The 66746-nt window shown below is 39.3% G+C and overlaps 1 protein-coding gene across 1 annotated transcript; it reads right to left on the bottom strand.

Moving 5' to 3' along the window:
• Positions 1-11481: 11481 nt before the first annotated feature.
• On the bottom strand, positions 11482-53007 carry LOC139729755 (mRNA (2'-O-methyladenosine-N(6)-)-methyltransferase-like). Its single transcript, XM_071640688.1, has 15 exons — positions 52707-53007; positions 49491-49681; positions 48735-48883; positions 35932-36086; positions 28615-28762; positions 23374-23457; positions 21298-21397; positions 20775-20937; positions 20283-20458; positions 19773-19859; positions 16454-16638; positions 15904-15997; positions 15102-15202; positions 14330-14404; positions 11482-12736 (listed from the first exon to the last, which is right to left on the bottom strand). Exons 1-15 carry the CDS (start codon positions 53005-53007, stop codon positions 11512-11514), a joined length of 3234 nt encoding a protein of 1077 aa, XP_071496789.1. The 3' UTR covers positions 11482-11511.
• Between the last annotated feature and the right edge of the window lie 13739 nt (positions 53008-66746).

The raw sequence follows: 66746 nt of genomic DNA on the forward strand, positions 1-66746 counted from the left end.
TTTGTGCACAGCTGAGGCATTTATTCTTCTCATACGCACTCACATGCATGATAAAGGATAATCTGATATGGTAACTCTATTTATCCATAAATGAATGAAATTAAAAGATGTATGTGTATGTGTGCATCAATATTATAGGCCCCATATATATATATATATATATATATATATATATATATATATATACATGCATTATGAGGAAAGAGAAAACAGTGCATATAGCTTTGAGATTATTATCCCTGTTACCTGGTACTTATCCTCCTTTTTTTCTTTTTTTCTTTTTTGAAAAGGGCACAAGTTTAAAAATTGGCATCCACAGGGAATCAAACCCTGATTCTTTGGCATGGAACGACAATGACTCAGCCACTGAGACTTCATAGCAGTCAAGGCAGACCCAAACTCCACTAACCAATAGATCAATTTTTCAACTCTTTACATTTGTATTCCTTTTGGGGGCAGAGATTATGAATGATAATCAGCCGCGTGCCTCAGCTGGATCCACTAATGACTACTGCCCTTTGTGTGCAGATGTAAACTGCTGAAGGTATATCGATCGGGTAGCTGTTGGCTCATTAAATGAGATTCAAATAGTCCAGGGCTCCACACTAACGGTGGCCCGGTGGCCCGGGGCCACCAAAAACGCACGTTGGGCCACCCAAATTTCAGAAATGAAGATTTTGGTGGCCCGATCGGGCCACCAAAAAAGTCTGATGCTTGCCTTTACTTTTGGAAATGTACAGCGGTAACAATCGGCTCTGTAAGATGCTAAAATAAATGTCAGATGTTTGCTTTTAAGTTTGGAAATGAATAACGGTAATATTTGACTCCATATGATACTAAAATAAATGTCGGATGTTTGCTTATATTCTTTTGGAAATGAATAACGGTAAGATTCACCTCCGTACGGTGCTAAAATTAATGTCAGATATTTGATTTTATGTTCGGAAATGAATAAGGATAACATTCAGCTCCGGAAGATGCTGAAATAAATGTCGAATGTTTGCTTTGACATTCGGAAATCAGAAATGATAACGGTAACTTTCGGCTCTTTACAATGCTAAAACAAATGTCGGATGTTTACAAATGTCTGCAAATGCTCCCACTTTCTCATTTCAAACGTAAGTTTTGACCACCTAAATAGGCATCAACTTTTATAATAATCTATAAGCCTATTTGCAAAATCTTAGAACTCAGAATAACGGTAAGATGATTGAATTTTCTATTCATTTATTTTAGACAAGGGTACCTGTATCACTTCAGTAATACTTAATATTTATTTTTCTGTTTAGTAGGACCGATTTAGTTTTTCTTATGTTTTTCTTGACTTTTTTTTTCGGGCCACCAGATTTTACTTTCGGGCAACCAAAAAATAAAAATCAATGATTTTGGTGGCCCGATCGGGCCACCAAAAATAAAAGTTAGTGTGGAGCCCCGCATATACATACATATACATTTTAAATACAAATAAATTTATATATATATATATATATATATATATATATATATATATTTACATATACATATTCAATAATAGAACAGAACTCAAGAAATGTATCATTCTGTCAATACCAACAGTTTATTTACAGAACACACAATTTTTTGGCACCCTGTCAATTTGTCAAGTGATTTTGTATATCAAAATCATTTGACAAAAGGACAGGATGCCCGAAAATGTGTTTGTTCTGACCATTCCTTCTACTATTACTGTCAATACGTGGATCAAATAATAATAATAATAATGATAATATATATATATATATATATATATATATATATATATATATATATAAGTAACAAAGCTGCAACAAAGTTCATGCTGTATTCACCAACGGTTTATTTCTTCACACAAATTTTCGGGCGTCTCGCCGCCCTTTCTCAAGTGTTGATACAACACTTAGAACTCAGAATAACGGTAAGATGATTGAATTTTCTATTCATTTATTTTAGACAAGGGTACCTGTATCACTTCAGTAATACTTAATATTTATTAAGATAAATGCAAGGAAGGCATGGAACGACAATGTCTTAACCGCTCAGCCACTGAGACTTCATAGCAGTCAAGGCAGACCCAAACTCCACTAACCAATAGATCAATTTTTCAACTCTTTACATTTGTATTCCTTTTGGGGGCAGAGACTTATGAATGATATTCAGTATCAACACTTGAGAAAGGGCGGCGAGACGCCCGAAAATTTGTGTGAAGAAATAAACCGTTGGTGAATACAGCATGAACTTTGTTGCAGCTTTGTTACTTATCTTTTTATCTTGCCAACACGTGGACTACCTTATCAACATATATATATATATATATATATATATATATATATATATATATATATATGTCTTTTGAATGGCATTTGTACCGTCTTTATGTTCATGTTACACCCAGAATGGGTTGATTTATGATTGATTTGAATGAAATCAATAAAATATCATTGAAAAACAAAAAAAAAATGTATGTGTGTATGTACAATCTCTTTTTAGATGTGTAAACTCAACTTCACATTGTCTATTGTTTCAAACCTCACCACACTTATTACTAACTCATAAGCTCTCTTTATCTCCCATTCTTCAAAGTGAAAAGATTGTGGATTCTTGGCAAAAAAGGGCCCAGCTAAGAATAAAGGGTGCGGCAAGGAAGTTTGCAGACTGATAAAAAGGTTGCTACAGAACAGCTTGTCGCTGATTCATTTGCCTTAATCTTCAGAACTCCTGTCCTTGTCAAAAACCATTCCTAAAAATAAGGTAATCATAAAATTACCACTTTATGCAACTTAGTTCATACCATCACACTCTAAAAGTAATTTTTGCCAGTTGTAAGGGCATGTATGCAATGGCATTCAGCTTGGTCCAAACTGAACATTATTTGGCTCATTTTAAGTCTACCAATCATAACAAGGTTGTCCATTTAAAAAGAGAATGCATGGCCTTTGCTAACAAGGTTGATTAGCTCTTCTAATGTTTACTCTAAATAGGGTGAGCAGTCTCCAATCAAAATCTTTGTCACTATTGACAGCAGTTGAAGTCTCCTATCATAAGAAAATTGTAACAGACTCCAAAGGTGAATTATAGTCTGGCAGTGTGAAGGACCAGTGAACTAATTCAAAGTTAACTTCAAATAAGCTAATTACATGTAGTAAATTCAGCTGAAATCAAAGAAAAACTAACCTTTTTTTAAATATTCCTATAAATGGTGATCTGAAGAGCATACTTATGTAGTAGAATACACTGTACATGGCTTGCTCATCCCAATGCCTATTTGGGCACAATGTATGGTACAATGTATATTTTTATCATCAACCAGGTTGTGGCAGGATTGCTGCTGAATGTATCTGGACATGTAGTCTAATGCAAATACACAGATGCGGATCCTTGACAGCCTCCCACTGGCTGATCTGGTACGTGTAATGAACATCTAAAAAAAGAAGTCGCTGCAAATCTGCCACAACCTCCAACTGGCTTGTCTTGCTACAAGGTTGTGGCAGCAATCTGCTGCAGGCCTTTTCCTATGGGTAATACATTCCATATGACTTAATCCAGGGAAAACCAAACAAACATTTTGAAAGCAGATGTATCTTCTGCACAGATGCAGTTTAATTCACTTTCCCAACATGTCTGCAAGTCAAAGTTAACAGCCCTACAGATGAAATATGTGAGCAATTTCTTACACACAACCATTCGACAAATGACGCTGCAAAAAGTGATGCCAAGTTAAAAGAATTCAAGCCCTACTGGTCTTATGACAACAAATGGCACAAACAAAAAACAAATAATACTATACATCATAGGCCACAACATAAGCATACATAAATAAAAATACTCAAAATCATTACCCAACTTGAAATAAGACTATGATCTGTTCCTTTTCTTTGTTTTTGTTTTCTACAGCACTGCTCAGAGATTGACAAAAAGGTGCACATTGGAACAAAAGTAGTGTTTGTCCTCCACTAAGTCTGGCATGTTAAGAGGGTTCGGCCTGACACAGGTTGTGCTGTCAAACTTGAAGCAATTCGGAAGGAGCTGTGGAGGGCGAAAGGACAGAAAAGACAGGCAGGAGAGCACATAAACAGGGAGATACGTTGTAAAAGAATGAACAGTATATTTTACATTTTGCCAAATCTTAATGTTTGTGGATAGAAATCTATACAACCTAGGTAACTGGCATGCAAAATATAACACTTTTAAGCTACATCTTTACACAGAGTAAAGATGAACTGCTTTTCAATGATAAGCACATGAAGAGCAAAGCAGGTGGTATAAATGAAGGTACTTTTTAACAAAGAAATTTGAAACACACTGAAGGGCCTGCTATATGCTGCATATATCACTATGTGCAGAGAATTCACAATCAGTCAAATGCTGCTACCAAACTACCCTGGCTATACTTTGTTGTTACCTTTTTATTCCCCCAGTAAACCTCTGTTGCAATTGAGCATGGAGCTACAGTCCAATTATTAGACACGGATCACAAAATATCAAATAAAATGCTTCTTGATGTCCAATGAATGGAGATTAATACATATATACTGGTACCATGATACGAAATTTGAGCTCTTGTAAAGAGACATTGAGACAAGACCAGCAGAAAGGATTGTGAAATATTGAGGGTAATTACTTATTCAACCATGCAAGAAGTTATAATTATCAGAGGCATATTTCATAAAGAGGTTTGCAATTACTACAAGTTGTAGTAATTGTTGTGGTTTCTACTGTAACAGCCAAGAGCGAGCCAATCAGCCATCAAATATTCAAGTTATTACTGCTAGCTACAAGGTATAGAAGTCTCATTAAAAAAAAAACATTTTAAGAAAAGCAAAGAAGGTACATTGTTCGCTAAAATCAAATCCTTGAACAGGTGGTTGTATGTAGTCACACATTTTATCAAATGTGTTCAAGTACATCTGTATTTTTAAACCCCACAATATTTTTAGGAGTCAGTTCAATGAAAGGACAGCAATTACTGGATGACAAAATACAGTACACGATCCCGTTATAACGAACACGGTTATAACGAAATTCCGGTTACAACAAAGTAAAAATTCAGGCCGCATCATTATCCATTCTATGTATTTTTATTGTTTATTTGTTCGGTTATAACGAAATTTCTATATAACGAAAGAAATCTGCTGGTCCCGAGGACTTCGTTATAATGGGAGTCCACTGTATGCACAAACACATCAGTCCAAATGGTGGCTGAATAGATAGCTACAGTGTTCAAGAACCAGACACTTCTTTTGTGTATGTGTACTAAAAAAAAGGAGAGCTAATGCCCATGAGATTTGGGTTACAACCAATCAGATATGATGAATGTTTTCAAACAAGACCGCAGACAAAGGAAGCTCAAAACACTTCACCACTGACTTCAAAAAATATGTCACATCTTGTTTTTGTCACTGAGCATATGATTGATTCCTACAGTACAGAAGTAATTTGAAATATGAAAACACTTAGTTAACAGCAGTACATTAGTCTAGGAGACAGTTGCACGCATGGTCTTCAAATCTTGCACATTGTCACAATTTGACAAACAATCATATTCAATAGTACCACTAAACTTTACATGGGTAATGTTACAGTGGCCTAAAATTGAAATTCCAGCACTACCAAGTCCTGATTAAAAATAATGTAGGGTGATGACAAATTGAAAAAAAGTTGCAACATAACACATCAACACAAAATGACACTCATCACTACGTCGTCACATTTCAGTTTGCAGAAAATACAAATGAGTGCTACATGTACACCATGTAAATCGAAGTAACAAAATCATGATAGTTATACTGACTATTTCACATAAAAGGTTACAATTATACATTTTGCGCATAAAGCTATGCACTGAATTTCTATTTCTATACTTTAAAAATTCTACCAGACATTTATACATTTCCATTTCTTATAAATCTATCAACAAGAGTCACAAGTCTGTACATGAAAAAGTCTATACATGAAAAATCAAGGCATATATGAAATTCACTCTGGTACTGTACACTGTTGTACAGGAAGTTATTTACAACTTATTTCTCAAAAGAAAGAAACATTTGCACAACAAATATACACAGGTGTATACTTGCATGTCAGCCTTCTTTAGGATCCCTAACAAATAGACTCATTGCGGCAAAGTATGTACATTTTCCTCTTTCCCAGTTGGTTATGCTTGGTGAAAGAGCAAGATACATGTATATAATCTACAAACATACATAATTTTGCTGCTGACAATGCCAAGAGATGACCAAATAAGAAAAAAAAAAAACAACCCATTAAATTGCATCAAAGAGCTTCATGTTTGGTGATTAAATCTGTAGTTCTTTGCATATTCCTAAAAATACATACAGTGTATACAGCTTTTTAATGTTTTGATTCACTGTATTCTGAGCACATTTTCTTTGGTGTACCAAAAAAAAAAAGAAAAAAAAGCCAAAATATGCTAATGTGAATCTGTATGCTAGTTTAATGCTTCACAAGCTTGACACAATTTATGTGACACTTCAATAAATATATTTGCAGGCAATGAGCATGTCCATGCTAACTTTGAAGATTGCATTTATCATTGGCAAAGTACTTCGGGATACCAAAACCAAAGCAGGGTCACTACAAATAATTCAACTCATATTATGATCTAGAATACCTGGTCATTTTGTATGCAATCCCCCCGTTAACAAGCAAAGAGAACCACAATGTCATTTAAAAAAAAAAAAAAAAAAAAAAAAAAAAAATCATTTTTTTTTTCAGTATTTAACTCATGTGTAAACATCTTCACACAAGATCAGAAGCATTATGAGGAACATAAATACAAGATATCAAATAACAGTTTATTCAGTTCTGTTCAGTATATTAAAACTGAACTGATCTGAATAAATTGTTGTGAATATCTTTCATTCACCGTCATCTTCATTGTGGTAATCATTGGTAGTATGAGCTTTTTGACATCATTCTGATTTAAAACTGGTACATGTGTATTTGCGGAATTAAAAAGAAAAGAAAAGAAAGAAATGTAAGTGGACACCATGGGGATGTGTGAGAAGATTTCTACCTTGCTAGAACCTGGAGGATGCGGGTCAAACTCTCTGAAAGTACATGAATTTTCACAGAGCTCTTTCATTACTCTAGCATATCTACATGGCAGTTTAATCATAACTCCATGAAATGAAGGGTTAAAGCCCCCTGCATACACATTTTAGGTGAAGGTGAGAGAACAAGGCTTCCCTGGATTTAAAGGACAGAATCATTCATTGCAACCGAAGGCTATAGGGTATGTCCATGCAAGATGGTCATGGGCCAGCCATGCACTCAGCAAGACTCTTCCCCACTCTTCTTTCCATAGAACCCCTCTCTATGTGGCAGATTCCAAGAATGTCACTGAAATTGCTGAATGCTGCATTTTCTGGCAAGATCACAGAGTCATCTTAGACAAAGTGTAGAGAAATTCCAAACACACACAACCACTGGTGTCTTACAGACAACCATTATTTTCTACAGATGATATTGGCAGCTATCCTTTTCACAGAATTATTTAATACATAGGAAGCACCTGAAGAAAATGCCACTCAATATGTTCATGCTTTGGATCAATTCAGAACAGTTATCAAGTATTTGTCAGAATTGCTCAGTTCACTAGACAAATATATGAAGATGCAATATCCTTTCCATCTTTTGAGTCACATTCATGCAGTCACAATATTTAAAGAAAGAAGAGAGACTCAAAACGAAACTTGCCATTTTTGCAAGTGCTAGACTACAGTCCAAACTCGTAAAATGCCTATCCATTATTGTTAATCTATATATACATATTTGTGTTTGTTTGTTGTTGTTTCTGTTTTGTTTGTTCTTATTTTTATTATTATTATTATTTTTTTTTGGGGGGGGGGGATGGGGGTACAGTATTAAATGAAATTACTTAAGATATCAATTGGTGTCTTGTTCCAATCATTCAAATCCTAATCGGACTTCAATCAGGCTGAGAGTGCTTGATAACACCCTATGTACAGCCATGCTCAGTTTCCACAGTAAAGCATGCATAAATTTCACATCTGTTTGAGTTTAGTGTGCTCAAGTTCTGCTCTTGGTCCATCAAGAAAAGGTCATATGCACCATGATACAACCCTCTTATATCACTGGAATGATCAATTATAATCAAAGGAAGTTAATCTTCCAAATCATTCATGCTGCTCTGAAAAGCAACATGCCGGCTGTAGCTGGACAACACTTTTTATATCATGCTTGGATAATGACTTGGGACAGGCATTTGGAGAATGAAATACGCAAACAATAATACAGCTCTTGTTGTCGTTTTGCAAAATTGCGCATGAGTCTTGTAATGTAATACACCCAAAGCCACACAAATTAAAATGGTTCTCTTCAGAGAGTTACATTGTGATTTGTGAAAGGGGGGTTAATCAATGTTGAGTAATAATTTAGTAAACATGGTCTTAGGAAAATTCATGAAAAAAAATTAAATAACAAAGGAGGAATAAATCTTTACAAATCACTTTTAAGAAGTTGGTTACACTGATGACTTGCCTTTAATATGCAGGTACAGATGCACACTGAATGAACAAAAAAATGATAATTTCCATTGGCAAGAAATACAGACATGGCATACAGTTTATTTGCACTTATACCATTTAAATCTTTCCATTCTGAAAGATATGTGGAGAAAAATATATCTACACATGTATAAAAACTTTTAATTACTGCTATATACATCACAATATACAGTCACACTATTTACATATCTTACACTATATAAACATACTTTCATGAGTGTTACCTCATGAGAAATTGAATACTCATACATGCTTGATTGAGATATTCATCCATTTAGCACCGTCCAATCATTTGACAATTGTAAATAATGTATGATAAAAAACTATCCACACTTGGCTTGGCTTGTGCCTTACCTATAAAGCCAAACCTATTCTGGTGTTCATATTACCTTATATTGAAGCATTACTGCAGGTTAACAAGAACAAATAGGGAGTGAACATGTCAGTGATCACATGCAATGAACCCCAACTAGGCCAGGCTATCTAAGGATGATGATAGAGCTGTGTGGGCTCTCCAGATCTCAGCTACTGACTGCATGATCGCGACGGAAATTGACACACATATTGCCTGAGATGTTATCTACAGTACGGTGAGTTAATTTATCTTTTTAAATATGATTTATGCTACCATATGCATAATGTACGCATGAAATCAGACTTTTCACTATGAATCACTAAATAAAAATCCAAAAAGGCATATTTTTGTTGTACATATTATTTCTGGTGTTCTTAGCAATGGAAGCAAAAAAAAAAATTGTGCCATCAAAAATAATGTCTGAAGCATTTTATTGGTTTTTTTATTTCTTTGTTTTTCAACTTGGTTGTTATTCGTTCGATGAAGCTCATTGGCAGCACTGTTACAAGCATAAAAAATATGCTGTTAATTGATTTTAATCAATAAAAGCAAAAATAATTATGCTTGTCTGAAATTTGACTAAAAGTGAACTTTGCATTAAAACTATTCATGAATTTACTTTTTTGAGCAATTTTTGATCTGACATGCATGTACACATTTATGAACAACTTCGAAACTGTGCACCGGGTGTCGCAAATTTGGTCTCAAAAGATGCGGAGACTCAAAGGAAAAAGGTCATGAAACATCAAGGCGATTGCTTTTTGTGAAGGCAACATATCGCATGTAATGCTGAGAGGGAGCCTCCCACGTTCCCCTCCCCTGGCCTAGTTCACATTAAGAAACTATAAATAAATCTCCTTAAGTAGTTACAAGTTATGAACAAAAGAACTGTAATTTCCCCCTCCCCTTCCAACAATGCATGATTCATGGAACAAACCTTCTCTATTTTCATCAGGTAATTGTACCCGTATGCACATGATAGCCCACCACAAATCATCTAGCATCATGATTCAATTCACTCCTCATACAAACTATGCTGTAAACTTGATAAGAAATATGGAGGATTGCATGTAGCAATAGTTCCTAGAAACCATTTAGGGTAAGGTATCTACGAAGGGGGAAATATATTGAATTCAAAAGCAAACTCTGAAAGATGAAGTCAGGAAACATGGCCTCACATCCATGCAACCATCAACCTTCAGAAATCTCCTTGTCTGCAAAGGTAACTCCATCATTACAGTTATTGCAGAGAATTAAGTCTTAAGCATACTAATTCATCTCTATCTTATTTTTTTTATTTTTTTTCCTTTTTTTTTTTTTTTAAAGGATATACATATGAATTGATCATTGCATTACCACTCAGTATGAAGTCTCCTGATTTGTTTCTACATCCCATTAAATAATGAATAAATACAAATACAAATAATGCCTCCGGCACCACTTCGTGGCGGAGGCATTAAAAAAAAGTAGAAGACACTTTGTTGACCCAAATATGTATCATCATCCATTCCTCTTATGTTAACATTTCAATTTAATGAAAAAAAAACAAACTTATTCAACATGAGCTAGTAAGTACCAAATCAAAACAAAATAATCTATACAGATTTACATTACAAGAAAATTTTATTGAAAAATATGAGGCAAGACTTGTATTCTTTTTTGCAAAATACTTGCTAAAATTGATGGAAGATTGCTAAGACTTGAATTCCAACTAGAAATATCAAAGAAGGTGAAGATGATTTGATCAAGCCCCAATGGGGCCACCCTTGGATCTGCCAGGAACAAACTTGAGACAACAGTCACCACATACTTACTCAAAGAACTAAGCTTCTAGTTCTTGAGAAGATCCTTAAATGATTCATTGTTGGGGGGGGGGGGGGTAGTATTATGCCAATTTGAACAGATTAAAGTTCTATACCCTTGGGATGCTTCTTGCCAAGTTTGGCGAAAATCTGTTTTGATTTTGAAGAGGAAGCTGAAAATGTTCTTGCCAAGTTTGGTGAAAATCTGTTTTGATTTTGAAGAGGAAGCTGAAAATGTAAAAAGTTTACCTACAATGTACGACTGACATTGGACGATGATCGATCATAACAGCTAATAAGCCTAAGGCTCAGGTGAGCTAAAAATGCAGTTGTCTTGCACGACTACATAATACAGTGATCATATGTGTCAAATTCCAATCAAAACCCTCAAAAACTGAGAGTAGCTGGCCCCACAATATCTTTTTTATGATTTTTATAAATATGCTGAGGCCATGGAAACACATTTTTTGACAATCACTATAGGTGTCTTACACAACTACACACTTCATTGATCATATGCATTCTGGTATGATATTCATGAAATTCTGGTTATCATGGTGGCAACACATTACTCTATAATGACCAAAAAAGGTGTCTTGCTCATGTGCAAATGTACTGGTATAAGTGGTCACATGTACAAATTTTAGGCTAACTGCTCAAAAACTGTGGAGAAATTTGATCAACAATATTTTGCAACAGACAGAACAACAATCTGACTGGCCATCTAAGCTCACAGTAACTCCTACACACTATGAGTGGGCAAGGGGTAGAATTAAAGGAAGAGGGTACCGCTTGTGGCATATTTATAAGCTCATTTTGAATCTTTCCTTGATCTCAGAACTCTGCCACCTACAACAGTAGACTTCTGGGTCACCAACTGATTACAGCTCAAGGTACTGTCAAGTCTTTTGACTGCTTTCAGCTTCATGGCCCCCTTGGCAAGTGCCTTGGCCCCTCTCCTTACCGGACTCGTCACAACTGGCTGAGAGTCCTCATCATCATCCTTCCACTCATAGACATCGATACCTTCATCAACTTTCTCTGGACTGGCCAAGGCTGCTTTGCTGATTGGGGTCCACTTACTGCCACTCTTGCTCTCAAATTTAACAGGGCTGTTAAGGACAGGTTTGGCCTCCAGAGGCCGAATAGCCTCTGTCCAGTTGCCCGTTGTGTTGCCCGTGGTGTAGTCAGCTAGCGTCTTAGTGGGAGTGGCTTTACTCTTGGTATCCACAAACCAGTTGATGACACCGAGATTACTCGTCTTGCTGCTATCACTACTTTTCAAGGGACTGTCTGCAGATTTGGGTAATGTGTCACTGGCATCTGGACTGTAATTGAGCTTTGTTGGACTGAAGGGTTTCTCTCTCTTGAAAGGGCTTGTGTGCATGATGACGGATCCCCCATTGCCTTCACTGCTGCCACCGCTCTGACTGGAGAGCACCTTCTTCTCGGAGCTCATGTGCAAGTCTGCATTGACTGGCTTCACATGGTGAAACCAGCTCTTGCTGGCATTGTCCATGTCTTGCTTCACAGAGTGAATGATGCTTGAGTGTGTGGCCAACTGCTCCACTGCCCCAAGGGGAGAGTTTCTTTTGTGCTCTCTGTCACTAGAAGGTGGTGTGTAGTGTGACACCTCTCTGGCAGGCATGGAGGGATTGTAAGATGATGATGATGGTGATGACGATGATGATGATGATGATGGTGAGTATGAACTTTCACCATGGTTTCTACTGTGTTCGGTCCTACCATACAGTGAGGAGGAGGTGCTATACTCTTCTCTGCTATAAGACGGAGACCTCTCTGTCCTGCCACTCCCATTGTATTCCCGGTCAGACCTGGAGCGTTTCCTGGACGGTGACATCTCCCCATCTTCTGACATCCTCTTTTTCCTTGGTGTTGTGGGTGCTGACCCGGGTCTGGCTGCTTCAAGGACTGCTTGGATTCCTTCCTCAGATGGTGGCCACACCCTATTCCCTTCATCGTTCTGAAGGAAGAACATCAATGTACCATGTGCCGCTCGAATGTTCACTGCAGATCTGGATTATGGAATGCAAAGAAAAAAGAAAATGCCATGGAACAGATAATTGTAGCCTTATACCTACGCATGCAGGACCAATGTGCATAATGTCTTCTGCTGTCAAATGTCATATCTAATATATAAAATAGGAACTGTTGTGGCTCTGTGCATAAGAACACAGGGTGTCAATCACAGTGTCTTCGGTTCGAGTTCCATGGCTGCAGCAGTTGTGCCCCTAGGCCAGGCGCTCCATCCTCCGTGCATAGTCCTTGGGAGGAGCATTAATCAAGCTCTTGGTCCTGTGGTTGTCTGCTGACAAGCATCCATTGGTTCCTTAGCAGCCACATAAAACAAATGAACCTAAAAATATGACTTAAGGTGACTAAAACACTTCTGTACTGCCAAGAATTATAAACTGTCAATGTGCTGTTACCATGACGACATAATTTCCTCTACTCCTGAAAGATACATCAGCACAACTTTACATTGCTAATAATATCTGTAATAACGATGATAATAACAATAATAAGAATAAGAATAAGAATAAGAATAAGAATATGAATAAGAATAAGAATAAGAATAAGAATAAGACGACGACGACAACTTGTATTGCACCAAATCCTCTCTGTAGAGTGCTCAAGGTGCATACATACTATTATTACCCCGGTCACTGGATAGACCAACATTATTTCCAACCAGCACTGACAGTGCTCACTCTCCACTCCCTGGAAAGCATTCCAACCAGTTGCCAGCTTAGGCATGTACATGCTGATCAACTATTATTATCATCCTACTGGGTACCCATTCATACTATTAGGTAGAGAGTAGCAATGTGGACATAGTGCCTTGCAGAAGGGCAAGTGTGTCGTGCTTTGTTGGGCTTGGGCTCATAAACCTAAACCACGCTCATGTGATTTAGCAATATGCACTCTTATCCACTCGGCCAGGACACTTCCACAAATCACCACAGCTTTTTATCGATTTGGGGCCATATCTTGCTAACATGGCAATGCACTTTTGGCTACTTATGAAAAGTGGAGCAGATACATCTCCTGCAAGGGTTTTTCCTGATTTGGGGGCCATAATGTGCTGTTACCTTGGTGATATGCTTTCCTTACTCTTAAAACTTTGTCCTGCACAAGTGTGCATCAAGTTATAAAGTGCGCCAAGTTTTGTGCCGTTGTCGGGGCAAAGAACTTTCTGCTACTCTTGCAAAGTGTGTCTTGCACAACTTTACACTGAGCTTAACATGTGTGCCAAAATGTTTTTGAATTGCTCAAACATTGAAGATATTTCAATCCATAACATTTGCAACAGACCAACCAACCGCCTGACCACCTGCAAGTCCAAAAGCTGATTCCAATATACATGTACCCCCTTCAAACTTTGTTAGGCAGGGGTAATATGAATTCAATTCAATCAATACATGTTCAAACAGTAAGAATATAATAGTAAACCTCACAGAAAATCCATTTGCAAGTTTATTCATCCTCACGCAAGTTCACAAAAAACTGATATGCCACACCACATGGAACATGCACTACTACAATTTAGGTCCCTTTCTACAAAGACATGTATTGCCATGGCATGCATAACGAGAAGTATCACTCACTCAGGCATGCTGTGCTGGCCTCCACTGCGGTAGTCATGTTCATACGCTGGGATCACCTCTTGTCTCCTCTTGAATCTGTGGTAGTGTAATAAAGAATACAGTCTTACTGCAAACATCATTCCTTCTCTCTTATCCCCACAAACAAATATTCCTCGTAAACATCACATGACTAAGTCTGCGACCGGATATTTAAAAAAAAACAAAGAAAAGAAAGGAATTTTGAAATAATATGAATTTGAATAAAATCCATCAAGGCACATGGCCAGTACTGCACATGCAAATGTGATATTTTGGCAGCAGCAGAATACTGCTGCATGCAAAGTATCCTCCAGTATATGTGCACATACCAGAGGATACAACAATAACAAATACAAAGACAAAGTATCAGATTCAAAAGAAATCTTATTACTAAATACCAAACAGCATTATCACCACTTACTTCTTTACAGAGCTTGTCTAGTGGATTATTAGCCTGGCAAAACTGAAAATTATCTGGCATATCTGAAGATAACCCAGGTTAGCTTTGACGGAAAACATCTATCCTGTCTTGTCTGATGTCCCTACTTCATTCTCTGTCTGTCTGTCTCTGTCTCTCTGTCTCTTGTCTTTCTCTCTCCATGCCGGATCTCTTTTCACATATTTTCAAGGACCTCAGATTGGTGAGAATTTCAGTGCAAGAATGCATTCAATACTGACCAATGTTCCCGAATTACCATAAAATAGTGAGACAGCAAGGCTGTTCACAGGACAGTGGGGCAGTGACGAGACTTACTTGCTGCTCTCCATCATCTTGAGAGCATTGATGGGTGGATCTCTCCAGTCTGGTATGAAGACGATGAAAGAAAGAGGATCCGTTGTTCTCTCCAGCAGTTTCTATAGGGAGCACAGAGAACAAGCATGTGTCATAAACACAACACAGTATGAGCCCTTGCAGATAGAATAAATACTGTGAAGGCAACGTGAAAGAATGGCACTGAACTATCATATCTCCTAATCAGCACTCTGGATTCCAATTTGATGTCATGACTCTGCACTTTTATGGCAGGAGGTTTTATATTTCTAAACTTATATAGCAAAATATATGTAATACTGAAAATAGCAACATGTCAACCAGGTTGAAAGAGCCATCTTATGTGATGTATTAAGTATCCCCGCAAGTCTATGGACAGTACATTGCAACAGTTCTTGGAAGTATTTTGTCTATTTTGCAGCCAGAGATTGCGTAGTTCACTGCTGTAACAAAATAGATAACAAAATCAGTGAAACTGTGCATTCACGTAATGCAATTTAAACTCAAAGATATATGATATCCAAGCACTGTGTTCACAAACAACAAACAATATATCTGTACACACAAATGATCTTCCACAGCAAATGTGACAATGGACCATATTTACATGACCCACAGTTACTTCTTTACAGATTTTTGAACAATTGTTTTTGCTTCCCTGTCAGATTTTCTAGTTGCATGGACTTGAACATCAAAGATCTTTGCTACAGAAAGAGGCAATGTGACACTTTGGCAAAGCTTCTCTGTTCACAACATGGTCTTCAGTTTTTTCATGAGGACATACCTCGAAGTGAGTCACAGTTGCTTCCATCAGCTCCTCACCGAATGGTGGGTTGGCCTCGAACGAGCCACTGAAGGGAAAGAAGTCCAGGATGGGCCTGTACATATCCAAAACAAATCATAGAATTAATAGGTATTCTAAGATTTGAAATGACAAGGGGAAACACTTTGAGACATTCATAATTATTCACACAAAGATGAGAAAACAAGACATGCACACATGACAATGGCATGCACAAAATAATATCAATTTGAATGGATTACATATAGTTGTTTTGATATCTAAACTTGTTGGACTCTTAAACACATTCTAGCTTTGAACTTAAGGATATTCTCCACATCTAAAACCAGGAATACACACTTCTAGACAAAAGAAAAGAAGGAAACAGCATATCAAAAGACAGTGTAGTGTTGAAGCTGTCCTGTACTGTGTGAGTTAAGCAATACGTTTTATGTCACTACACAGAAAGTTTAAACTTAAGTTTACTTAACAAGTCTTCGATACTGAAAATTAATGGCTGATAGGTACAAAGAAAGAAAATAATTTGGATTACCCTCTGGAGCCAAAGAAGCTATCTGTATCAGCAAATGCTGAGCAGTACTGCTTGAAGTAACAGTTCAGGGGTGAGGCAAAGCACTCAAAGGTGACTCCAAAGTGGTCATGGAGGGCCTTGAAGACACCGGTAGTCAGAGCTCCCTGGAGGCCAAAGCCCTCCTGGTCTGCTATACCAAACAGGGTCTGGAAGGTGGGGCATACATAAGACAATCATGATTGGATGCTCTCTTTATCACTTTCTTTTTTTCTTTTTCCCTGTCTTCCTCTACTCATATTACTGCAACCTGATGACATATCATCTCGACTAGATTCAATGCCATATGCAATAGAATTCTGGCATTCAGGCGCGCCAGAAGCAGTTTTGGATTGGGGGGCAAACACTGGAGGGGGCTCAAGATTAGACCATGCATATGTTAAGGGCTTTTTACACTTGTAAATTTTTGCTTAGCCCCGGACCAACGGTGGGGCTAAGGGGGGGGCCTTAGCCCCACCGTTGGTACGGGACTATCCTTACCCCACTTTCTGTTTACACTCGTTTTTGCCAAAGTGGGCTAGCCCCACCGATAGTACGGTACTATCTGGCCCTGCAAAATAGCAGGGGTTAGCACCGCAATTGCGGTGCCAAGCAAGTGAGTGTAAACAGAACGAAAAAATAATCCTGGGCTAAGCGACGGAGACGAAGTCCGACCCTCACTGACCAATCAGAAACGAGGTAATCAAGTGCTGCCGGTGAGTGCGTGTACGTGTACAGTACACAGCGTAATCATGAATATTCATGTGGTTTGGAAAGTCCGGGGCTAAGAAATACGAGTGTAAAAAGGTCAGTTTTCTCCTTAGCCCCGGACAAGAGATAGTACGGGACTAATTGGCCAGTGTAAAAAGCTGAAAAAATTGGTACGGGACTAACGATAGTCCTGGGTCAGAGAAAGTCCGGGGTTAAGAAATACAAGTGTAAAAAGCCCTTTACACAATATACACATACACACACACACACACACACACACACGCACACACATCTATTATATATATATATATATATATATATATATTTAAAGTGGCGTACGGTGGGTCGAAACATGGGGGGGGGGAACCATAAAGTAATTTTGACGGTCTGTATGCTTGTGCGTGTGTGCGTGAGCAATAATGGGACTACAATACATTACGGAATGTGATACATTCAACAGCGCAGTCATAGAGGAATATTGTAAGTTTTCCTTACATGGATTATGGAATGACGGTGTGAAACGATCGACAAATTATATACTGTCAGCAACATACGGTGAATGGCATAACAATAAAATGCGAGCGAGCTTGAAAATTTTGATATTCTACAGTTCCAAAACTGGAGTTTTAATTGTAGCTACATATTTCGCTTTGAAATAAATGGGGGCGCATCGGGCGCAACTGCTGGCAATTATTGGCAGCAACATTAGGAGTATGGCATAACGATTCAATGCGAGAGAGCGAAGCGAGCAGGCTTGAAAATTTTTGACATTCTACAGTCCCCAAACTGGGGTTTGTAGCTTTATCTTTCACTTTGTAAATTAATGGGGCGGCGCATCGGGCGCAACTGCTGGCAATTACTGGCAGCAACGTTAGGAGAATGGCATAACGATTCAATGCGAGCGAGCAAAGCGAGCGAGCTTGAGAATTTTGACATTTTACAGTATAAAACTCCCGTCTGTAGCTATATCTTTCGCTTGGGAAATTAAGGGGGGGCATCGGACGCAACTGCTGGCAATTACTGGCAGCAACATTAGGAGAGTGGCATAACGATTCAATGCGAGCGAGCGAAGCGAGCGAGCTTGAAAACTTTGACATTTTACACTCCCAAAACTCCCGTTTGTAGCTATATTTATCTTTCGCTTTGGAAATTAAGGGGTGGGGGCATCGGGCGCAACTACTGGCAATTACTGTCAGCAACATTAGGAGAATGGCATAACGATTCAATGCGAGTGAGCGAAGCGAGCGAGCTTGAAAATTTTGACATTCTAGAGTCCAACAACTGCCGTCGTAGCTATGTTTTTTGCGTTAGAAATTAAGGGGGAGGTGCACCGGCTCAACTGCTGGATGCGAGCGAGCGAAGCGAGCGAGCTTGAAAATTTTGACATTTTACAGTCCAAAAGCTGCCGTTTGTAGCCATATTTTTTCCCTTTTATTCATATATATACATATTTATTGTATTTTCTTTGTTTATTCATTTATTTTTATTATCATTATTATTATTTTTTTTTTTTTGGGGGGGGGGGCTTTTTGGGGGGGCAAAAATGCGTTTTGCCCCCCACTTTTTGGATTGGGGGGGCGGCTGCCCCCCCCCACTTCCGGCGCCTATGCTGGCATTCATTGGCTGGTATCTTTTAGAGTAGAATACTTGCAAGCACAAGTGGTCTCTTGTTTATCTCATATCACTGCTTCTGAAGTTAACTACAGATATCAATGAAGGTAATTAATACCTCTGCCAAACATACAGATTCTCTTGAAAAATATGTCTTGCACACCTTTAAATCACAATCACATGTGCCAAATTTCTTTTGAATCTTTGAAGGTTTCTGTGGCAGTAAAACATTGGGTGGTAGAAGGCTTCATGGTGCACCACATACATGTATTCTTTCTTGGGTATGTATGTCGCCCTGAAAAGGGCCTACCCACTCCCAACATTTTGGCAAGCATGTTCTTGCCATTCTATAATTGTTTATAAAATGCAAAGAATTCCAATCTGCACGGCTTTCTCCTGACTTTTGGAATCAAAATATTTAAGTACAATTCCATGCCTGTTCAAAAACTGTGACGGAAAATCAAATATTACTTCAAGATTCTGTTCCTTCAGATCAAATATAGGAAGATATTAACCCGTTGAGGACGAGTCCTGAGTATACTCGGGCAAGCGTCTATGGGAAATGCATGTTGTAGCAATAATCAAACCATCCTCAACATGTTAAATAGCACGGACCTCCGGCTCCCGCATCATCTCTTTTCAAAAATACAGACAAGAAAATACCTTCTTTTTTTATTTGGTCTACTAGCAGTCACTATGGGCCAAATTTTCAGTTAATTGCTCAAAAAATGGAGTAGTTCTACCCACAAGATTTTGCAACTAACAAACTGACTGACTGACTGACTGACTGACAGATAACTCAGCCACCTGATCTCAGAGTGATTCCTATAATATACCTCCTTACACATTATGTGTGGACAGGGGTATAATTAGTCTAGGATCAATAGCCACTAGACACTGTGAATGATATGACACTGTAACAGACACATGACGATGGCATGATACGCCGAGATGTAAAGAATAAAAAAGTTTTCACACATACCTGGTACCTCCGGAGCAAACACCACACTCGTGGCAAGAAATTGTGTCTTGTTGGGTCATCACGGCAGTAAAACTGGTACAATGCATCCTGCACAGACAGAAGGAAATTGTACACTATCTTAGCCACTGCAAATTGAGAAACTTGACACTGCATACGCAACTCTTATCTTACACTCTATAAAAAATTGGACAATGCATGAAGGTTATGATGACTTTTATTTGTTGACATTTATCTTTTCTAACACTGAAATCTTGATACCATTTTAAAAATTAGAATCTAAAAACAGAACCATTGTATCTTTGACGGGTTCAGATAAGCTGCAGTCATGCTGGCAAAACTTGAAGATGCTTAACTTTGCAAAAATTTTGCTGTCAGATATGCAAATTTATCAGATTTGGTTTCTTAATTGTGTGCATGTGTACATATTGGATTGACCATTTAAGTGCATGTGTAACAGGCACTGAAAGTTGTCAAATCCTAGAGTCTCTACAAGTCCAAGGGTTTACTGACCAACTTCATTATATGCTGCGTGTTGATCTTCATCATCTCTCCCTTGTATCTGAGGCACGTCACTGTTCCCTCTTCATGCAAGTCAACTGATGGGAGTCGAGGTGTAGGCACAGCCATCTGAATGTTATAGCAACGCATCTTGCGGTCGGAAGGAGGTCTTGTGAAGGGTGGTGGCTCTGCGAACAAAGATTAATAGGAATCTTTTGAAATGAGCTTTTCTTAGGTCACCCATAAAAAGAAAAATGATTGTAATATATTCAGTTTAGGAGTAAAAGGGCATTAACTATGTACAGCTCTTAATGAGTTTATGACCTTCTGCCCTTCAACTGATAAAATGCCTGAGAACATGACACATTTCTTGCCATCTGGACTTTTAAGACAATGGCTTTAAAGTGTGTGATATTGGCAAGAGGTAGAACAAACTTACATCAAAAACTGATAAGAGTCAGTCACATTAAGCAAGGCTGGGTCACTCCCTTTGCCTCACTGTACCTTCTATTTGGTGCTCCTTCAGCAGTTCCCAGTGCTTCTGCTGCAGTTTGCGGCATGCCTCACAGGAAAAGTTGTACATCTTGGTGCAGATGTTCTCAATGGATGACCTTGCCGCCTCACACAGATGCGGTCCACACTGCTCTTTGAGGTGTGTCAACCGTTTCTGGGAGGGAAGGTAAAATGACCTAGGGGTGAGCAATGAATCTTCATGCCTTTAATTTGCTCACATGCCCATACTCAAATAACAACTGACTCACTTAAAATATCTTTTATAACAAACTCTCGAACCTTTGGGCACTGGGACATGATTCCTGAGTATTTAAACAAACATGGTCATGCTTGGATGTTCAATTCCTATCCTCCCCATCTTATACCGGCCACTCAATTCAACAGCTCAATCAAAACTACAGCTGGAAAAGACAGGGCTCAGTGCAATGAACGCTGCATACGTACAGATGTAGACAGGCGATTTGAAAAAAAAAATGTTTTCCACTTTTCCTCATCAGGCATCACAGTCACTCACCATGCACTCATCTATGCTGCAGGTAGGTTGTGTGCGCAGCCACTGGAACGTGTCCTCCGCATTCCACTTCACCAGCTTCCTGCTTTCTGAGGAGGCATTCCTGATTATACATTAGAAAGAATCATCAGACCAGAAAATAATTGCAGCATGGACTGCTGTTCAGTGAAATGTAACAATCTATAAAACTTTCTACAACTCTGCTGTAAGTGTTCTGTAAACGCTGCATATTTCAGCGCTTGTTTGCTTTTATAAATTTCCAGAGTTGACCGATATTCGCTAAATTAACAACACAACTTACTGATATATTGCCTCCTGTAACACTAATAAATTTCTTATTCCATCACTGTGGTTCTCCAATGTGAATTCAGCCACTCCAGTTGTCTTAGAAGCCGCAATTTGCGAAATACGGTCAAACTTGTCTAAGCGACCAACTGTCTATAGCGGCTACCTGCCATATACAACCACTAAAAACAATTTCTTCTGAGACAAAAAGGATGTTAGAGAAACTGTCTATAGCGGCCATCTGTCTATAATAGCCCCTTTTTTTTTTAATCTCACGTGGCTGCTATAGACAGGTTTAAATGTACTACATTCATGAAAAAGGAGTATATAGTAATATCTTGACAGTGGGCCTGCTTTTCCTGCAAAGATCTAGAATATCTGGCTTTTATCCTATCTTTAGGCATACTCTTTGACAGAGCTCCATCTCCCTGAAATTGAAAACAATTTCTGGGTTACTTCCTGAGGCATATTCAAAACAATGATTAGTCTGCAACATAACATTCATGGCATAAAAACAAAAAAACTAGAAATGTCACTACGGCGACTGGTATGCCTCCGCCATAATGCATGATTCTCCTACAACCGTAATAGGTCTATAGTACATGTGGACAATGTGTGAAATACATTTTCAAAAAATTGGCAAAATATCAAAATGACAAGTTTGTCACAAATGTGTTGATTGTTCACCTTCCTTGACCTAGGTTTAATTGGATGAATAGGAGAGCATGTATTTGGAGATTTAAGGACTTTAACTTGACTTTGACCCATTCATAAGTTAATGCATTGAGTAATATTCAAGGTATGGAGAAAAAGTGCAATTTCTGTATTGAAAAGTACATTGTTACCATTTTCATCTTGACCTTAAAATTCATAGGATAATCACTGTCAGGCAGAACATGCATAAATATGTGGAAAGTTTCAAGATAACTTGAGCCACTTCGGAGATATGGAGGAAAAAGTTAGTTCAGCACTTTCCCTTGATCTTTGACCTTTTGACCTTTGTAGTAAAAGAAAAAAAGAAAAAAAAAGTTTCCAGAGAATCTCTATTAGGTTATACATGCATACACCTAGTGTTGACAAAAAAAATAATCCTGCTGGCATTGCATAAATATGAGGGAAATAGTAAAATTTTGAAGTGTTGCCCTTGACCTCCGACCCCTGACCTTTGACCCATGAACCCTAAATTCTCTAGATAATCACTGCCAGTCAGTACATATACATATACTATGTTCCATGGAGATACCTTGAACAATTTCCAAGTTACGGAGAGAAAAGTGAAGTTTTAATATTTCTACTTGACCTTTTGACCTTTGACCTCATGACCCCAAATTTTCACTAGAGAATCTTCATTGGGTAATACATACACTAAGTTTCAAGAAAATATCTTCAGGCATTCCATAGCTGTGGTGGAAATAGTGAAATTTCACGTATTTGACCTTGACCTTTTGACCTTTGACCTTGAGCATGTGCACCCAAACGTTGATAGGCACAACTTCACCCCCTAATACACATACATGCCAAGTTTCATTAGGATACCTCAAAAGGTTTTTTAGTTACGCTGTCCACAAAATTCATTACGGACGGACGGAAGGACGGACGGAAGGACGGACGGAAGGACGGACGGAAGGACGGACGGACGGACAACCCGAAAACATAATGCCTCCAGCACCACTTCGTGGCGGAGGCATAAAAATACATAGTAATAAAAGCTTCCCTTATTACACTAGCACATAACAATCAGTCATTCTGCAAAATAAAATTCTTAATTTTTCATGTATTTCTTCACATATTTACCTTGACTGTATCATGGACTTGGCAGCCTCAGCGTAACTGGAGAGAAGTTTTCTTGCTGCTGAATGGAGGTTTGGTCGGTAAAGCCTTAGTAAAAAGTAAATAGAAAAACAAACATTAGACCACTGAAAACATTTACTCATTTTGCATATCTTGCATACAAGTCATCATGGTTGCAAGGTGCTGTTCATGCATGCCTTGTCATCTTCTATTCTATTTCTAATTTCTTCTTTCTTTCTTTTTAAAGGCATTCCTGTATTCTGCTCCACAATTTTGTTATTCAATTACATGACTTAAATACTGTAAAAGTGGAAATTTTCGCGCATTTCGCGCAACCAGAAACTAGCGCGAAAATAAAAGCACGCGAATATTTTTGCTTGCCATATGTTCTTGTGCGTGATGTCTCGATTCCGCGGAATTAAAAACACGCGAAAGTCTTCTAACCCGGCTGAGCGCAAAAAATTATTCGCGCGAAAATATCCACTTTTACAGTAGTGTTTATGACTGAACCTTTCACGTTTTGTATTCCTCGGACCTGACCCTGTAAAATATGAACCAAGCCAAGTGCATATGACTGAACACTTTCTAGTTTTTGATTACCCCATATCGGGCCACCTGCGGGATATTCCGTAATTCGTCCGAATGCCCCAGAGGCCACATACGAAATATCCCACAGTGAATGAAATGACATATGAACGACGTCATTCCAAAGTTCTTTCACCTTCTAACCTTTGACAACATATCCCAGAATGTTTTGCTACACTGTGTGCAATAATTCAAGAAGATTTTGTGAGTCGAATGCCAACAATATCGTAAAAATCATAGAAAAAAATGTGTTTACACGGAATAACGGGATGTAACCACGAAGCGTCAGTTGGTGCTATCTACAGCTGTACAGATTGCTCGATTTTGGATTTTCTGCTGCAGTTTTTGTGGAGGTTTGGACACTTGCCGGGCGATGACATGACTGTGATAATAGTCCCACATGTACATCCACATGTATGTATGACAATTGTATAATTCAATTGAAACTGAAATGCTGTACAATCGTGACGACTTTTGCTTCAACAAACTGATTATTCACACATTATACAATCGATTTCCTGTGCACTCGCAACGGCTTCATCATCGTCATCATAAACATAAACATAAACCGACAAATATTGTATCAATGGTCATGATATTCATATGTCCAAAAAGCTGACAATCTGATCATATCATTTCCGGTACTGGATGTGTAAAATTACAACATTTGCTATTTTTAATCCATTAATGAAAGCAAACACAGACTAGAAATGTCGCTATGGCGACTGGTATGCCTCCGCCATAATGCATGATTCTCGCCATAGGTGTATAGTACAATGTCTTCACAATGTGTGATGACAGTTTCACATAACTGGCAAAATACTGAAATGACAGGTTTGTCAGAAATGTCTTGAATGTTCATTTTCCTTGAACTAGGTTTGCTATAATTGTCTAAGAGTGCAGGCACATGTATTTGGGGAATTGTGGATTTTTACTTGACTTTTGACTGACCCTTTTAAAAGTTTATGCAATGAGTAATTTTCAAGGTATGAAGAAAAACTGTAATTACAGTACAAAATATAATTTTTTTTTTTTTTTTGCACTTCAGCCTGGCCTTTGACTCTTAACCTTTGACATTTTGGCAGGAAATTTCCCAGAGAATCTCCATTAGGTAATACATGTATATACTAAGTTTCAAAAATAATCCTGCAAGCATTGCATATACTAGTATATGAGGGAAATTTTGAGGAGTTAACCTTGACCCCTGACTCCTAATTTCCTACGATAATACCTGCCAGTCAGTACATGCGTATGTACCAAGTTCCATGAAGATACATTGAACCATTTCACCTGACCTTTGACCTTTGGACTTTTGACCTTGTGACATGAAACTCTCTCTGGAGAATCTTTAGGCAGTAGTACATGTCTACACTAGGTTTCAAGAAAATACCTTCGGGCATTACGTAGATATGGGGGAAATAGCAACATTTTTAGCATTTGACCTTGACCTTTGACCTCTTTCCAATTTCACTACAAAACTACTCAACTAATTGCCCCACCATACGTCATCCTTGGACCATGTTTGGTGAAAGTTGCTTCATCCAGGTTTGAGTTATCACGTAAACAGATAAATTTAGGATTTGACCTTGATCTTTGACCTTTGACCTCTGTGCAATTTCATGATTTGACCTTGACCTTTGGCCTTTGGCCTTTTAGCCGATTTCACCCAAAATCTAATCAAGTAATTGCCCCATCATACTTTATACTCGGACCAAGTCTGGTAAAATTCCAGTCAATATTACTCAAGTTATCGCGTAAACAAATGCGGACGGACATACGGACGTACGTACGGACGGACGGACAACCCGAAAACATAATGCCTCCGGTACCACTTCGTGGCGGAGGCATAAAAATGATTTCATAACTTTTGGATTACTGCACTTCACTTCTGCTGAGTACTATGACTGCACTGTGCATTGAATGGCAGCATATTATATACCATTTTAAAGGGAATTTTATTCTCTTTCAAATGACATATAACTAGTCTGTGTTTTGTTCATTGCTTGCTAAGAGCGATTGTTTGGAGAGTTGTCTGCCTGTCGGCGTGTGTGTGCAAACGGTGCTGGGCCACTGTGGTGTTTGTTTACACAAGTGCGTTGACCCAATATGGGTTAAGACTATTGTATGTACTGAATCCAAACTAAAAAGAGTACCAGTAATATTACAAAATAAACCAAGAGATCCACAGTTCTAGTGCTCACCTGAGCTCTGCATTTTGCCTTTATGGCACTCTATCTGAGGCAAACTATTTATTGGGCATTTTTAAAGATTCCTTAATTTGGTGGGGGGAAGGATGGTGCCCATTTGAGTAACTTAAGATCCTATCCCCCTAGGAATGCTACCTCCCACGTTTGGTGAAAATCTGTCATGGAGTTTTGAAAAAAGAGATGAAAAAATGGAAAAAAAAAATGCATGATGAACAATGAGTAAATTGCAATAGCTCAGGGCGGTGAGTTGGCTCAGTCAGTTGCGCGTCTCCCTCACGATCACGCGGCCCTGGTTTGAACCCGAGTCTGGACTGAGTAATGTTGTGTGTAAACATACCGTCCCCTCTAGCAAGAGGCAAAACACTCTGTCCCTCGGATAGGACATAAAATGGAGGTCCCGTGTATGAGAGAGTCACAGCTCATGCACGTAAAAGATCCCGCTTCATTCATTCATCGCAAAGAGCAGGGTGTCTAACCCGGTGAAGTGGTCCCACCCCACATCCAACTGGACCCCATGGAAGACTAGCTTAGTGTAGGTGAATATGGGCTATCCAGCCATCTTCACAGAAGGAAAATGAACAACAACAACATCTGATCCTTAAGCTCAGGTGAGCTGAAAAGTTACACATCACTGAAAAACAAAATGTTTTCCAAGGCGCTAATACCTTGTCGTCTCTGAATAATGGGGCACACAAGGCTTACACTGTGACACATAAAGAGTTAAAGATACTTAATTTGGGGGCTTCAGGGCCTCTCCAGAGAGACCCAGGGGAGGGGGCATGATGGTCCTTTACAGAAAATGAGATTCTATCACCATAGGGATGTTGTTACCTGTCAAGTTGGGTGAAACTCTGTCATGAGGTTTTCAAGAAGTTGGAAATGTAAACTAGAAATGTCGCTATGGCGACTGATGCCTCCGCCATAATGCATGATTCTCCCAATAGGTGCATGGTACAATGTCTTCACAATGTGTGATGACAGTTTCACATAACTGGCAAAATACTAAAATTACAGGTTTGTCAGAAATATCTTGAATGTTCACTTTCCTTGAACTAGGTTTGCTATAATTGTCTAAGAGTGCAGGTACATGCATTTGGGGAATTGAGGATTTTTACTTGGCTTCTGACCGGCCCTTGTATAAGTTTATGCATTGAGTAATTTTCAAGGTATGAAGAAAGAGTGTAATTATAGTGTAAAATAATTTTTTTTTTTGCATTAAAACCTGGCCTTTGACCCTGAACCTTTGACCTTTGACCTTCCAGCTGGAAATTTCCAGGAGAATCTCCATTAGGTAATACATGTACATATAAAGTTTTAAAAATAATAATGCAAGCATTGCATATACTAGTATATGAGTGAACTAGTAAAAGTTTGAGGAGTTGACCTTGACCTTTGACCCCCTGACTATTGACCCATGACCCCTACATTCCCTATATTCCCTACATAATCCCTGCCAGTCAGGAAATGTGTATGTACCAAGTTCCATGAAGATACATTAAACCATTTGCGAGAAAAGTGATATTGTAACATTTTCATCTAACCTTTGACCTTATGACATGAAACTCTCTCTGGAGAATCTTTATGCAGTAGTACATGTCTACACTAAGTTCCAAGAAAATACCTTCGGGCACTGCATGGATATGGGGGAAAAAGCAACATTTTCAGCATTTCACCTAGACCTTTCGACCTTTGACCTCTTGCCAACGTCACTAAAATCTACTCAACTAATTGCCCCATCATCCACCATCCTTGGACCAAGTTTGGTGAAAGCTGCTTCATCCAGTTTTGAGTTATCACGTAAACAGATAAATTTTAGGATTTGACCTTGTTCTTTAACCTTTGACCTCTGTCCAATTTCACTAAAAAACTAATGAAGTAATTGTCCCTTCATACATCATTCTCAGACAAAGTTTGGTGAAGTTTGCTTGATCCAGTCTTGAGTTACCGCGTAAACGGATAAAATTTCATGATTTGACCTTGACCTTTGGCTGATTTCACCCAAAATCTAATTAAGTAATTGCCCTATCAAACTTTATACTTGGACCAAGTTTGGTAAAATTCCAGTCAATATTACTCAAGTTATTGTGTAAACGAATGCGGACGGACATACGGACGGACGGACGGACAACCCGAAAACATAATGCCTCCGGCACCACTTCGTGGCAGAGGCATAAAAAGTTTACGCACAACAGACATTGGATGCCATATGAATTATCATAATGACTCGCTTGATCACCTGGCTCCGGTGAGTGAACAACGACTGTAATAACATCAAAGACCTTCAAATTACATATCTGTCATTGTTCAATATTAGAAAAACACACACAATTTGAGAGCAAAAAGCTCAAGTTTTCATAAAAATGGCACGTTTCTTTTAATATGAATATCATCGGGTTTTGATGAGGGTAACCTAACTGATAAAGGGCAAATAATAAAATACAATTTTGCTCACCTGATGGGAATGTCACTCATGATTTCTCTCATCATGGAAGGTGAAACAGCATGTTCACACTGGCTGGGAAGCATGGGGTCTTTGCCTTTGTCTACTACCATTCTCTCCAGTAACCAGCGATTGAAGGACTCGTTTGGGGCACTGATGTCTGTGGGTAAGCAACAAAATGGAGATGGAATAGGCGAAAAGCGAGTCTTGCCAAACACAAAGATTTTTTATATAATGTTGCACAATCAAATATTGACCTTATTATGTCAATAATCACTCATGCTTTTCATTGCCTTTTCAGAATTTTAGGTGATATGTCAATGGAAAACAACGCATAAACAAACTGGAAATGTCACTATGATGACTGGTATATCCTCACCATATTGCATGGTTCTCCTAAATGGAGTAGCGTTATGTCTCGACATGTGAGACGCCAGTTTCACATAATTGGTAAAATTGAACTAACATGTCTGTCACAAATGTGTTGGGTGTTTTATCCTTTCCTTGAACTAGGATTCATTTGGATGGATGCAGTGGCGTATCTAGGGGGGGGGCAAGGGGGGCACGTGCCCCGGGCGCCACTCCTTAGGGGCGCAAAAAACGAAAAAAAAAAAGAAAAAGAAAAAGAAAAAAAAAACGAAGAAGAAAAAAGAAAAAAAGAAAAGAAGAAGAAGAAGAAAAAAACTCGCCCGGAAAGGGGGGGGGGGGGGGGGGGGAAGGGAGAATGTGGGGGGGGGGGCAGAAAACCAAATCAAACAAGATAAAAACAAAACATGATGACGACGCGGACAAAATGACAATGTTTATTGTGTTCACACAAGAATTCCATGTTCTGTCAGCTGAAATACAAAAATTTTCGGCTCGCTCGCTGCGTTCGCTCGCCAAAATTTAAAGAAGGTAAGAAAAAAACGTGATGATGACGCGGACAAAATGACAATGTCTATTGTGTTCACACATGTCATTTTATATTTAGCAAGCAAAATGTTTCACGGAGCAGCGGCTGAAATTTCTTTCGTTCTGAAGCGATCGCCAATTAGATCAAAAGAATGCACCAACGGTTTCGAACATACGGGGGGGGGCGCAAAAAAATCAAGTAAGATAAGAACAAAACGTAATGATGGCGAGGAAAAAGGCAAATTTCGGCTCACTCGCTCGTACAATTTATAGTATTTTTTATCAAGTCCACAGTTTGTTGGTATAAATCGTTATCTATAAGGCCGTCACTATTATCTTGATTAGGATTGTAAGATGAAATAAGCAAAAAATGACAAGAATTCAATGTTTTGTAAGCTGAAATACAAAAATTTTCGGCTCGCTCGCTGCGCTCGCGCGCCAAAATTTATCAAAAAGAAAAGAAAAAAGAAAAGAAGAAGATAAGAACAAAACGTAACGATGACGCGCACAAAATGACAATGTCTATTGTGTTCACACATGTCATTTTATATCAAGCAGGAAAAATGTTACACGGAGCAGCGGCTGCAATTTCATTCGTTCTGAAGCGATCGCCGATTGGATCAAGAGAGGACGCCAACGGTTTCGAACACATTGGGGGGGGGGCGCAAAAAAATAAACAAATCAAAAAAGATAAGAACAAAACGTAATGATGACGCGGAAATATGCAAATTTCGGCTCACTCGCTCGTACCAATTTAGAGTACTATAGTATTATAAGTCCTCAGTTTGTTGGTTTAAATCGTTATCTATATAAAGGTCGTCACTCTAATGTAAGATTTAATAAGCAAAAGATGACAAGAATTCCGTGTTTTGAAAGCTGAAATACACAAATTTTCGGCTCGCTCGCTGCGCTCGCTCGCCAAAATTTATCAAAAAAAGAAAAGAAAAAAGAGATAAGAACAAAACGTGATGATGACGTGGAAATATACAAATTTCGGCTAACTCGCGCGTACTAATTTAGAGTACTTTTTAAATTCCTCATGCAGTTTGTTGGTATAAATCGTTGCCTATACGGCCGTCACTATATCTTGATTGGAATTGTAAGATTTGATTAGCAAAAAATGACAAGAATTCCATGTTTTGTAAGCTGAAATACCAAAATTTTCGGCTCGCTCGCTGCGCTCGCTCGCCAAAATTTATCAAAATTCATTACATTTAAATCATCCTCAAAAAGACCCCTTTAAAGTGCTTGAAAAAGCATATCATGAGGACTTTGTTTAAAGTCCCTGCCGGGATGGGGTTGGGGTTGAACCAAAGAGATTAAATCTCTTTGAGTTGAACACTTTTTCAGAAATTAGGGGCGCAATTTTCGCGCTTGCCCCAGGCGCCGTTTTCCCTAGATACGCCACTGGATGGATGGCTAAATTGTTGCAGAGAGAAAGTATTCAGAAATTTGAGCATTTTCACTTGACCTTTCACCTTTGCTCTTTGACCCCTTAGTCCACAATTTTTCAAACAATCACTAATTGGTAACATACATTTTCATGGCAATACTTTGAGCCTTTTACAAAATGGGGGTAAAAATTGTGGCATTTCAACATTTTCACTTGACTTTTGACCCCATGGCTGAAATCTTTCAGTACGAAATTATTGTGCAGTAATGCATGTACATACCTAGTTTGAGTAAGGTTAGGCATTGAGTAATCTCCAATGTACAGGGAAAAAGTGTATTTTCAGCATTAAATAGTAGAATTTTTGCAATTCAACCTGACCTTTGACCCATGACCCAAAATTTCCCAAGAAAATTATCATCAGGCAGCACACGCATATGTATGCATAAGTTTCAAGAAGAAACCTTGAGCCAAATCTGAGATATGGAGGAAAAAAAGTGAAATTTTAGTATTTTCACTTGACCTTTTGACCACATAGCCCAAAACTATCCCTACAAAATCTTTATCTGGCAATACATGTATACATAAAGTTTCAAGAAAATGCCTTCAGGCACAGCAAAGGTATGAGGGAAATAGTGACATCTAAAGAATTTGTCCTTGACCTTTGACCAAGAGCATGTGTACCTAAAAGTTGATAGGCACAACTTCATCCACTTATACATACATACGCCAAGTTTCATTCCTCAAACAGTCTTTAGGTTATGCTCTCCATAGAATTATGGACGGAAAGATGGATAGCCCGAAAACATACAGCCTCCAGCAACATTTTGTGGTAGAGGCGTAAAAATAATACAACAAACAAAATCTTTGAGACAGTATCTGTAGACATGTTCTCATCTGCAGCTATATCCACATTCTCTCATACTCTATAAAATTAGATCAGTTGACAGCATTCCAAAAGTGTACACCTCTTGATAAATCACACTTAGACAAAAACTTTATCTTTTATATACAAGAGACCCACGGGTCTAGCGCTCAACTGAGTATCGCAAGTTCACCTTTCACGCAGTCACTAATCTAAATTATTCACAGCTCTACCAAAATTTGACCAGGCGTTCTCAAGTAGAAGATGAAAATGTACAATAAGGGCCCAAATGTTTTAAGATTCCTTATTTTGGGGGGATGGGGGCCCCCTGGGGCACTCTGGGTGGGGCATGGTGCCCATTTTTATAAATTGAGATCCTGACCCACTAGGGATGCTACCTGCCAAGTTTGACGAAAATACATCATGAGGTTTTCAAGAAGAAGATTAAAATGTACAATTCAGGCCCCCATTTGGACCTTCCCAACCAACCCCCCCCCCCCCCTTGCCCCCAAGAGGGGCTCCCCTGGATCTCCTATGAACAAACTTGAAACTACAGTCATTAATGTACTCACTCATAGTGTCATCTTAGCTCTATAACTTCTGATTCTAGAGAAGATTTTTAAAGATTCCTTCATTTTGGGGGTTTGGGCCCCCCTGGGGGCCCCCTGGGTGGGGCATGGTGTCCATTTTAACAAATTGAGATCCTAACCCCCTAGGGATGCCACCTGCCAAGTTTGGTGAAAATGGGTCATGGGGTTCTCAAGAGAAGATAAAAATGTACAATTTAGGCCCCATTAGGACCCTTCCTCACCCCCCCTCCCCTGGGTCCCAAGGGGGGCACCCCTGATTCTGCCATGAACAAACTTGAAACTACAGTCATCAATGTACAAACTCATAGTATTAACTAAGCTCTATCACTTCTGGTTCTAGAGAAGAAGATTTTTACAGATTCCTTAATTTTGGGGCGTTTGGGACCCCTGGGGGCCCCCTGGGTGGGGCATGGTGCCCATTTTAAAATAATGAGTTCCTAACCCCCTAGGGATGCTACCTGCCAAGTTTGGTGAAAATGGGTCATGGGGTTCTCAAGAAGAAGATGAAAATGTACAATTTAGGCCCCATTAGAACCCCTCCCCACCCCCCCTCCCCGGGGTCCCAAGGGGGGCACCCCTGATTCTGCCGTGAACAAACTTGAAACTACAGTCATCAATGTACTAACTCATAGTATTAACTTAGCTCTATCACTTCTGGTTCTAGAGAAGAAGATTTTTACAGATTCCCTAATTTTGGGGGGTTTGGGCCCCCCTGGGGGCCCCCTGGGTGGGGCATGGTGCCCATTTTAACAAATTGAGTTTCTAACCCCCTATTGATGCTACCTGCCAAGTTTGATGAAAATCTGTCTTGGGGTTTTCAAGAAGAAGATGAAAATGTAAAAAGTTTACGCATGACGGACGACGGACGACGGACGACGGACGACGCACGACGCACGACGCACGACGCACGACGGACGCCGGACGAAGGGCGATCGCAATAGCTCACTTGAGCCTTTGGCTCAGGTGAGCTAATAATGGGCAATTCTGCAGTTAGAGGGACATGACCATAAAATTTCAATTTGGCTTTTTCCTTGATTTTTGTGTTTGACTTCAGAAAGAACACATTGATAATTCAGGAAAAACTATTTTTCAGGGTATCTTGATAGTTTTAGGTATTGAATTCACCAATTTTGAACAAGTAGTCTTTCAGATTGAATTTCATCAGCAAAATCTCCATAATAGCATAGAAGATAGCTAGTCAAGGTAAATGCCATTTTCTAGCCACAAATATTGAATTCATAGAGGCAATGCAGTGCTTTCATGGATAGATTAAGTAAAATCAACTTACATGTCTTCGAAATGCAAATATGTGTGCATTTCCCCAACCATTGGACAGTCATGTAACGCTACTAAACAAAAAGTGAAATTATTTACCTCCAGAGAGTATAAAGTGTCTATGAATGATAATATTTCAATTTTTCCTGCTGTGTCCAATGACTAACTGAATATAAAAATAAATATTACTAATCATTATAGAAGTTAGAAATAACAGCAGTCAAAATGTGTAACGTTACTAACCACGTAACATTACTAACCACAGCCTGTGTGTATTGTAACGTTACTAACCTTGAAATAAGTGAATAAGACTACAATGGACAGGTCCTGGTCTGGCAAAATTTTGCCTGATGATAGAGCCAGATGTCAACTACGAGATTACATGGTCATACAGTAAAAAGATATTGGCTTCTTTTTTTAGTAAATTAATTATGCAAATTTACTTATGAAATCATATTTTCACCTATAACTCCATAAAACAGACTGAAGGATTGCTAAATTTTTGTGTAAGAGTTCCTCAAGACACATCAAACAATTTTCTTGCAAAAAAAAATAGCAAAATCAAAATCAGTTTCTTTTGTTTTTTATTGTTTTGTTAATTTCTTATGTATTTTAATGTTTTTTACCTTTTGTTTTCTATTGGTTTTTTTGGCCAAAATTTGTTGCAGGCACTTTTTCAAGCTTATCTACATTACAATTGATTAATTTCACTGGTCAAAGGTTGAAACAATCTAATTAATATCAAATTAACAAAAAAAAAACACAATTTGCATTGGATTTGCACACAATATCATGAATTTGAGCTGTTTTCAGGTTGACATGCATTTAGAACGGTGTACCCGGACGTCGCAAATTTGATCTCAAATTATGCGGGAGACTTCAATGAAAAAAGTCATGAGACGATGCTGCAAAATCTTTGCGCGTTGCGGAATCATGGCGGGAAATGTTGGGGGGGGGGGGGTCTATAGCATTTGCATCACTACAGAAGGCTCACAAGGTGCACATTGAGCGATTTTTTTTTTTTTTTTAAACCAGTTCTCATGGGAAGGGGCAATTGATGGAATCTGTGGGCCAGCAGAGCATTTTGTGTGGAAAGAAGTGTTAAAAACAATTGAGGCCATCGCTTCAAATTTTCTGTCCCAATTTGAATTTATCATACAATGGTTTGTCGGGGTTAATTATGCTTCAGGTACAGCGAACAGTGCAGAGATTAGACATTCAAACTGGTCTAAAAGAAAAAAAAATATGTGTCTCTAGACTTGAATAAACATGAATTCAACTAAATACACTGTATTATTTGAGTTAATATCATATGAATTAAACTACTTTCACAATAATATAAAACATTGCATTATGCTGGATTCCTATTGTGCAATGACTACGCACACCACAATTGGCCATACACTGTACATACTACATACTGGTACATTAGTTTTTGCTCTTTGATTTCTTTCCCCTTTATTAAAGGTACTCTTGATAAGGAACACATTAACTGTTTTGCTCAATAAAACAGGCCGCTTTTGTGAATTGCTGTGAGTCATGATAAACAGTGATTGGCAAAGTTATGAAACTGTGGATATCACTTGACCTAGCCTTTAAAAGTGGTACTTTTTTTTAGTTTGTAATTTATGCAAACTTTTTTTCTAGTCTTTTTTAACATGTACAAGTACAACGGTACTATACTGCATGAGTTTGATGATTGAAATAAGAGTTTCAAGTCTTATCTGATGTTTCTTACCTTCTCATGCATTCTCATGGGGAAACATGTAATGATTTGAGTTCACACACAATTCTGTTATCACTGGACAAACCGTAACGTTACTAACCGTAACGTTACTAACCATGATTTTTGTACTTAATTTTCAAACAAAGTTATAATGAGAAAGAACATTTGGGGTAGACATTGCCCTTAAAGCTAGGAATGAAAAATAAGTGTTGATATATTTCAAGCTATACCAGTTTTAGCAAACTTTTTGTTCAAAGATGCTCACCAATTTTTCATGTCCTTTTTTTGTAACGTTACTAACCGGCATTAAAAGCAGACCTTTCTTCTAAAATAATTCATGAAATGATTTCATTCTTTGCTCTGTTCTAGGTCTACACTAGAATGATCTCTGGTGACATTAATGAGACTTCACATCCACAGATAGAGAAATGAGTCTAATCTAAATAATGAGAATGTCCTTAAAATGTAACGTTACTAACTGCGGAATTGCCCATATGATATGATACAAGACATAACCCCCATTTTTATCATTTTTCTTATATCTTGGTGTGTGTGTGTGTGTGTATGTATGTTTCAATCATATTCTTACTTTCCCTCGTCATGCAGAGTTCCTGGTATTGCTGTCTAAGTTTGGCCACAACACTTGCTCTCAACAGCTCCATGTCATTGTGGGGAGGAGGCGTTGTACAAGGGAACCTCTCATGCATCGTCACATTGGATTCCACTGTGAAATCCCAAAACAGCCTTGATACAAGGAAAAATAACAAACATAGAAATTATTAATTCAGGTAGGTATAACTTTCACTGAAAATTCTAGCTCTAGTAAAGTGTTACTTCAGATTTACATGTGGGTAACTTTCATGTGCAATGTGGCAATATCAACAAACTATTTGCATACAATGCAAACCTTGCAAATGCATACCTTACTCTCTGTGCTGGATAATACGTATAGTTATATTTCTTTGTGTGTATGACAAAGTCACATCATATTTAGGAAAACACTCTGTTACTCAGATAGCAGGGTCCTCGCCAGGAATTTCTTCACGCTTGTCGGCACTTATACGCGCTGTTCTGGGGGTGGGTAAGTCTTCGCTAATGCTCAATACAACACAGATAAATCGCCGCTAAAATGCCACTAAGTGCGACATTTTCACAGAGATGTAATGAGCGTTGTGAGGGGCATATTCTCACAGAAACAATGCAGAAACTCCATCCCTTTTGTTGGCTGTAGTTCCTAAATAATAAATGAAAGAGAAGTAGGTGCTGATGGTGAAGGTTCCTTTTTCTTTTAGGCCTTTCCTGTTTCACTGTTGCAATATAATTAGCCATCTCTGCATCGCAACAACGCGCGCCATGTACTAACTACTAGTTAGTGTTTTTGCTTTCTCGTCGTCTGCTCGACCACGTGGTAGGCCTACTGCATGCAGAGTGTGAGAAGCGAGAACCTTCGGGACATCGTTGCACTTTCCTTTCTAGGTATACTGCGGTAGTTTGGTCGTGACATCAAAGAGATATCATTCAAAAATGTACCTCCCTGATTACACGAGTGATGGTCGTTATTCCAAAGGTTTGTTTAATCATAAAGTGAAACGATTCATTACTGAGTACTTCGAAGGTTTGTTAATCAGAAACAACACCAACAAGGACGGTACTATAGATGAATGTTCAAAATAAACAAAACTGATTTCGTTCGGAGATTAACAAACATTCTTTTCTTTATTATTTTCCGATCAACGAACCTTCAGAAAAGAATCTAGTATTATCTATCATCGTTGTTTCGGAGTAACAAACCTTCAGAGTAAGAAAACTGTAACCGTTTTGGGGCCGTTGTTGTATTCCGAAATTATACTGGCAGAACGTTCGAAATAACAAAACTGATTTCGTTTGGATATAAATGAACATTTCTTCTTTATCATTTTTCTATTAACGATCATTCAGAATTAAGAATGTAGAGTATTATGTTATCATTATTCTTTTGGAGTAACGAACCCTCAGAGTACAAAAACTGCAACCGTTTTGGGGCCGTTGTTTTATTCCGAAATTATACTGGCCGAACGTTCGAAATAACAAAACTGATTTCGTTTGGAAATACACGAGCATTTCTTCTTTATTGTTTTCCGATTAACACCCTTTCAGAATAAAGAATCTACAGTATTTTATCATCATTATTCTTTCGGAGTAACGAACCTTCAGAGTAAAAGAAAACTGTAACCTTCTTGGGGCCGTCGTTTTATTGCGAAATTTCACTGGCAGAACGTTCGAAACAACAAAAATGATCTGGTTGTGAAATTAACAGACATTTTTTCTTTATTATTTTTGGATTAACGAACCTTCAGAAAAAAGAATCTAGCATTGTTTTATCATTATAATTTCTGTCGGAGTAACCAACCCTCAGAGTAAGAAAACTGTAACTGTTTTGGGGCAGTCGTTTAATTCCGAACTTTCACTGGCAGAACGTTCGAAATGACACACTGATTTCGTTTTTGAAATATACAGACATTTTTCTTTATTTATTTTTCGGTTAACGAACCTTCAGAATAAAGAATCTAGTATTACTTTATCATTATTATTTCTGTCGGAGTAACGAACCTTCAGAGTAAAAGAAAACTGTAACCGTTTTGGGGCCATTGTTTTATTCCGAAATTTCACTGGCAGAACGTTCGAAATAACAAAAATGATTTGGTTGTGAAATTAACGGACATTTTTCTTTATTATTTTTGGATCAACGAACCTTCAGAATAGAGAATCTAGCATTATTTTATCATAAGAATTTCTGTCGGAGTAACGAACCCTCAGAGTAAGAAAACTAACTGTTTTGGGGCAGTCGTTTTATTCCGAACTTTCACTGGCAGAATGTTCGAAATGACAAACTGATTTCGTTTTGAAATGAACGGACATTTTTTTTTCTTTACTATTTTTCGGTTAACGAACCTTCAGAGTATAGAATCTAGTACTATTTCATTATTATTTTTTCTGTCAGAGTAACAAACCCTCAGAGTAAGAAAACTGTAATTGTTTTATTCCGAAATTTCACTGGCAGAACGTTCGAAATAACAAAACTGATTTCGTTTGGAAATTAACGGACATGGTTTCTTTATTATTTTCCGATTAACGAACCTTCAGAATAATAAGGAATGTAGTATTATTCTATCATTATTTCGGAACAAACCCTCAGAGTAACACCGTTTTGGGGCCATCGCTTTATTCCGAAATTTCACTGGCAGTGAACTGAACACTGGCTAACCAAACTGCCTTGGGTGAATGTTAAAAACATTGTTAACTTTCACTAAATCAAGAACTGATCTGGAAGGAGAACAATTCATGTGTTAACGAAAATAAAAACTGCGTCACAAATATTATATGTATTCCTAGGCCGTCATTGCTAAAGAGAATAACATTTCGCTCTCTCCCGTAAAAAAAAAGAAGAAAATGCTCGACAGTTAAGCGCATTAAATGCCAAAATGATATTTTTTACATTATGTGAACAACCAAACATTCTTTATTCTAAATAAAAAAAAATATATATTACACATAGATAAAGAATGTTTGGTTGTTCACGTCAAAACATGGGCCTCTGCGTGCGGTATCCATTATTATAATATTAATTTTACGTAGCGTAGCTCCTTGAAGAAAGAGCGTGATAAAAAAAAATAAATAAACACACACACACACACACACAAATCAAACTTCCCTAATTAACATTAATATAATACATTAATACGTTGTGTTCATGAATCCCAAAAGGATCCATTTTCACACATTTACAGTGATTGGGACAGAGAAGAGGTGGAAGTACGAAATGGAAAGGAGAGCAAACTTCATATCGGTGATGGAGAACAAATATTTCAATAATGAACAAGAAAAGGGGGAAGAGAGAGGGCTCAGAACTCCGCCCATCTACGGATCATTATACCTAAATTAAACTATTTATTCCTTACATTATCAAAATTTCTGAGAAAATTGAATTCAAGTCCATTCATAACTTTTTTGAGTTATCTAGCCGGGAAAAAAAATGAACCTTGGTGGTGATATTAACTGATACTGGTGTAGAGAAAAACAAAGACAGCTTGCTCAAAAGATGCTTTCTTCTTTCAGTTTATTTTCTCCCCAGTCATTCCTATCGTTCTCCTCCCACGAACCCCTGCCATGCATGGACGATGAACAAAACAAAATGTTACCGACGCTACAATAAAAAAAGAAAGAAACACGTGCTCGAAGCAAATTATCTACACTTTTCATGTTGGAACAAATCAATGTCCGTAATGAAGAATAACAAAAACAAAACAAACAAAAACAAACTAGAAATGTCGCTATGGCGACTGGTATGCCTCCGCCATAATGCATGATTCTCCTAATAGGTCTAGATAGTACATGTGGACAATGTGTGATTACATTTTCACAAAATTGGCAAAATATTAAAATGACAAGTTTGTCACAAATGTGTTGAATGTTCACCTTCCTTGACCTACGCTCAACGTCCTCGCCAGGCGTTTTACGCGTGGCGGGCGCGCCACGCGTAAATTGTGGCAGCCAATTTTGCGCCACGCGTAAATTGTGGCGACCAATTTTGCGCCACGCGTAAATTTGGACTACCACGCGTAATTTTCAGAGTTTTTGTTTTCTTCCTTCCCCTTTTTGTAATGTTTCCCATCTGAAAAAAAAAAAAAAAATCTTTTGCAGTTTCCTTCGAACGCATGCTCGACAGTTACTTGCTCGGCGCTCGCTCTAGCGGCAAGATCGTCTACCGAGTGCGATGTACCCGCATCGCACGCGGTCCATTACCGATTACACTTTGCTTAGAGCTTGCGCTTGCAACCCAGCATACAGAGGTGCACAGTGACCGCAGTATTATACCACGTTCACCGAGATTCCGGTGCAGAAAATTTACGGGCGCTTCTCTCCGATCACTGTGAGTTGCCACTGTTACTACACGTGTATGCGCGCAATCCCTGGAGCAGCAGATCGCAGATCGAGCCATGTGCGAGTGATCCAGCAACCAAAGCTGCCAATGTTTGGAAGCACAAACTAGTATTGTACTCAGCAGCTCTAAAATTCATTTTTTTTTTTTTTTTGATTTCAAACGTTTCAACCTCCTTTTTTTCGGATGTTTGCCTTTACTTTTGAAATGAACAGCGGTATCAAACAATCGGCTCCGTAAGATGCTAAAATTAATGTTGGATGACCTCTTTGACGTTCAGAAATGAATAACAATAATATTCAACTCCGTACGATTATAAAACAAATGTCTGATGTTTGCTCTTATGTTCGAAAGTAGATAGCAATAACATTCAGCTCCGGAAGATGCTAAAATAAATGTCGAATGTTTGCTTTGACATTAGGAAATGAATAACAATGATATTCAACTCCGTACGATGTTAAAATAAATGCCGGATGTTTGCTTTTACGTTCGAAAGTAAATAGCAATAACATTTAGCTCCGGAAGATGCTAAAATAAATGTCGAATGATCCCTTTGACGTTCGGAAATGAATAGCAATAATATTTAACCCCGTATGATGATTAAATAGATGTCGGATGTTTGCTTTCACTTTCGAAAGTAAATAGCAATAACATTCGGATCCGGAAGATGCCCAAATAAATGTCAAATGACTGCTTTTACGTTTCGAAGTGAATAGCAGTAACATTTGGCTCTGTACAATGCTGAAATGATTGTCAGATGATTCATTTCACTTTCGGATGCGGGCAACAGTAAAATTCGGCTCCGTACGATAATAAAATAAAATAATGTCGGATGTTTGCTTTTAAATTTGGAAATGAATGTAACGGAAATATTCTGCTCCGTACATGCTAAGATAAATAACAGATTGTTGCTTTTACATTTGGAAATGATAAACGGTATCAATCGGCTCAGACGCTAAAACAAATAACAGATGTTTCTTTTCACGTTCGGAACTGAATAAGGATAACATTCTGCTCTGTAAAAGGCTAAAATGAATGTCGGTTGTTTGCTTTTACATTTGAAAATGATTAATGGTATAACATTCGGCTCTGTAAGGTGCTAAAATACTTGTAAATGTTGGATAATTGCTTTTACAATCAGAAATGAATAACGGTAACTTTCGGCTATTTACAATGCTAAAACAAATGTCGGATGTTTACATGTTAATGTCTACAAAATAATGCTCCCACTTTTTCATTTCAAACGTAAGTTTTGACCACCTAAATAGGCATCAACTTTTATAACAATCTATAAACCTATGTTAAATCTTAGAACTCAGAATAAGCCATACGTTTTTATATATAGGCTTTTCCCAAGTACTGTATTCCAGTTTCTTTTCCCATGATTGAAATCAGACTGTCTGCCATAACGATGATTGCTAAATGTCTCGCTGTGTGTGGATGTGCCGATGTGCGAGACACGTGCCATGTGCTCTTGCCTTGTTTGTGTCTACTTCAAGTTCAATGAATCGAATGCGCCGCATGCAGCTGCGCTTTATGGCTCGATTGCGGTAACAGTTTACATTCGATACGAAGAAATCGTCAAAGCAAGCAAACAAACAGACAAGACATAACAAAACAAGAAACAAACGAATGTTGATAGCCAAATCATCTCCGTATGTGGACCGTCACAGTTCATAGGTGAAATTCTTTCAAACTCTGAAAAGTAATACATAGTTTTAATGAGCCTGAAATTGTCGTTATGTTATACTGTCTAATCGGGTAGTGGCTGCATAAATACTCGCAGTGAATTTCTGTCTGTAATCGAGACGTGTCCTTTCATAATTATTGTCTTTCTGTGATTCAATAAATCGAGTGATTGATCAATCCCTTTCTATAGTTCAGGAACGTCTAAAATAATCAAGTATACACTATTATGCCGGACTGTGATTGACTGTTCGATGCTTCTACTATGGGCCAAAAGAAAGACTAAATTAATAGAATCGTGATCCTTGTAATGATTCCTGTATTAATTCTACTCTCGAGCTAGTTCTTCGATCGATATTTCCAGGCTATTTACACTCTGTTTATAAACAGAATTCTAGTGCGCGCATTCTTTCGTCTAGCACCTGCGTCTAGCACCTGGTTTTGTGGAAATTTCTGCAAGGAGGGGGGGGGGGGGGGGGAGTCAAGCGTCTTCGATCCGAAGAGACTGCATGCTTATACAATCTATCGCTTCTATTTGTTGTCGTATTTCCCCCTTATTCTTTGCTGGCAATCAACAGTTAGATTTAATTTTACGAAGATTGCTAGCACGTGATTCTTTTTGTTGTGAGGGAGACATGTACATAATTTTTATTTTCGTCATTCATTGGAGGGGAAATACAGCAAAAGAGGGAGACATGAAATAGGACGAAGACGTATGCATGTTCTCCTAAATTGCGTGATCTTTGAAGTATACTATAATATGATGGAAAAATAGACGAAAGAATAAAATATAGCGCAAAAGAAAGTATGAAAGCAATGCAAACCCTCACTTTATTAAGTGATAAGTATCCACAATATTGTCATAAAAGAATCGATAATTTCAGAGATATTTTTGAAGTCACATTTGGTGCGAGGGCGCTGACTCTGCGCTCAGTTCGTTCCACTAATACTTTCTTCTTTTAATCTTTTCTAGCTGTTATTTTTCCTTCTAAATTGCGCGACTCTTGACATAAAAAACACAAAGGAAATTATATAAATGCGATTGAAATATATGCTTTAGTTACGTGATAAATATCAACAATCATGTCATGAAAGAAAAGAATTTCGGACACTTAAGTCATTTCGCAGAGACGTTTAGTTTAACTAAATGCAGAGTTGATAGAGCATTGATGCTGCTTCGTTTCGATAGTTGCACTACTTTTTTCTTCTTCATCATCTTCATTTTCTTTCCACATTCTTCTAAATAGCGTGATTTTTTAAGAACAGAACAAAAAAAATGAGACGAAAGGAAATAGTGCAAAGATGCAAACCTTCACTTTAGTTACATGATGAATAACAACAATTATGTCATTCTATGATGAAAGAAAACATAATTTCGGACACTGGAAGTCACATTTTCAGCACCGCAGAGTTATGCTATAAACGCAGCTTTGATACCGCGATGCCGTTTTGTTATACTTGCATCAATATTTTCTTCTTTTTCTTTTCTTTTTCAAAACTTCTTCCTTTGCTCATTTTTTCTTCTCAATCGTGTGAGACTTGAAATAGAGAAAGAAACGGACAAAAATAAAGGATGAAAGCGATGCAAACTTGCACTTTATTACGTGACAAGTATCAACAATATTGCATTATTGGAAAGATAATTTCTACGACTTTTAGTCACATTTTCAGCAACTCAAAGTTAACGTAAATGCAGCTTTTATGGTGGGTTGACGCTTCGTTATAGGCTAGTAGCACCAATATTTTCTACCTTTCTCTTTTTTTCTTCAAATCAGTGCAATCCTTAAAATAAAAAAGAAACGCAAAACAAAGTGCAAAAAAAAAATGATGCAAACCGATACTTTACTAAGTTATATACGTATCCACTATTGTCATAAAAGAAAAGATGATTTCGCAGACTATAAGTCACATTTTCAGCGACGCAGAGCTAAACTAAACGCAGCGTTGCAGTGTGATACCGGTCCGTTACAAAAATAAAATGAAAGTATGACCACACTGATGACTGACGTGATACAGGTACCCATGTCTGAAATAAATGAATAAAAAAAAATCAATCATCTTACCGTTATTCAGAGTTCTAAGATTCAGCAAATAGGCTTATAGATTACTATAAAAGTTGATGCCTATTTAGGTTATCAAAACTTAAGTTTGAAATGAGAAAGTGGGATCATTTGCAGACATTTTTAAACATCCGACATTTGTTTTAGCATTGTAAAGAGCTGAAAGTTACTGTTATTCATTTCTGATTGGAGAAGCAATCATCCAACATTAACTAATATTTTAGCACCTTACGGAGCCGAATTATACCGTAAATGATTTTTACATTTAAAAGCAAACAACTGACATTCATTTTAGCACCTTACGGAGCTTCATGAATGTTATCCTTATTCATTTCCGAACGTGAAAGCAAACATCCGCTATTTATTTTAGCATCTAACTGAGCCGATTGATACCATCAATCCAAATTTCCAAATGTAAAAGCAACAATCTGTTATTTGTTTTAGCATCGTACGGAGCAGAATATTAACGTTATTCATTTCCAAATTTGAAAGCAAACATCCGACATTATTTTATTATCGTACTGAGCCGAATGTTACTGCTGTCCACTTCCGAAAGTGAAATGAATCATCTGGAAATTATTTTAGCATCGTACGGAGCCGAATGTTATACTATTTTTCATTTTTGAACGTCAAGGCAGACATCAGATATTTACTTTATCATCAAATGCAGCTGAACGTTACTGTTACGTTGTATTCATTTCGAAATTTAAAAGCAAACATCCGACAGTTATTTTAGCATCGTATGGAGCAGAATATTACTGCTATTCACTTCCGAACGTAAAAGCACTCATCTGACATTTATTCTAGCTTCTTCCGGAGCTAAATTTTATTGTTATTGATACCTTCGAGGGTAAAAAAAAATTTCCGGCATTCATTTTATCATCGTACGGGGTTGAATACTATTGTTATTCATTTCCGAACGTCAAAGCAAACATCAAACATTAAATTTACCACCGAACGCAACTAAATGTTACTGTTATTCGTTTCGAAATTCAAAAGCAAACATCCGACAGTTATCTTAGCATCGTATATGGAGCCGATTGTTACCGCTGTTCATTTCCAAAAGCAAAGGCAAACATCCGACATTAACTTATTATCGTACGGAGCCGAATGTTACTGCTGTCCACTTCCGAAAGTGAAATGAATCGCCTGTAATTATTTTAGCATCGTACGGAGCCGAATGTTATACTATTTTTGATTTTTGAACGTCAGGGCAGACATCAGATATTTACTTTATCATCAAACGCAGCTGAACGTTTCCTGTTATTCATTTCGAAATTTAAAGACAAACATCCGACAGTTGTTTTATCATCGTATGGAGCAGAATGTTACTGCTATTCACTTCTGAACGTAAAAGAACTCATCTGACATTTATTTTAGCATCTTCCGGAGCTGAAAGTTATTGTTATTTACTTTCGAACGTAAGAGCAAACATCAGACATTTATTTCATCATCGTACGGAGTTGAATAGTATTGTTATTTATTTCCGAACGTCAAAGGGATCATTCGACATTTATTTTAGTATCTTCCGGAGCTAAATTGTATTGTTATTTACTTTCGAAAGTAAAAAACAAACCTTCGGCATTTATTCATCGTACGGAGTTGAATACTATTGTTATTCATTTCTGAATGTCAAAGCAAACATCACACATTAAATTTACCATCGAACGCAACTAAATGTTACTGTTATTCATTTCGAAATTTCTAAGCAAACATCCGACAGTTATCTTGGCATCGTATGGAGCCGATTGTTACCACTGTTCATTTCCAAAGGCAAAGGCAAACGTTAACATCCGACTTTTTTGGTGACCCCGGGCCACCGTTAGTGTCGAGCCCTGCATATATATATAAGATCTGTTACAAACGGAGGGATGATTTCGGACAGTTTTAGTACCATTTTTTTTAGCTACGAAGCTGTAACGTTATAACGCAGAGTCGACAGTGCGATATCGCACCAATTTTGTCCCCTTCTCTCTCTCTTTTTGTTTTGTTTTGTTTTTGCATGCTTCTCGCGCACGCGCATGTCGGTGTGTAAGCGCCGTTTCTTCCCCCGACGACCCGACCACGTGTTCAGTTTGAGCCACCACGCGTAAATATTTCAAACTACCTGACGGCACTTTTCCGCCACGCGTACTTCATTTTCTGGCGAGGACGCTGCCTACGCTTAATTGGATGAATAGGAGAGCATGTATTTGGGATTTAAGGATTTTAACTTGACTTTGACCCATTCATACGTTTATGCATTGAGTAATTTTCAAGGTATGGAGAAAAAGTGCAAGTTCTGTATTGAATAGTAAATTGTTACCATTTTCATCTGGCCTTTGACCCTAAAATTCATGAGATAATCACTGTCAGGCAGAACACGCATAAATATGTAGTACGTTTCAAGATAACTTGAGCCACTTCCGAGATAGGGAGGAAAAAATTAGTTGAGCAATTTCACTTGATCTTTGACCTTTTGACCTTTGAGGCAAAAACAAAAGAAAAAAACTATCCAGAGAATCTCTATTAGGTTATAAATGCATACACCAAGTGCAAAAAAAAAATAATAATAATCCTGCTGGCATTGCATAAACATGAGGGAAATAGTAAAATTTTGAAGTGTTGCCCTTGACCTTTGACCCCTAACCTTGGACCCCATGAACCCTAAGTTCTCTAGACAATCACTGCCAGTCAGTACATGTATAGATACTATGTTCCATGAAGATACCTTGAACAATTTCCAAGGTACAGAGAAAAAAGATGAAGTTTTAATGTTTTTACTTGACCTTTGACCTTTGACCTTTGACCTCACGACCCAAACTTTCATCAGAGAATCTTAATTGGGTAATACATGTATACACTAAGTTTCAAAAAAAAAACTTCATTCATTGCATAAATATGGTGGAAATAGTGAAATTTTATGTATTTAACCTTGACCATTTGACCTTTGACCATGAGCATGTGCACCCAAAAGTTGATAGGCACAACTTCACCCCCTAATACACATACATGCCAAGTTTCATTAGGATACCTCAAAAGGTTTTGATAGTTACCCTGTCCACAAAATTCATTACGGACGGACGGACGGACGGACAACCCGAAAAACATAATGCCTCCGGCGCCACTTCGTGGCGGAGGCATAAAAACACGACCACAGGCAGTGGGGTAACTTGATATAATGGCTTGTGGAAATTTCCACGAAAGCCAGGTGTCAGATAAAGGAATGCCACGCATACTCCCACCTTACTTCAGTGGTAAAACAGCGTGTAAATAGCATGTAAACCACCTGGGAACAGCGATGAATGATTAGTCATTTATTTTCTGCCCATGCAGGCCCCCTAACCCTGTTAACAAACCAAGCCAGAAGCATGTGGAGCATTACGTACGTTGAACTCGAAAGACCATCATGACAGAATTACTAATTTCGGCCAGGAGAAGGAAAATGGAATATTCACGAATGACGTTTACGAATCTATGGAAAGTGAAAAGGCTCAAATGGAACGCATGGCTTTTTAAATAAAAAATAACCCGCTGGAACTACAAAAAATAAATAAATAAATAAACAATTTGCATTTACTTACTCCATCGCACATTTTTTCTTTTTTTTTCTTTTTTTTTACGAAAGATGGAGGTAATTTTCTCCCTGTGGCAATGCTTTGAACGAATCTAATTTTGCATCATTGCCAATGGCCAGCTTCCTAAAGAATCCTTTCATATATATAAAACAAAGTAATTTTTTTAAAAAATCCTGGATCCTGGCGGTGAATTCCGGTAGTATTATAAATCCTGCTCACTACCAAAATTTAATCATCTCTTCCTTGCGCCATTTTACCAAGCAACTGTTCCTGAAAATTTCATCCTAATCTGTTCCCAAATTTTGACTTATTTTGCGAATAGAGAGACAGACAGGCAGACAAATGAACAAACAATCCAAAGCAGCAAAAAAACACAACCTTTGGCGGAGGGGGGCATGCATTTCATATCGTTTGTTTTTGCGTAACCCGACAATAAGCGTGACAACAAGCAAGCACGTGTCAGCCTTGCTCGGCCTCCCTCAGCCTCCAACCCTCTCTTTCCGTCCTCTCTCTCCCTCTCACAATACAGTCATGTATGTACACACAGGCGGCTGTCTGTGGCTCGAGAAACTTCACACAAATTGCTGTGTGTGTGGATCCAGAATCAGAGCGCATGTGAGTGACCAAGTGTGTGATGTGGTGTGCAGCTCGTAGCTACAGTACAGTATGTTGAGCCGCGTTGTTGTGATCGGTGCGGTGACTGTGTGGATAACTTTCTGTGCTTGTAAACTGCTGCTTCTTTCAACATCTAGCTTCTTTTCTAGCCAGATAATCAAGAGTAAAAAAGGCGAGAAATTGGTCCCAACTTAGCTCGTCAAGCAAGTTCACGCGTGGTATTACCCTTGTCGGCAAGTTTTACCCTTGTCGGCAATTGTTTCTTCAAACCGCACGCTTGTCGGCGCCGCCAAGGGTGATATACGCTGGCGAGATCCCTGGATAGGATATAAATGGTGGTCCCGCATATGAAAGAGTCACAACTCTTTCACATAAAAGATCTCGCTTCAGTTATTCAATGCAAAGAGTAGGGTGAATATCTCAGTGAAGTGGTCCCCCTCACATCCAACTAGGTCCCATGGAAGACCAGATAGTGCAGCGGAATATGGGCTATTCAGCCATCTTCTACGATGGAAATGGAACCAAAAAAAAAAAAAGGGTGATATATAATACCTACCCTTTCAGCATGTCTTTCCGCATTGTGGGACTAAGAGGATGGCCATCTACAGAGGACTTTCTCCTGAAAGGGGCCAGGCCCGGTGAGCCAGCTGGCATGGCTATGGCTTGGGGCTTGGCATCTGTGATTTGGATTCCCAGAGGATCATGCTGCATGTGACAAGAAATAATCACATCAAGACAGGGCCGAAATCAGATAAAAAATTACTGTATCATGTGATATTCTTGAATTTACTAACAAGTGAAAATATCAAATCTGATCTCAGCATGAATGTGACGTTGCAGGCGTACATTTCTCCGTTCATTAGTGTACTCTACTATTGCAAATTCAACCACTTGAAAAATTGTCAGGAAGCCCTAATTTGCAACAAATTAGACTCGCTGAATATACAGTGTATACAGTAATGGAGAAAGGTGGGTCAATTTGACAGTGTTAGTGATGGAGAACCTGAAAAGTCTGAGAGCCTGTCTAAATTTTCACCCAACTCTGTGTAGTACCTGTTTGATGTCAGGTCCAGTGAATACAATGAAAGGTGACACTCAATGGAAGTAAGCTCCAACAAATAAAGGCAGGAAAATGATCAGTATAGTATTGGATGAATATCTAAGTGAAAGAGACTGATGACAATTTGAAGGAGGGAAAACTCATACATATGTAGACGTAAGAAGAGCTCGATTTCCAAGAATGTTTTACTGATGAAATGTAACGTGATAATTCACATTCAATGAGAGAAAGATATTTTAACTGTGTCCTAACCCTGCTTGCCCCTACTGGACTTCCAATTGGGGGCATCTCCCACAAAGACTGGTTGGTGAACTTGTTGAAGAAATACCAGCGCTGCTCTCTCTTGCTCCAAAACCTCCGCCAGCCCTTCTCAAGCAACTCCATAGGAAGGTCATGAGAAGGGTCAGGGCTCTGGGGCATGTGAGATGGTGGTGAGGTGGCACCTGTGGTCAATCCCACAAAAACGAAAAATCATACATAAAGAATTCAACTAGACACAGTTTTTGTAAATTCATGGGCTAGGATTTTCATGTCACACTAAGGCATAATTATGAAAATGTATCTTGGAGATGTCACTGAATTAACATTACAAAAGAGATTGGGAAACCATACAGAAAAGCTTGTTTTGTGTTGAAGATCAATCCAAAAAAGATATTAAAAACATATGTACACTTGTTCAAGTGCAATCTACTGTAAGTGGGGGTCACTTTTATAGAACACAAATATTGATGAGTAAATAACTAGCATATTGAATAAATCTATGTTCAGCAACTCTTCATACAGCTGCACTTTGTTTTAATGAGCAAGTTGATCCTATTAAGAATAACTGAAATACACGAAAACAAAAACTTGTCATTTTCTCCTGACAAAAGTTTACCTCACACAAAAAAGGAGACAGACCCTCAACAATCATATAACAAGATGGAGACCTATTGTACCTACACACTGCATCTAAAGTACATGTAATAATGAAGAGTTAAAACTTTATTTAGTGATTTATACCACATTGTTTGATTTCATGCATCATTATGCATAAATTAGCATAATTTTACATAAATTATATTTTTTTTAAAATTTAACTTCGCAGTACTTTAGATTACATCATAGGCAATGTGTGTGCCAATTTTCGTCGCGATCGTGCGGTCAACAGATCTGGAGGGGGGGCCTGGGAGGCCCCTCCCCCCGGCTCTATGATCTACCTAAATAGCCCGGCCTAGTTAGGGTTAATAGGTCTGCATATGGATCCCCCCCCCCCCCCAACTCCAGGGGTGAGGGGGGGGGGGGCAGGCAGCCCTGGATCTGCAATAAACAACCTTGGAACTAAAGTCATCAATGTACAAACTCATGGTATTAACTTTGCTTTATCATTTCTGGTTCTAGAGTAGACAATTTTAAATATTCCTTAATGTGGGGGGGGGGGGGGGGAGTGGGCCCCCTAGGCCCCCCCAAGAGGGACATGGTGCCCATTTGAAGGAATTGAGATTCTATCCCCCTAAGGATGCTACCTGCTATGTTTGGTCAAAATTCATCATGAGGTTTTCAAGAAGAAGATGAACATGTACAATTCAGGCCCCATTAGGACCCATCCCCATCCCCTCTCCTGGGTCCCAAGGGGGAAGGGGCACCTCTGATTCCGCCAATCCCATGAACAAACTTGAAAATACAGTCATCAATGTACTAACTCAAAGTATTATCTAAGCCTGATCACTTCTGGTTCTAGAGAAGATTTTTTAAGATTCCTTAATTTCAGGGGGTTTGGGCCCCCCTGGGGCCCCCTCCAGGTGGGCCATGGTGCCCATTTGAACAAATTGAGATCCTATCCCCCTAGGGATGCTATTTACCAAGTTTGGTGAAAATCAGACATGGGGATCTCAAAGTGAAGATGAAAATGTACAATTTAGGCCCCATTAGGACCCCTCCCCACCCCTCTCCCCTGGGTCCCAAGGGGGGCACCCCTGATTCCCCCATGAACAAACTTGAAACTACAGTCATCAATGTACAAACTCGTAGTATTAACTAAGCCCTATCACTTCTGGTTCTCGAGAAGAAGATTTTTAAAGATTCCTTAATTTTAGGGGGTTTGGGCCCCCCTGGGGCCCCCCAGGTGGGCCATGGTGCCCATTTGAACAAATTGAGATCCTATCCCCCTATAGTAGGGCAGATATGTAACAAAAATTGGTCGAAATGCTCACATCCGGTGGAAAGTATGAAATTTTGCATATAGGGGTATTTTGGGGCGCTGATTTCAAATATTGCCGGATCGAAGAGATCTGACCACGGGGCCGGCCGCCATTTTGAATTCCAATATGGCCGCCATCACAAAACAAATTCAAAGATCCCTATCTTCAGTTCTGAATGACCTGTGGCACCAAAATTTGGTACACATGAGCGTTTTGACACATTGAATTTGATGACAGATTGATTCGGAGTGTCTGACAAACATCGAATGGCTGCCATTTTGAATTCCAATATGGCCGCCTCGACAAAATATTCAAAATCCCTATCTCGATTTCTAAGTGGTGAGTGACCCTGAAATTAGGTGTAAACAAGTATTTTAACATACTGAGTTAAAATATTAACTGATGTGATGTGTCTGACAAACGCAATGCCTGCTATTTTGAATTCCAATGTGGCTACGAAGACAAACATCACGACTAACATTCACGGGCATGTCAAAAAGTGCAGCAAAAAGGAAGCATAATGCACCTTTCACTGACGTCACAATGTAAATACATCAGCGCGCACTCTATCAGTTACAAACGCGCGCTCAATCAGGTAGCCTAATTTACAAACCCGATATAGAGATTTTCAACACTCCAACATGGCAAATATGTATTAAATTCAAATTGGCTGCCGTGCAACTTGTCAGACACATCAAATAAGTCTGTTATTGAAGTCATCATATCTCCATGCTTTTATATATCAAATTCCAATGGCTAATGTCGTTCAGAAGTGAAGATAGGGATCTTTGACGGCGGCCATATTGGAATTCAAAATGGCGGCCGACCCCGTGATCAGATCTCTTGGATCCGGCAATTTTTTAAATCGGCGCCTCAAAATACCCCTATATGCAAAATTTCATACTTTCCGCCGGATGTGAGCATCTTTTTCACATATCTGCCCCACTACTAGGGATGCTACATGCCAAGTTTGGTGAAAATCGGTCATGGGGTTCTCAAGAAGAAGATGAAAATGTAAAAAGTTTACGCACGACGGACGCCGGATGACGCACGACGCACGACGGACGCTGGACGAAGAGCGATAGCAATAGCTCACTTGAGCCTTCGGCTCAGGTGAGCTAATAAAATCCATTGAGAACATGGCCAGTACTGCACACACAAATGTCATGTAGCAGTGGCAGCTTAACACCCTGAATCGAAAGTATCCTCCAGCACATGTACTGGGTGATACAGGTAACAACACATGTGACAGATGTTTATCCTAGAGTACTCTTGATGTTTTACCAACCTGATATATTTGACTGAGGTTGTCCCTGGACTGGTTTGACATGTGGCGGTTGCTGATGCATGAGCTGGGGAGACATTTGTTGATGCTGCTGGCCATGTTGTTGAGGGTTTGGTGGGTAGGTCTGAAATGGGTTGAGATGCTGACTGTTGCCTTTACCTGGTGCCACTGCTGGACTCTGAGGCACAGGTGTCTTTGGTTGCGGAGAGGAGAGGTGTGGGGCAAAGTGGTGTCCGATGGAGTGTTGTCTCACACTGACTGGGGGAAGTGTGTGTCTGCTGGTGCCTTGCTTTGAGAGATCCATTTCTTCTATTTCTGCAAATATAGTTTAATATAGATACAAAAAATGATTGATTTGCTGCAGACACACCTTATCCCTTTCAACATTAAAGAAAAAGAAATATTTTCTCATTTAGTTAGAGGAAATGCTCTCCTTATAAACAGCGGTCCTCTAAGTTAAGGCCTAATAGGTTTTGATACCACAAGATTATTTTGAAAACTTGCTGACATTACGTATATTTTATCTGAATATGGACGTAACTGCAGAGCAGCATGTATACAATTTCTGCTGATAGTCTGAAATCAGATCAAAATTTTGGCGCTAGTGCAGTTTTGCGCCGGCTGCCTAAATTCCAGTTTTATAGCATCAACTTCAATTTTTAGTCCAAAGCAACCAAGTGAAAACCTTTTACCATCCCTCTCTCTCTCTCTCTCTCTCTGGGCTTGTTGTAACTTTAAATCCTTCAAATAACGAATTTTCATGTCAAAATCAATGGTACACATTCTCATGGCAGCACACAATACAGTCAGTTGTTTGATCTGAATGTAGCAATCACATAGCGATTACAGCAAGTTTTTCTATGACATCTGTAAAAAGACATAGGCCTACTCATTTTTCCCTTTCCCACAGCTAGCTACAGAGCACTTCCAGTCACACATGAAAACAACTTGCATCGTTCATAGCTACTACTTTGAATTTCTTAAACAAACCTGCTGCAAAACTAACCTTGAACCTTTGATCTAACGAACATTATTTCTTTTTTCATATAAACGAACCTTCAAAATAACAAACTTTTTTTTTTTCAATTTTCGGACTAACAGACCATCAGCATATCTAACTTTATTTCACTTTGGACTAAGAGAAACTTTGGAATATTGAACTTCATCTCATTTTCAGATCAAACGGACCTTCAGAATTAGGAACTGGTTTATTTCAGACTAACGTTTTTAACATTTTCGTATTAGACGAACCTTCGGAATAGTGAACCTAATTTCATTTTCGGATTGATGGACCTTCGAAAAAGTGAATAAGGATGTAATTGTTTGTTACTATTTTTTCATCATTGATAATCTCATGAAGTTACATTGCAATATATATGCCTACAGATGTTGCGTTGTCTTTGATCACTGCGATTCAGTCACAGCAAAACTCTTGATCGTGAAAGCAAGTAGGAAAGAGCTGTGCTATGCCTAGCTCAGTTTCAGGTTTGCAGTCTCTCAGTCTTGAGTTGACTATATCACTGCTCTGGTTCTTCTTGTAACTGTGTAAGGAAGAATCTACGTAAACATGGAGCTCTATCAACATCCCAGAAGCGAAGCATTGGTGCAATAGTTGGGAAAGACTACAACCTTGTAGTGCACAGAGACCTATTTATCAGAAAGAATGTGGCTTTGCAGTGATCGGTTGTGTAGGCAGTGGAAAAACAATCACACACAGCTTGTTGCACTTTTGTCTCAATTTACAACCATACCACATTTTCAAACTTGTATTTGCATGCCGGTTGGTGTCTGTTTGACCTCATTTGAGGACAAGGTGGGTGAAGTAGGCCTGTGTAGTGAAACTTTATAGCCTGCACATGCTGGCCAAACAAGCGCCAAGTTCCATACGGTCCCATGATATGATCCGATTACGTGATCTTAAAGGGGAGGACTGCGCTTCGCTTCATACACAAAGTTTTTTACTTCCTGAGCTTGACGGACTTGCTCAGAAAATTCATTTCCAAAGATCGACAATCAGTAAAAGATCGCAGGTCATGCATGATCGGTATCGGATTAGCGTCAGCTTGGATGATCGGTAAAACCACTATGCAATGATTTGTGATTAGTTATAAGTGACCATATTTTGGTGCGAAAACCAAATACTGGCAGGCTTTAATACCCCATTAGATGAGATGGATACAGATGCAGTCGAGTGAGGCCTATGCTGAGCTGTGGGCGCTAGTGTTCTTTCGCACCTATTTGTCAAATGACCGCCAAACATGCACAAACTCACTCTAAATATCCAACAGCCTCGAATGAGATTCAAGTCCAGTAGAAAAGGAATTTTTCACCGTTTCGACACTTTTACACATCTTGTCGGAATATGTCGATTGCAGCTAGTTCACTCTGCGATAACTGCGTTTTGCTCAGGAGCAGACAGCGCAGCACGGTGTGAAAACACATTCACAGCAGCAAGCACCGCAACTGATCTGAATGTAGCTATCTCACAGCAATCAGAGCAAGCTCTTCTATGGTATCTTTAAAAAGATAATACCTTTACGCGCTTTCTCTCAGCATATACCGAGTCGCAGTAGCGATTTAGGATTGGGGTTGTTTGTGTTGTGTGTGTGTGTGTGTGTGTGTGTGCACGTATGTACATACAATGTACAATGTTTGTGTATAATGCAGTTTGTCTTTGTATGATTTTTTTTTGTTTCTGTGAACGTTTCTGTTTCTGTGATATAGAATTGAACGAAATTCGAATAAAGAATTATTTTAAAAAATGCATGTGTAAGGGCTTGAGTGTGTATGATGCATGAAAGAAGATTGTGAAAAATGTGGTTATAAGACAAGGGTGAAAAAATATAAAGCCTCAAACTAGAAATGTCGTTATGGCGACTGGTATGCCTCCGCTATAATGCATAGTTCTCCGAATAGGTCTATAGCACAATGTCTTGACAATGTGTGATGACAGTTTCAAATAACTGGTAAAATATCAAAAGTGACAGGTTTGTCACATATGCATTGTATGTTCACTTTACTTGAACTAGGTTTATTTGGATGAATGGCTATAATGTCTAATAAGAGTGCAGGTATTTGGGGATTTGTACCCAACTTTTGACCCTTTTATAAGTTTAAAGAAGTAGTGAAATTTAGCACTTTCACTTGACCTTTGACCTTTTGGCCTTTGACCTTTCGACAAGACACTTCCAAGAGAATCTGTATTGGGTAATACATGCATACACTAAGTTTCAAGAAACAAATCCTGCAGGCATTGCATAGATACAAGGGAAATAATGACAATTTGATGAGTTGACCTCGACCTTTGACCCCCTGACCTTTGACCCATGACCCCTAAATTCCCTACATGATCACTGTCAGTCAGTACATCCATATATACTAAGTTCCATGAAGATACCGTAAAGTCCCGTGTATAAGACGCACCTTTTTTTCGTCGAAAAACATGAAAAATCAGGGGTGCATCTTATACACGGGTACAGTCAAATCACACAAAAAAAATCTGTCACGTACACCCAATTCTATAAGGTCAACTTGGGGCCATGTATGCCCATCTACGTTCGGAGGGTAAGCAATCACTAAAACTTACAGATATATGAGCGATCTTTCAATCTGGACACACACAACAGCTGTAAAAACGGGATAAACTTACATCGGCCTTGTGTACCGTATGTATCAATCTGGCCATAGACAACATGCAGCTGTAATATGTGATGCGATGTAAACCTACCGGGTACCAATGTATATCAGTCTACCAAGCTACCAACACCCAACCTAACAACTAGTAGCTGAAATATGCGATGTACAGGTATCGGAAAGAGTTCCTTATGTCCCCCCCCCCCCCCCCCACTAGCTGGCAAAAAAATGGATAGATTGCTATTTTTTTAAATTCATAATGGACTAAATAAAGGTTATGCCATTTATGGGAAGACTTCCCATAACCTTTATTTAGTTTGTTATTAGTAAGGGGGAATAGTGGTTTGTTTATTTTGTGCAAGTACACAAAATAGAGAGTTAGTTGGTTGGTTCGTTCGTTCGTTTGTTTGTCCGTGTGCAAAACAACTCAAAAAGTAGTGAACGGAATGTGATGAAACTTGCAGGAAAGGTTGAGAATGACACAAGTAACAAATGATTAACTTTTGGTAGTGATCCGAGAATTTTTCGGGAATTTATGAAGGACTTTGTGAGCGAGCTGGGTTTATTCTTCTACTACTTACTAGACAAACAGTTACAACTTACAGTGTCAATCATGTAGAATACAGTATATCCTTTCTAACGTTAAACTACGGGGGCATACCACACATACCACTCTGTATTTCTCAGGCGATCGTTTCCGTGGGGCCTATTCTCGGACTTGGTGCCATGTTCATTCACTCTTGCACTGGCAGCGGGAGATGCAGCTGGTTCATATCGGTAAGGTGCAGCTCCACGATAACGTTCTGGGTCATCGGCTGCCCCTCCCTCCCCATCTTCCCCTTCAACTTCATGTGCCTCCTCTTCTTCTCCGCTATCGTCAGAGCTGCAGTCTTCATCATCATCATCATCAATGTCGAAGTTTACCCATATAGGGGAAGACATTATGCTCGAGGTACCAGGTATTAGTGCAAGGTAACTTAGTGAGTAATGTACGTGGTACTAATGCGTACATGTCGACAGTCAGTTGGTCGACCGGGAGCGCACATCCCAGGCCAGGGCCTGGCCGGGCTAGCTAACGTGTACACGTGTGTACCAAGCTAGTAATCTAAGTGCTAGTGCTGAAAGAGCGGCGTCTGCTATAACTGAGCACAACTCCGTGCTTATACAACCATGTACGTCATCAATCGTTCAGGGGTGTTGGTCACGTGACTGATTTTTTTTTGCAAAAACTGCAACGAGGTCCTTCAAAAATGTGATATTTGGGGGAGTTTCTAGAAGCGATAAAAACCGGGACGAAACTGAAAACATATTTACATTGATAATCTTTTGCATATGAAAACATTTTGCACACATTTTATTAGGTCTTTAAGAAAAGGAAAAATAAATTTTAGCTTTCCAATGACACAAAAAGAAACTGTGTCGCTACATTCAGCCCAAATGATCAACCATTTGCAAGCGCTTAATGAATAACGTATTTGTTCTGTGCTTGTGTACAGAGCAGCATTTCAAAATCAAGCGATCAAGATTTTCCAATGATTTTCTGACACAGTTTGCAAATACTAAGTGTTAAAAACTTCACATCTGTACTCTGTTCTATAGCGCCATGAGTATCTTTTTAGGTAGAATGAGCGCTTTATAAGAGTCTCTCTATCATTACCATTATTATTATTATTATTATTATCATTATTATTATCATCATCATTATTATTATCTATTTGACTTTGGAGACTCAGATGCCAGTATCTACTAGACTAGGTTACTGAATAACAAGGGTGAGTTTGTATATATGTTTAGAGAACATTTGACAAACAGGTGCGAAAGTACACTAGTTCACCACTAACTATACACAGCCCAGTCGCTGTAGTAGCAACAGGGCTGTACAGACGGGACCATCAACCACGAAGAGAGTTCAACGATCGCATTGCGATCGCTTTGAATTTTTGATACTTTATATCTTTTTTGTCACCTCAAACTCATCTAATACAATCTTCTATAATGAGACTCTATATCTATGCTATCTATATTCAAATTCACATTATGTAACTTACCGAAAATGATGATTATATGCAGCATGTGCGAACGGTACATCTGATACTGGAGTACTAGTAATCGGTAGTAATCGGCAGTTCACTCCCTCAATCTCTCGGTCGACCATACGTGCTGCTACCAAAGAGCGCACGCACGCAATATATCGCTGCACTTCTAGCCACACACCCGTGTGCATAATTTGCTGAGTAGTCAACTCGCCATTTTGAATTCTGCAACAATGAACCCCTACAGTCGGGGACTCCTGCGCTGTTCTACTGCGCTAGAAAGTGTCATTTTTTGTTCAATGGACATATCGTGAGGGCTCTCTATGGACTTATGAACCTTCTATGATACAAGCATGTACTTAACGTGAGTAACGTATACATTTTTTATAAGAATCGTGTAAGTTTTCATAAGTTTTGTAGTTGCGTTGTGGTTCCCCACTTTGAAGGTGTATGCCTCGTCTGTCAGACGCTGTATTCGCACAGCGTACTAACAGCGTCTGGTCGGGCTAGTTCACCACTAGCACCAAGCTGTGTATGAACAGTCTAGATATGATTGTGAGCATGGTGAGTGTGGTGATGAGCACTCTGCCACTGGCAATATGATAGCAAATTGCCAATAATAGGGTGTTTGGAGTATTTTTCTAACTTTTGAAATTCTTTCAAAAGCCGATTATGAACAATATCATATGAAAGAGAATTATGTGATCAAGACATATTTCAAATTTCATGACGAAACGATGATCCTATCTCGAGAAATTAAGCTTTGAAATTACGCCAATATCAGAACTTTTTCTCGCTGAGAACGAGCAAAACACGGCACAAATCATGTTCGCTGAGATGTAGCGCTGAGAAGCTGCATGAGCGTGTGAATCTTGAGCGAGAGGTTAATGAGCGCACGGCAGTTAGCTAAAATGCGTAACCAGCGCAGAAGCCACTCCCCCGAATTGTGTTGTCATACCCGTGTGCGCTAGCACGCTGCGTGTGTTCGTACATGCTCGCTATGGTACATGGTCGTATCGCAGGCGTAGCTAGCCCCACCGGTAAAATGCGGGGAGCTGAGCGGAGAATATCGCGATTGTTGGCGGCACAGCGGCCAGGGCAGCCGGCGTGGCGAGCATGGTTCGAAGAAAATGTAGCCAATTGTCGAGAGCAGGTGCAAGCAGCTCATGTGAAATGTACAAGCTGTACTAGTACAACCTCTACAGGCTTGGAATTAATGCCACATTACCACTATTCGTACGTGCATGAATGACCAAATACGAGTCTTCCGAAATCTTTTGCACGCCCTTTTTGTCGCTCGGGTATTCTTAATACAAATTTGCAGAGTACTGCTACCACAGTAGTTCAGTACGGACGTTGGCAAGCGGACATTCACAATCGACTTCTCCATGCCAATGACTCGAGCATCCCGAGTGCACTTTCGAAAAATAAATGAACAACGATGAGAACATTACCAATCCACATATGTGAACTAATACTAGTAGATAGAACTTTAGTAGAGTCTAGAGCTAGATGTTCTCCGTTTTGAAACTGATTAGCCACGACGTACGTGATTTGTGAGCGTGACTGTATCCAAATGTACAGAGTGCTATGTGCAATGTGTGTTAAAGAGCTATCCACTACGGTTTGACTGCCGTATGCCATGTACACAGTTTAAGCAGCGCCTCAGTCAACACAGCGCAAGCGCAGATCCCCGACATTCATAATTCATGTCGCCCCAGAACCCACCGAGAATGCCTGCTGCTCCACCGCTTAACTCCCGATTGCCTACAGAATATCGTTATCTCGACTATCGGCTGTGCAATCGCAGCAAGGAGAGAGCTAAAAATATCTTGGCCTCTTCTCTCTCGGGCTCTCTCCACTCCACGATGCACTTGCAGGGTCTTACCTCGTTGCTGATTGGCTGAGCCACGACTGCATTGGCCGTGTGTATTGTGTGCATCGTGTCTCGCTTGCTGCATCGCTAGCATGTACAGTGCGTGTAGTCACTGCACACTATCCCACTCTTGTAACCTGTTTGCATGTACTCTAACAGCCTCGCAGTGCACCACTGGTATCGGATAGGTCGCTCGCTACGGAAATCTAACATTTTCAACATTGATCTATGCACTTCAAACATCCTCGCACATACATTGCACATACTCGCACACGGTAAAAGTAGTACCAAAACACATATTAATCGCTTGAGAATCCATTAAAAAATATTACGATGATGAAAAAAAATTGCATGACCAAAACTACTCCTTTGATGACATATTCCTGGCACATATTGCCGGAAAATTCCATATTATAGGGCAAAATTATATGAAAAATTTGCGTTGTTTTCCAATAAGTAACGGAGGTGTACTTGGTATCAATGTAAAGCTTATGAATGGAAGAAAGCGATGATGTCATTTTCGGAAGGCATTGTGGGAGAGCAAGCTGACCAATGAGGGAAAACCTTTCATACCGATCATCAACCGATACTAGTTTGCCGTTGTCTGCCCCGGTAGGGATCAACGGTATGGTGCGTGCAGTGCGCTGAGCGAGACATAACGTCATCGCTCATGAACAGTGGGAGTGCAAACCATAGTGCTATCGCAAGCGACAGCTCAGTTTCCTGCAGCTGGTCACTGATTGGCCGCACACACACACACACACACACGCACACACACAGGTAGCTCGCTGCAGCGCTGCATGCGCGCATGCGATCCACACACCGCAGCAGAGGCCATGTGGCAGACGGCAATGCGTAGTGAATTTACATATGCATGAGTGCCTTTGCGCGAGGTTACTATGGATTCTTGCCTACCAAGCCACGTCTAAAACGTTCGCTGTGACCAAAAAAATTATTGCAAGGGGTATCTTCAAGCCTAATCAAGGCGATATCCCCACACCTAGACATGGAGCTAGCGAAAAACTAACTGCACCATCGGATTCAGCATATCCTCAACTACTTTAGCATGTCTCGCGGCGATACAAATACCAAAGCAGACGCCGAGATATGGGGATAAATATAGTCTAGATGTGCTTCTAATCTTATCGATTTTTACATCAATTTATCGTCGGATTCATGTACCGCCCATCTGATAGGATATGGAAAAAAACTTCCTCTCTCATATGATACCAAATTTGTAATGATTAGTTAACGGCATGGTCTGGGGATTTGGCAATAAAGGCGAAATTTGGCTCAAAAATGCTGGGTCAAAACAGCGTACGTAGGCGCGCGGCTCCATTGCGTTCTATGGGACTTGCCTGTTAATAAGATAGGGGCGCGTTTTGTTCAAAGGTTAGCAGGGTGCAATCAGACACCCTACCAATCAATAATACTCATCAAATTGCTCCAGCCAGCTCAGTTCGGGAAACCCACTCACAAGGGGGGCCCCTCCTTATAAGTAACCCGTCCCCCTTATAAGTAACCCCGTCCCCCTTATAAGTAACCCCCGGGGCACCCCTTATAAGGAGTCTCCACGCTTTTTTGCAATGCAACGCGAAAATGAAAGGACTGCGGCAATTCGCTTGATTATGTCCATAAAGCTTCACAAGTTTCCTAGTTACTCACGAAATTTGAGCAAAATCGGTTTGAGGCATCATATCTAAAATCATGGATTTAAATGCGATGTCAAACGACCCATGCGAATGCTGAAATGCGAGCGATTACTGGCGTGAGTGTCGCCAGGCGCGGCAATGCTTGAGTGCAGACGAGCCACCTGAATGAACGAAAGTCTCCGTACTCAGTCGCCACGTCTGCACTCAAGCATTGCCGCGCCGCCGCGCCTGGCGACACTCACGCCAGTAATCGCTCGCATTTCAGCATTCGCATGGGTCGTTTGACATCGCATTTAAATCCATGATTTTAGATATGATGCCTCAAACCGATTTTGCTCAAATTTCGTGAGTAACTAGGAAACTTGTGAAGCTTTATGGACATAATCAAGCGAATTGCCGCAGTCCTTTCATTTTCGCGTTGCATTGCAAAAAAGCGTGGAGACTCCTTATAAGGGGTGCCCCGGGGGTTATGCACTTGTCAATGTAATGACGCACCCCACTACCCCCGGACATGGGTGCGTCATGGTCATTTTTTGACTGACCACACGGGGTTTTTGACGCACCCCCACAGTCACTTTTTGACGGACCACACGGGGTTTTTGACGAACACCACAGTCACTTTTTTGACGGACAACACGGAGTTTTTGACGAACACCTAGGTCACTTTCTTGACGGACATCCTCGGTACATTTGACGCACCCCGTAAATACTGAAAGGATTTTTGCATACGCTTTATTTACGCAATTTCATTTTCTTTCGGTTCGTAAACACAATTTGTCAAAGTTTCGGCAAGTTTCCCTTACCCTGGCCCTGTAAGCACCGTACCGTCATTCACCGTACATCACTCTGCTGCTACGATATTCCGAATGTATGTGCATGCAATCCATAGTCACCTGACCATGACTTGTCTGCAGATGCGCTGTATGTGCGCGGCCATTTCTAGTCCGGTTGAATGCAACACATGGACGATGTACGTTCGATGAGGAATAACGAGCACGCTGCTCACTTGCGAATTGCACAGCCATGACAGCGTTAGCGAGCGAGTCGCGCACCACTAACACTCGACTTGCCTGCTACTATACTGCAGAGTGTACGCGCAGTACGCACCACGCAACGGTATACCAAAGATCGTATACGGAATTCCGTATACGATCTTTGATTTTACTATTTAGTACTGTGAGGTTGAAATCGTTATATCGCTAAACAGTCCGTCTGGCTTGAGATTGAGTATGCGTGATTTCATGAGTTTGTTGGAAAGAAAATGTGAGGAGAAAGGGTGGCTTTTATATCATTTGCTTGCCAGATTCGGGCAAGCATTTTTCCCTCTTAGGCCTACTCCAAAACGCTTCCCGACTTTGATTTTCACTTGCCGCGGGAAAGCGCTCACTGTAAATTCACTCGCGGTACGTACATGTACGTGTATGCGGTACTGGTAGCGTGCAAAAATGCGTGCCGTTTTCCATAGCCAAGTGCATACCATGACGCACCCCTCGGTTCAGAATAATGCGTGTTATTTTCCATAGCCAAGTGACGTACCATGACGCACCCCTCGGTCAAAAATTTGACGACAATGAGGGGATTTTGACGCACCTCTCGGTCAAAAATTTGACGGACATAGCTGGTAAAATGACGCACACCTGGGTCACAAATTTGACGGACCAAACGAGGAAATGACGCACCCATGTCCGGGGGTAGTGGGGTGAGTCATTACATTGACAAGTGCATTACTTATAAGGGGGACGGGGTTACTTATAAGGGGGACGGGTTACTTATAAGGAGGGGCCCCCCTTGTGAGTGGGTTTCCCGAACTGAGCTCCAGTGCATGCATGCAGAGTGCTAGTAGATCTAATAATTTTATATGAGTAAATTTAATCATGTTAATAGTCGATAGTCTAATTATGTCGAGCACAGCTAGTGCAAAGCTTGATCGAAAGATCGGTCTGTATCTGTCCGTCGGGGAATGTTCCGCGGAGACTGCGTCTGGCTTCACGAATCCCCTCACGGACAGCGTTAATGGCAAAATACAAAAGAGTCCTCCGGACAGACGGATCTTTCTGTCTAGTGCAAAGCTAACTATCCAGATCAATTCAAGATTCTAATTTCTATACACAGCCGCAGCCCTTTTAGCTGTCGCTGTAACCGTTTACAGCGACAGAAATCGGGACAGATAGGGTACCGGCCTACATGGGTAAGGCCTGCTTCGCACTTGCACTGCGTCTGCCTCAGTCATAAACAGGCTTGTGATGTAGCGCTAGTGCAACTGCATGAAGCACAGGCTGAATACAGTGCTGAGCTGAGAGGAGCGAGATGAGAGCGAGCATCGCGAGGCTTGGCTGGGGACCTGTTCGCTGGAGCTGCAGACAGTGACCTGGGCATTTATAACTCACTAATTATGCTACTATGCAGGCAAATTAGCAATCATAACACAGGACAAAATGTGCTCTAATAATTTTTCTTGACATACAAACCTCAATCAGACGAAGCTGCATAACCAGTCATAGAGAAGTTGACAGTTATATTTACTAACAATCAGTTCAGGTACGCCCTTGCAACTGCCATCTTGCCAAGCTTACGCAAAGGATTATGGGAATTTGGAAATTACGAACTGCAACCTCATACCCTGTTTTGAGAACAGACACCTGAAACTGATGTTAGTCTGTGACAAGATAAAAATCCCGATCGAATCCCATTTTCTTTGCTCATTTTTCCACTAATAAGATGAAATGATAATACACCTTTGTAAACAATATTCTCCGCTAATTCTCCCATCATTGCAACCAGATCAACCTGAAACATTTGATCATTTGTTTTGCGGGACCTGCGTGCAGAAAAGTCATACCTCGCTGGGAAAATTTGGGGAATAAGATTTTTACATACGTACTGACCTCAGTTGAGGATGTTTAATTATGTTTGCTTCATGTGTCTGATATTTTATAAAGTTTGAAATCATATACAGTACCGGTAGTCACACATGTAACTTTCAAGGAAAAGAACTGGCAGATTTACCTCAATAATGAAATTTGAATAAAAGTTAGAATACACAAACTACAGTATAGATTAAACGAAACTCTTCATAAAACACTGTAAATATGGCTTTCTCCAGGGCAAAAGCTCTGCATGCGGGCTTACTTCGCTGCTAATAACTTTGTGGAAGACGGGTGTTTTCCGCGTGTGGGGTGTGTTTGTGTGTTGGTGCATCCGCAGGCAAATGAGAAGGATTTTGTTTGTTTGTTTGTTTGTTTGTTTGTTTGTTGTTTTTTCAAGGGAGGGTGCGGACCTTTTATTACTGCGGACGTTGGGGTGGTTCACTGTCAATGGTACGTACATAACCCCCACTTTTGGTGGAATATTCACAAAATTTCAAGCAAAAAAAACATTGTAGAAAATGAATATAAAGGGCTGTCACTTCTTGATCCCCGTGTCTTCATGTGCACGTCCTATATGTGCAGGCCTCTCACCTCTGCTAAGTTTAAGGTTGTCGGGTGGACCCAAGGGTGACGGGGTAGGATGGGGTGTGCCCATCCCCGCTTACACGAGGGAGTTTTTGCATTTAGAATCAAACTTGAATGATCCGGTGCACCTTGGTGGAATATTTGCAAATTTCTCAGTCCAAAAGTAAGAAAAATAGATATTTTTCATTAAAAAAAAATGGTAAGAAAATATAGCCTATATTCACAGATTATATATACGATATGAATGGCTACTATATTTTCACTTCCTGAGCCCTGTTGCATAAAACCCTTACCGCTGGACTTTCTATATAGCGGTAAGTCTTCAAATTAGCGGTAAATTTTACAATCCTTGATGCTGATTGGCTGTGACACCTAATTTTGATGGTAGTTACCATTGAAATTCAATGGTAAGTTTTATGCAACGGGCCCCTGATCCGGATATGTATGGGTATAAAGGGGGAGAGTGCGGGAGGGGGTCCCAGCCTCCCACACAAAGGAGCTTTTGCGTGTTTGCAGTGATATCTGGTGCACACTTTGCCGCAATGTTTTTGTTTTTTTTGCATAAAAAACGTAAGAAAACTAGATATTCAGATTGAAAGTGAATTGCTAAATCATGGCAGGCCTATCATTATTATCTGACATCTCACATGCATGGGCATCTTCACTGTGTCCCCATCCGCATGTACTACTGTATCAGTTTATGGAGGTGCATGGAGACAATTAAGGGGGGTTGTGTATCTCTTCTCCCACTTGACGGAACTTTGGTATTTTCCAAATTAAAAGTTAATGCTAATCGAACTATATTGTCACCAATCAATTTTTGTAAGCCTGATGAGCAGGTTCGTCATTTACATCATCAGCTTCCAGTCAGGCGCCTCGCGCGCCCGAGCAGAGCACGCTCTTTACAGCAGGGCTTGGCAAATCCCAGATGTAGGGCCTATATACGCGCTGCTTGAACGACGAGTACTGTAGTAATTGCTTTTAAAGTTCATTGACCCTATCTGAAAAAAAAAATCCTGCAAAAATCCATTAAAAAATCCCCAGATCCCGATCCAAACTGAATAATCTGTTCCTCTATTCCTGCAAGTTTCATTAAAACCCGTTCACAACCTTTTGAGTTATTTTGCAAAGAGACAAAGCAACACCGATAATCACATAAAAATAACCTCCTCCTCCCTTGACTGAGGTAACTAGGATATAATGCAGTCACGATAAGTTAGTGTTATTATTATTATTATTATTATTATTATTATTATTATTGTTATTATTATTATTATTATTATTATTATTATTATTATTATTATCATTATTATTATTATTATTATTATTATTATTATTATTATTATTATTATTATTATTATTATATTCGCCATTTCTTAAAGGGATGATACAGTTTT

Source organism: Diadema antillarum, unplaced genomic scaffold (assembly GCF_040938485.1).
Source record: "Diadema antillarum isolate AM-2024a unplaced genomic scaffold, OU_Dant_1.0 seq00000263_RagTag, whole genome shotgun sequence".
Classification (NCBI taxonomy): Eukaryota; Metazoa; Echinodermata; class Echinoidea; order Diadematoida; family Diadematidae; genus Diadema; species Diadema antillarum.

Coding starts and splice junctions, on each gene's coding strand:
- LOC139729755 (XM_071640688.1), bottom strand. CDS start 53,007: ATGGATCTCTCAAAGCAAGGCACCAGCAGACACACACTTCCCCCAGTC. Junction 20,938..21,297: donor GCAGCATAGATGAGTGCATG/GTGAGTGACTGT, acceptor CTTCCCTCCCAG/AAACGGTTGACACACCTCAA. Junction 20,459..20,774: donor GAAGGAGCACCAAATAGAAG/GTACAGTGAGGC, acceptor CTTTGTTCGCAG/AGCCACCACCCTTCACAAGA.